Raw genomic sequence first — 72,089 nt, 5'->3', positions numbered from 1 at the left:
TTATGAAATCATGTTTGATCTAGAGTGTGATGGTTTGATCCTACAAATATTCCAATGCTTCTTCAGCATTAGGAAACATCATCCTAACATAGCCATAGCACATATGCAATCCATATTGTCATCATGTATGAGAGGACGTGATGCCATTTGTCGGGAGTTGCAGTCTCTATTGTTGTTTGTTTGGAGGAGAGAGCAGTTGTTATCACCTATTGCCTATGAGCTAGCCAAAAGGTTGGTTGAGCAGAACATTGGACTGTTCACGAGACAATTGACCAGGGAGACGCTACTCAAGTTTGATGGATCATGAAGCAAGAATGAGCTGAGGAGGAAGGGACTTTGCTTCATCTGCAAGGGACCTTGGGGACCTGACCACTCATGCTTGAGTGACACTAAGGAGATGATAGAGGTAGAGCAGGTGGAGATTCCTTCTGACCATCATGGTGAGGATTCTTCTTTGGACGAGTCCATGGGTTCATATGAGGATACCTCTGAGGGGCACGAGTCATGTATAATTGTTGACAGCATGCCAGATTTTTGTGATGAGCAGACAGTGGACCCTATGGGAGACATTCAGGATGATGAGTCATCAGTGATAATTCAACATGAGCAGCATATGGTGGAGCATGAGTCAACTGAGGAGGAGGATGTGCACAGTATGCATGATGAGCCTTCTGGGGAGAGCCACTTGGAGGTTCATATTGAGCCTGTGATGGTGGAGGATGAGCAGCCACCCTTGGGGTCAACCATTGATGAGGAGCAGACAGTTGTACAGACAGCTTGCAGGGTGGCAATATTTGCAGACACTTGTCCTTAGGCAGTGTTGGAGGCTGACAGGGTAGTTTTGCGGGAGGCTAGTAGACAACAAGAGCGCGGAGTTCTCGATCAGAGGAGGGAGGAGTTGTTGGAGATGGTGGTACATCCATCTTTGGGCCTACCCATTGATGCAGTGCAGATAGGTGCAGTGGTAGTTGGTAGAGCTATAGTATTTCCAGGACACAACCCTCTCCAGGAGTACATAGACAGGGCTTGTAGCACATCTTGCCCTCTTTTTCCTATTATAGTGAGAGGGACAAGTTTCCTCAAACAAATCTGGTTGATTGACCAGATAGAGCATCATCACTTGAGCAAGGACCCATATCATCCTAGTAGACTTGCTCCTTACATAAGTGTCCATGCATTGGATTAGCAAGAGATCATGAGCTGGTACCCTATTGGAGTATCATTTTCAGTCAAAAGCATTGTATTGCAGGAGCCCTTAGAAGTGAAGGATATTACATGCTTGAGTTGGCAGCAGGATGTAGGCTGGCCACTCATTAGTATTTCAGCACGGCATCAGCGTGACGAGATTGACCTTGGTCTATGCCATGGGTTGAATTGGAGAGAGGTGATGAGTTGGTGTGCGGTGGATGGAGCAGCATTCATGGTTGGAGTTATAACACAGCAGGAGCCATGGAGCCTTGATACTTGTTCTTGGTGGCACTAGGATCCAGGAGGATTTGTTGATGACAAGTTCAGTGGGAGATTGGTCTGGGATCTGGGCATTGAGGGGTTTGTTCATGGTGGGTTGATACAGAGGCAGAGCATCATCGAGTGGTTCGTATGGGATCCGGGCATTGGGTCTCAACTACGTTGGGCCACCAGATTGGTCCACAGATTTGGATTGGTTGAGGGCAAGCAATCTTGGGGTGGGAGGACTTGTAATGTCCCTTTTTTTGGTGCTCCTCATGGCATGGTTAGGATGGACTTTCAGGGCTGGGGCAGACAGGTCACACGTGTAGATTTACTTCATTAGCGGGCCCAGGGGCTTCTGAAGGTGCTTCATGGGGTTTTGAGGAGTTTTTATGAGGTCTGATGGCATTCACTTGGTATATTCCATCATCTGCATAGTTTTCCTTTCATTCTGTTGCATTCCGACAAATTTCAAAAAATAGCATTATTATGGGGCCTAACTTAATTAATTATGCTCGAGATGGCATTCCAAGAAGATTATTTGATGGAACACCTCAGTGTAATAGCTCGTTGGAACTAGAATAAGAAGACCTTCATGATGGGATGCTGAGAAGTGACTTCTAGTGGCCAGAGAGAGTATGGTGGGGCAATTTACCATTTTCCTTAATTAAAAATGGCTTTAATTAGTTATTTAATTAAGGAAAAAATAATTAATTGGAGGAAAATGCCCAAAAGTGACTTAAGTGAAATAAAATTAAATTAAAAAGTCACTTAAGATAAAGTCAATGGAGGAGCTTGTAGAATAATAATAAAATAATAAAATAAGATGCTTCTATAGGCTTAGAGATCTATCCATCAAATCTATAAAGAGGAAGGGGAGGTCATTTGGAGACATCTTGGATTTGTGTATTGTCTTTGTGGTGAGGTTTTGAGAACCCGGTTCTCTACTTCAGCAGTAGCCCCAAGACAGAATCCCTCGGGGGATTCAATAATAGTGGGCGAGCACCCATCTCTTCCCTTGGTGGATCCATTCAGGGTTCACAAGTTGTAGTTTATTGATTTTCGGTTTGTTTTGGAGGCCAATTGCGACATTATTGTAGACCTATTTGGGGCCATCATCTCAGCCATATTCCTGCTCTTGTACGAGCTTATTTACATATTAATAAAATAAGGTTAAGATCTTTTGCATGTTTATATTGTCTATTATTCATTTGTAGATTCTATTTCCCATTTTTGCAGTAAATTTTGGTTTAATTTGTGAAAATTGTTTATGGTATTGAAGGCTTAAATTTATGAAGTATTTTTGAGTTAGAATTTCAAGAAAACCCCAAATTATTCCATTTGGGGCATTACATTCGTCCTCAAATTGCATGTCCAAAAATATCAAGAGAGGTATCGAAAATCCCAAGTATGATGATAGGATGAGACAAGGTCTTTCCTATTTATACAAATGTTAAGAGTTCAAATTATGAAAGACTAAGCCCCTTTTTGTGCCTAATGTGCTAAGTAACCCACCCATGGTTACAAGCCAACCATGATAGCTCAAAAATTAAATCAAATTGCCCTCTTAAGCCCATGCAAGGCTGATGTCCTGCATGCATGGAGGCCTAGAGGGGCAGCATTGAGGTCTCATGTGCTAAAAATGTGAGAGAGGGCCTCAAAAATCATGAAGGAGAGGGGGATGCCCTCAATATGTTGGAAAACATTTCTAAACCCCTATTTGGGCTTTACATGCTCTAAATCGGTCTCATGGGTCTCTAAGTCACTCAAGATCAAGTCGATGCTCCATCAGTGAGGGCTAGAAGATGACACATGCCCTCCCATGTCTCCCTAGGAAAAACATAACCTCCTCTGAGCCTTAGAACAATTGCCAAGTGTCATGTGCAATGTATAGTCAGCCGGGGCAACGTGGTCCAAGTGCATCATCATCTCTGAATAATTGGGGCACGAGCAAGCAAATAGTGATGCTGAAGAATCCCATGATGTGGCAATCAATGCTCTGCATGAGATGCCACTATGACCCTCTGGAGGGCTCGAATCCCGTATAGGAGGCCAAGTCCAAGATGAAAACCCACCTGCAATCTTGTATAAGATCTAATGCATCTCCTCACCTTCCAATACAATAATTCATTAGTGCAATTAAGTAAATAAGCTTGCTAATCAAGGCCAAAAGTGGACACTTCATAATGGGTTTCCCTTCCAAATTTGGGGCTTTGAACATGTGCTAATGTTACCTCCCTGGGTAGGAGAGGTTAATGAAGGACCCTATTAAGTGGTTTCAACCTCTAAGGGAATGACAGGTCTAAGGTACACCCTTCAAGTGGCAGGTGTCATGTGAAAAAATGATGGAATAGAGTGGGGACAAAGGGAAGGCTCCAAGCTGCATGCCATTATAAAAGGGTAACTATGATGAGGAAAGCCCACACCTCAGGTATATGAATGTAGGAGGGAGAAATCATGGTACATGAGTTACCCCGGCCATTGTTTTTCCACCTTTTTTCATTTGCCTCTTGCCTTTTATTGATTTTCTTTATTTTACTGCATGAGGCTCAAGGGGATGAGAGCATGATGTATAAGATATGGTAGTGATTACCCTCCTTAAGGTGTGGTAGTTCATCGCCCACCAGGGGTTGGGACATTCATGGGTTCCTTAATGATGCAAGGGGCACTCATAGGGGCCTTAGGAACTAGGGTGATGGCCATAATGATAGGGGGTAGAGATCATGCTTGGGTTTTACCCACGTGCTAAATTTTATTATCCTGACCATATTTGCATTTTGTTGTACACTTCTTGTTGTATGTGGCCATATTATGCTTTTATCTTTTTTTTTTCGCAGCATCAACCTCTGGGGCATCATTCCAGTCCCAACCCAAGGTGTGAACAAGGGGAAGGGGAGGCTAACGCCTTGTGGACCCAGATAAGGAAAATGTGAAAGTAATGAGCAAAGGGGAGTGAGATATATGGTATCGGGAAGCGGGACCATGCAACCACAATTAGGGTTTCCCATGTCATTCCACTCCTAAAGCTAATAGCCAATAAAGGATATCTCACAGGACTAGGATTCAAGATTAACCCTCCCAGTTGAAGCAAAGGAACAAGAGTACAGTCAAAGCCCTTCCTTCTTCTAAGTTGTCCAATAATCCATGCCCAAGTGTGCCCAAGAAAAACAAGCATAAATACCCAATTACATAATGAAAAATCATACCTTTGGGATTGGATGGCCCACCTTCAAACATACAATCATGACAGAGGAGCAAGGGTACACAATGGCTGCACTAGGTGGTGTAGAAAAGTAACAAATCAAAGCTATCAAGTGGCTGCAAGGGGCTGCTAGTTGCTGGTTGAAGACAAATCTAGGAGAAAATTTCTCCAATAGGGGTCACCCACTAGTGGTGGGTAACATCTGGCTCCAATTGGGACATGAACTCTCATTAGAGTGCACGAATCATGTACTCAAACGACGAGGCCATGAGAACAACAACAATCTCTTGGGACCATAGACCTGTTATTTGCACATCATAGAAAAGCAAACAAAGGCAGCATGTGTCTGTGGCGTACATTGATCGCCCATGCTTTCATTAGATAATAAAAATCAAATAGGAAACAAAATCTACTCTAAATGCAAGTTTAATCTAAATGCACCTAATCTAGCATGAGAACATAACATGATATTACATTCCAATGCAAAAATCAATATGCAATGCAACCTACTCTAACATGCATATGATACAATGTCAAGTGTCAAGGAAAGCGGTGATGCGACCACCTTTGACCAGGTCTGGCCAAAGTTTGTCATCAATTGTAACAATATAGTAATATCCCTCATCAATCTGACCATGAATCTTGATGGACACAAGGTTCTTATCTACCAACACTACAACCCCAACCTTGAATTCCTTCCTAGGTTTTTTCACCCACTTCTTCTTTTGGTTATGGTCTTTGGTGTCAGATCTTTTAAGGATGTGGATTTCTTGGGAAGGAAGAATGGGAGTAGGGTCCTTAGTTTCAAGCATATTATAATATGGGATAGGACATGGTTTTAGCACATTAGGTGGATACAAGGGCTCTCTATAAAGAATAAATGGGGTTCCATCAGGTTGTGGGATGGTGGCATATGATAGATCCATTTGGAGTTGACCTCCCACAGTAGCACCCCATTTCCTAGACAACGACATCCCCCATACATTAGGTATATTGATGACTAAAACATCCATTAGCAATGATATGTCTATATTCATGGCTAATGATATCTTGAGATCTTTAATAAGGCCTTCAACATCGACAGATCTAGAATCAAAGCCACATACATTTTTGTACCTACAACCTCCAAGTAATGTTTAGATTGAGTTGCTTTATGACATTCAATGGCATAATATTCGCGGAAGCCCAAGAATCTAACATGCAATTATGGAGGAGAAGGCCACTGATGGCTAATGTGAGTAAGAATGGCTGATGACCAGGATTAGTAATAGTGAGGTGTATATTTGCAACATGATAGGTGAGTCATCTTCCTCAAGCCCTAAAGCTCTCTTCACTCGCCCTTTTTGGGAGAGGATTCTCACAATCTCCTTTATAGGAACCTACATAGTCATCTTTCCTACGATAACACCCACATCAATGTCTAGCTCAATTTCCTTATCTTTGGCTTTATGCTTGGGTTCCCCTTTAGGAGGATCCTTTTTGGTGTTATCCTTCTTGGGAGGATCTTTCCTTGGGGGTCCTTCGGAGGAGGTTCCTTTCCCTTTGATGCACTGGAACTTGAGGAGGGGTCTTTGTCATTTTTCCTAGAATATTGGACCCCTTTGAATTTCCCACTATCATCGACATTTAATATATGTTCATATTTTTCATCTTTGAGTTTCACTTCACTAATGAGAGGACACATATATATACCATCTAACATAATGTTGAAGGCTTGGGTTTCACCAACGATGTTCATTTGTTCACCACCCTCCTCATCTTCACTTTCTTCACTAGCACTATCACTTTGCTCATCCTCGAAAGATGATTCTTCTTGTCCCACAACATTGGTTGGAGCTAAGGTATTGGGGACATGGGGTGGACCCTGCTTGCCTTCTTCATTAGTTTTCTTGACAAAAGGCTTCTTCTTTGGGACAAAATTTGATTTTGAGCCTTTTCAAGAGTGGTGAACTTATCCATATACAGCTTGTCCCTAGTATTAAGGTCCTCGAATAATTTGTCAATTTTCTTAAGGGCCATGACTAGGGTTTCCTCAACCTTATCCTTAGGTTTACTCTTTTTGGTTTCAACCTTAGCCCTAGGGGGATCAAACATTTCAATTTTAGCAGCATTTAGATTTTGTTCAACCTCAATGACTATCTCCTTTGCTTCAGAAAGCATCTTAGGTTTCTTATCCCTAAGTTGATATGTCAAGTGCCCTCCAACAATCGTAATGAATTTATCTAGTATGCGCTTAAGGTGATCCGAGATGTCTTTGACAATCTTATCAAATATTTAGATAAACTCCCTAACACTTGCATTGCCTTTCTTTGCCATGTGGTAAAAATTTTCAAGGTTAAAAGCTCCATCAACATCGGATGCCCATCTTTTCTTGAAAACTTCTTCAAATTTGTCAAAGTCATCAACACTGGATAGAGGGAGGTTAAGGTACCATTCCCTAACATTTACTCGAAGATCAAAGAAAATAACATCATTACAATATCCTCATCATCAATCCCTCGAGGGCCCCGTTACTGCTCAAACTAGCAGGGGTCTTACAAGAGGATTGTATAGAGCAACTACTAGGTCAAGGGCAATAATGGAGCGATAGCCTGCTATCACCTCAGCTAAAGCTCCGTGCTCCTTACATAATTTCACCGATGGGAGGAGACCAAGTATAAAGGGGAATCACTAGATGAATGGAACAATGAGAGGGAAAGGAGTGATTCTAAGGCCTATTCACAAGAGAGACTCAATTATATGGATTTCTTGCTCAGGAAGCAAGGTGATATGCTCTTTAGGAAGGGCTAAGAGGACTCTCGAGGCTAGGGTTTGGGAACATATCTTGCAAAGATGATTCCTAGCACTGGAAATCCTTATGGAGAATTGGTCTTTGTGTGATCTTTGCGGAATTGGCGTCAATAGGTTGTGGGACCACACAGGACCATGGGGACCCAAAATTAGGTCAAGGGTATGGAGTTGATCACCTAATGAGGGGCTTGACCTAATTAGGGAGGAGAAAAGGATCAAAGGACAATTTTTCTTAGATATTTGAATTCAATGATCCTAATGAGGGCACTAGCCAAGGGAAAACTAGGGCAAGAAATGGTCCTTGAGCTAGGGCTTGCTATATCTCGAGATCTCGCGGTCGGATTTGCTTCAAAAGTGGAGGGCCTCTAGAGAAAACCTCAACGCAGTTGTGGACCAAAAATCGAAGTGTTTGGATGGCTAGATTGTGAGATAATTGATGCCCTCGGTGAGTTGTGTAGGCTAGGCCTAGAAAAAGAGGGAGGTGAAAAGAGTAAGTGTTGAAAATGATCACCAATGGAGGATTAGTGCCTTGTCCTTTGGTAGAGATGGACTCAAGGAGAATTTATGGTTTGGGAAGAATTCACCCAATCAAGGAGGCCTTCAACAACTTGGCATTTAGAGCATGAAAAAAACTATTGTAAGGACTTTATACTTCGGTTTGCAATAAATGATGACTTATCCAGATGTATTTAACATAAATTATCTCTAGGAACATTCACCCATTCATACATGGCCCATGACATGATGCAACATTATAAAGAACAAAAATTCCCATAATTTCATATAGAGTAGTAAATTTCATACTTGTATAGCAAAAATCTAAGCAACATTCATGTGACAAAAGTAAATGACAAGAATAAGAATTAAAATAGAACCTACACGTATAAAAGAGTATATCCGATCAGTAAATTATGTCAATAATGAAGCTTTGAGACAAGAGAGAGATATCCAAACATCAAAATTCATCCATAACATCCAAACTCGTCCTCCAAAAGGGATAGCGAAAATTTCGCAAGAGCAAATAACCCCATCCAAGTGATGATGAGTGAGAGAGAATGCGTCTCTTCTATTTATACAATCCTCTAAGGGATTCGAATGACCTAATTTGGCCTAATAATGCCCCTAGAATAAAATGATGTGCATAATAACAATACTTTTGGTGACAAGCCCACCAAATAGCTCAATAACATAAGAATAAGCCTCTCAAGAAGGTCGAATGATCAATAAAGTGAGTCGTTGGGCCTTTGGGGAGGCCTAATGAAGTTCAAGGGGTGCCATGACGTAAAAATGGACTCCAAACATAGTGGAGAAGGGGTTGGCCCCTTGTTTTTTGAGCAAGAACCTGTGGTGCTCCCAATTGGGTGTGGGGCCACAAGGACATCTTCATGGGTTTCCAAGTGGATCGAAAATGTTGGTAGACCATCTGTAAGGGCTAGGATGATGATAGAAGCCCTCCCTCTGCAGCAGGAGACATCCTCTAGTCCCTGGAACATCTGCCAAGTGTATGGTGCAAGTGTGGAGCCTGGTTGGGCATGGTGAACCAGGTGCATCATCCTCATCCAAAAGGCGGAACACGAGTAATCATTGAGTGATGTTGGGGATCCATGAAGTATACTCTGCTATGGTGGAGGCCCATGGCTCTCAATGCTCACCCTACAAGTGCCAGTGTGGCCCTCTGGAGAGCTAGGACCTTGTATAGGGAGACCGAGCCCCAAATGGAAACCCATCTGCAATCTTGCATAAGATCCAATGTGTCCCCTTGCCCTCCAATACAACCAATCATTAGAATAATCAAGTAAAAGATCTTACAAGTCATGGAACCAATGGGGCACTTAATTTCCAGTAAAGGAGATCCCATGGGACTAGGATACAAGGGTAATCACGAAATTGGGCAATGGAGACAAGAATACAGACCTAACCCACTCTTTTTGTCGAATCCCCCCACCAATCCATGCCCAAAGTGTCCATGACAAGTAAGGAAAATTACTCAATTATACCAATGAAAAGTCATACCTTCGGGGTCAGGAGGCCCACCTTCAAACATACAATCATAACAAGTGGGCAAGGGACCACATGACTAGCTTAGGAGGCGGAGAAAATGGCGCATAGAGCTATCTGGTGGCTGCAAGGGGCTATTGGCTGCCGGCTGAGGACCATTTAGGAGAAAAAAAATTCTCCTATACACACTACCCACAAGTGGTGGGTAACAGGCCCGTTGCCCAAAAGACGTCTTCTACATGTGTCTCAACACTTTGATCAACAGTCCCTTTGAACTTGGGTAACCATTCATGATATTTCTAAGGAAATGGGTCAAGGTTGTCACTCAACTTCAAAGGTTTGAAAGCAATAGTAAGATATCTTTTGGTCCTAGGGGCATTAGGTTGGTTTTGGTTTTGATTAGTATTTGTAATCATGTTGATATTTGTGTTATCAACTTCTTCAAATTCAGTGGGTAGGTTAGTTTTAATAGGTGATGGAGTTCTCTCCCCTCTTTTTGTAGGGGCCCTAGTTCTAGGAGGAATTGTGTCTTCAAGTTCTTCACCTCCAAGAAAACTGGGGCTTTTAAGCAGTGGAGTCACCAGAAGAGGATCTATATATTGTCACAGTATAAATCACCTCTTCAAATATTAGACCAAGGAGGAAGATCTGCTTCCTCCCCGGCAACGGCACCAAAAATGTTGTTGTACAAACTAGCAGGCCTTGTAAATAGGAAAAAGCTAGAGGACACAACAACACTTGGGACAGAGGCCCACTGTCACCACAGCCTAAGTCCCCTACTATTCTCGGATTTTCACTAGCAGGAGGAGTCCCAGTATGACTCACTTGTGATAGATATGTATCTATGGTAGGTATGAAGTGAGGGAAGGTGGCTCATTCAGTGGAAAGGTTCAACAAAAGTATGAGCTTTGGGAGAAGCTAGTAAGATTTTCCATGAAAAAACTCTTTGAAAGACGGCTACACAAGACCTAGGGTTGATATATGTAGCGAGATATGAATTCATCAAAGGTCAAAGTAGACAATAGAAAAGGTAATTAATGATTTACTCCAATGAGTACTAAAGCAAATGCCTTCAAAAGAAATCCCCAAGTTATAGGATCAACTTCTAGGGTTCCCTCTTGATGTGATGGATAGGGCATCTAATTTCTGGAGATTCCACTGTGGGAAATCCACCAAGACTTGAGGATTACTAGAGGACACAAAGAAAGAGTTCTATCCAAATGAAATTCAAAACGTACTCCTCTAATAGATTTCACACCAAGCCCTAGAGAGGCCTCCTTATCCTTAAAGGGACAAGGAAAAGAAGGGGAAAAGAGATGGAAATTCATGAGTTTTGAGTGATCACTAGGATTTAAGACTAGTGCCTAACAATTGGGAGAATTGGAGTCAAAGATGATCTCAATATGGCAACTCGCTCTTCAAGGAGTCCTAGAAGCAACTTTGCTACCCTTAATGGAAGCAACTACATAGTACTTCTAGATATTTATACTTCGATGACAATTGTTAATGGAATTTCAAGGATGCATATGCCACAAACCATTTAGGAACATTCATTCATTCACTATCTATGAGTAATACATGCAAAATTTCCCAATAGTTACAATTTTTAGACAATATTTCATCAATTAGGGCACATTAATAACTATGAGACAATATTCCATGCATTAGACATTAACAAAATCAGAAATACAACATTAAATAGCACTTACAAGATAATGAAGAATATATCCATCCATAACAATGCCAAAGGAAGCTTTAAGAGAGATGGTGAATTTATCCAAACATCAAAATTCATCCAAAACATCCAAATTCGTCCTCAAATTACAGGTCCGAAAATCTCAAGAGAGGTATCGAAAATCCCAAGAGTGATGATAGGATGAGACAAGGTCTCTCCTATTTATACAAATGTTAAGAGTTCAAAGTATGAAAGACAACCCCTTTTTGTGCCTAATGTACTAAGTAACCCACCCATGGTTACAAGCCATTCATGATATCTCAAAAATTAAATCGAATTTCCCTCTTAAGCCCACGCAAGGTTGATGTCATGCATGTGTGGAGGCCTAGAGGGGCAGCATTGAGGCCTCATGTGCTAAAAATGTGAGAGAGGGCCTCAAAAATCATGAAGGGTAGGGGGATACCCTCAATATGTTCCAAAACATCTATAAACCCCTATTTGGGCTTTGTGGTCTCCAAATCAGTCTCATGGGTCTCCAAGTGGCTCAAGATCAAGTCGATGCTCCAGTAATGAGGGGTAGAAGATGACACATGCCCTCCCATGTCTCCCTAGGAAAGACATAACCTCCTTTGGGCCTTGGAACAACTGCCAAGTGTCGGGTGCAATGTATAGCTAGCTAGGGCAATGTGGCCCAAGTGCATCATCATATTTGAATAACTGGGGCACGAGCAAGCAAATGGTGGTGTTGAAGAAGCCCATGGCGTGGAAATCAATGCTCTGTATGAGTGGAGGCCCATGGCTCCAACACTCACCCTACAAATGCCATTGTGATCCTCTAGAAGGCTTGGATCCCATATAGGAAGGCCAAGTCCAAGATGAAAACCCACCTACAATCTTGTATAAGATCCAATGCATCTCCTCACCTTCCAATACAATAATTCATTAGTGCAATTGAGTAAATAAGCTTGCTAATCAAGGGCAGAAGTGGACACTTCATAATGGGTTTCCCTTCCAAATTTGGGGCTTTGAACATGTGCTAATGTTACCTCCCAAGGTAAGAGAGCTTAATGAAGGACCGTATTAGGTGGTTTCAACCTCTAAAGGAATGACAGGTCCATGGTACAAGGGTAGCTATGATGAGGAAAGCCCACACCTTGGGTATATGAACGTAGGAGGGAGAAATCTGGGTACATGAGTGACCCTGACCTTTGTTTTTCCACCCTTCTTCATTTTCCTCTTGCCTTTGTTGATTTTCTTTATTTTACTACTCAGGGCTCAAGGGGATGAGAGCATGATGTGTAAGATATGGCAGTGATTACCCCCCTTAAGGTGGGGTAGTTCACCGCCCACCAAGGGTTGAGAGTTGGGACATTCATAGGTTCTTTAATGATGCGAGGGGCACTCATAGGGGCCCTAGGAACTAGGGTGGTGGCCATAATGATAGGAGGTAGAGCTCATGCTTGACTTTTTCCTACATGCTAAATTTTATTGTCTCGGCCAACTTTTGCATTTTGTGGTACATTTCCTGTTGTATGTGGCCATATTATGCTTTTATCTTTTTTTCGCTGCATCAACCTCCAGGGCATCGTTCTTGGCCCAACCCAAGGTATGAACAAGGGGAAGGGGAGGCTAACACCTTGTGGACCCAATGAACAAATGTGGACCCAGATAAGGAAAATGTGAAAAGGGTTTGTAATCAGTGGAGGGGAGTGAGATATATGGTATAGGGAAGCAAGACCACACAACCAAAATTAGGGTTTCTCATGTAGTGCCACTCCTAAAGCTAATAGCCAATAAAGGAGATCCCATGGAACTAGGATTCAGGATTAACCCCCCCGGTTGAGGCAAGGGAACAAGAGTATAGTCAAAGCCCTTCCTCCTTCCAAGCTGCCCAATAATCCATGCCCAAGTGTGCCTAAGAAAAAAAGCATAAATACCCAATTACATAATGAAAAATCATACCTTTGGGATTGGATGCCCCACCTTCAAACATACAATCATGACATATGAGTGAGGGTACACAATGGTTGGCTCGGGTGGTGGAGAAAAGTAGCACATCAAATCTATCAGGTGGCTGCAAGGAGTTGTTGGCTACCGGCTGAAGACAAATCTGGGAGAAAATTTCTCCTATAGGGGTCACCCACTAGTGGTGGGTAACAGGTATCTTTGTCAACAACCTAGAGTTGGATCAAAAGCATTACAAAGGGGAACAAGACACCATGAAAGCTAGAGTGACGTTATCTATAGTAGTACTAACACGTTTCCATCTAACATTCATACTAATCAAGATTCCTGTAGCTTGAGGAGTGGAAGGGAAAGTTTGGTGGTGAATTATCCAATTTTCAATGCATTTTGCCTATCTAGTGATAAAATAATGGTTTTCACTGTAATGCTGAATGCATCTCTGTCAAATGCAAAGATTGTTGAATGCATTTCATCAAATATAAAGATTGTTGCAACTTGCAATCATCTATCATGAGGTTGGACATACTGTGGCAAGGCATGCAGTAGAAGGAATAATGAACAATTTGCAGTTTGCAATTTTACAAATAATTCTTGTCCAGTTCATTGGTATGCTGCCTAATGTTGTTTGTGCAATGTCAAATCTACTTTTGAAACTACCCTTTTCCAGAAGGATGGAATTCAAAACACATTACATAGGATTAACTCTGATGGCATCAACTGGATATGATCCACGCATGGCATCCTCTATTTATGAGAAAATTGGAAAACTTTCTGGTGATACTGCAATTAAAAACTATTTGTCTACTCATCCATCTGAAAAGAAAAGAGAGGAGCTTCTTAAACAAGAAAATGTAATGGGGAAAAAACACATCATTTACAGAGAGGGAATATCAGGGTGGGGAATTGAAAAGTTTTTATGAGATCTTAGCATGGTACAGTTCACTTGGAAATAAACTTACATTTAATTCAATGTTATATCCAAGTATCCATGGATATGGAATGTTGACAAGTTCCTGCAAATGTTCTTCAAATCATCTAGATAACTATTTTTCACTAGAGATTTTTTGTTCCTCTTCAGTTCATGATTTTTGGGTTCAAGTTTTCCCATTATCAGACCATAAGAGCTTGTCTCTAGATCTGCTATTGATTAAGGCACTCATAGAAAGTTTTCTTCCACATACCAAGGATCAGTGTCAGGTTACATTGAACATGACCAAGGTTTTGAATAGGGTGATAACCTTTGGTTAGCAACCAAACATCAAGAATACCTCTAGATTTTATACCACATCAGACACATTTGTGATTGTCAGATGCTCATCCCCTGGATTATTTTTGCAGTACAGAGTTTAGCAGTTCAATCCATGACCTGTGCTACAGATGACATCCAGCTTATATGGGTGTTGTCGCATAAGCCTGAAATGAACAATATGACAGCCAAACATAAAGATGAGATGACGTTGAAAGCTATCCATTCACATGCAAGTGAAGGTGATATTACTAACCTCCTTCAAGCCTTAGAACAGAGAATCCTTAATGATTTGGAGGATAGTCAGGCTAGGACACACTGCACTGGAATGTAGATCATGGTCATATGAGAGTTATTGAAGCTCTCATATCCAAAGGATAATATGTCAACACCAAGGAGATGGAAGGCCAAACACCACTTCATTATGATGCTACTTCTGAGTGGTAGGATATTGTCAAATAGATAACTGACTACTGTGCAGATGCTTTTGTCAAGAACAATGATGATTTAGAACCTTCCAGTTTATGCCCCTCTAATTAGAATTGGATGGTTTAGTGGAAAATCAGAACATCAATTTGAGATGGAAAAATCAACATGACCGGTTAAAGAGGATCCTGAAGTCCAACCCTTCATAAGTTCTAGAAAACATAAAGAGATGATGATTCTGTGAGGACAGATGGAATTCCAGCAAGATTTAACTCTTTCAAGAAATGGCATACCCTCATATTTGATTGATAACTGGTGGAATTTTGGTGAAGGTATGGGTATTGATCTGTAAAATTCACAGAGAAAGTGTGGAAAGCAATAAAAAATGCACAAATTTAGAAAAGTGGAATAGTTGGTAGACTGTTGTAACAATAGAGATTGGTGGAGGTTGAATAGCAACAGACTCTCCTATTAAGGAAAAGGTGGGACATCTAAGGCCTAAGGTGTCTAGCCACTGCTGACCAACTTAGCCTTCATTTTAATTTAAGAATTTAATTACTTGAAAGTAGGTAGAAATCAAGCATACCATGCAGTGTTGCACTTATCATGATATTATGGAATTATCATGATAATATCGTCAAAACCAACCTCAGCAATAATATTGGCAGTAAATATCACAGTAATATCGCTAAAACCAACCTCGATGATAATATCAACAGTAAATATCATGATAATTTCCACCTTTTAAATTATCACAGTAGAATAGGTAATTATCGTAATAATTTCGAAATTATCATCCCGTCTTTGTCCCTAAAAAACAAATTTTTGGTCATTTAACTCTCATTTCTTGAAAGTGAGTGAGGGATTTGAGATCTAAGTACTACCATGAGGGGATAAAAACATAGAGCTGGGAACTTTGTGGAGGATGAAAATTTTCCAACTAGAGATTGGTCTTTCTTAGGAGCTCTATGGGCCATTTTGTTTTCTAAAGCACCATGAGGCAAATTAGAGGTTTCAACTCCCTATTTTAGTAACTGTTGCTCTCTGATATTGTATACTTCTTTGTCTTCCACAACTCTTTTCTCCATTTTTGTTTCTAAAGCTTTTTGGGTAGTGTTTATTATATTCACACCAATAGAAGCAAGCTTGTGGTATAAGTTGTCTTTCTAGTTGTTGGCTTTGTATGAGCAATTAAACATTTTTATGCAGTCTGAGATATCTATTATCACTCTGCATTTTTGTGATAAATGCTTGTACATTATTTTGAAGTATGCCGAAGAGATCTAAATTATTAGGTAAACTTGACTCAATCAAAGAGTTAAGGTTGTTAGGTTAAAAGTTGTCGTTTTGGGCACCTAGTATTGGTGACCTATGGTATTGAGCCCGTCATATTACATGTGATGAAGCCTTTAATAGGCTTGGAGGTTCTCCACTTTAATGGGTTAGAGTTGAGCTGTGAAGGGTCACTTGGCTGGCTTGGATGCATTTATGTCAAGGATAATAATAGATCTATTGTTGGTTGGTTTTTCCCCAATTGGGGTTTTCCAGGGTAAAACATTGTTTATATGTGTGATATTGTTATCATTATTTCTATCTTATTGTCTTTGAATACTAATAAGTGGTATCAAAGCCAAGGTTAAAGGGGCTGAGTTTGATTCTATCTCACATGTAGTCAAGGAATCCTATGGAGTTGTGTGTGACCATTGTTAAACAGAAAGGAGAACGACCATCGTGTGGATGAGAATAACTATAGTTGTTAGAGCCATTACAACTATTAAATGAAATTAACCAAATTTGTGGAGGAGCTGCAGACTAATGGAGGAGACCGTGGACATGAGTTTGGGCCACAGTTGTTGGGGAAAGTCGTAACGAGCAGAGTTCGGGCCGCAGCCACTAGGGAAAGCTGACAGAGTTCATGTAGTTGTTGTTGTGTATAAGAGTCTAAATGATGACGATCATCCTTGAGATGATAAGGGAGGGATTGCACATCACCCTGGAGCCCTAACACTAGAGATATTTGATGCCACGTCACCCCTTTTCCTCTTGTGAGTGTTACATGGGGCACTTTTTGGGCACGACATCTTAGCATGGAGATATTTTTGATGACTTGTACACTATCCTTGGGCATGTCTTGGAGTATGGAGTACCTTTTAGCCCTTATATCACATTTTTGACGACTTATTGAGCTCATTTGGAGGGTGATGTCACACTATTGGAGCATTTATTCCCACCGTTTAGGCTTTTATGGCATATTTTTCTTTCTTTTGAGCTATGAGGTTGGCTTGCAACCTCTTTCTTGTGGAACACTCAAAAGTGAACTTGTTTTTAGGGCTTTTAGTTAATTTTATTTGTAAAGTCAATAGAAGAATGCTCATACAAATAGAGACTCCTCCTCACTTCATTATTCGTCATCACACATGTGAATTCAGCCTCTCTATAAAAGAGTGCAACTTGATTCCTTACTCACTACTTGGGCATAATGTGATCTTGTTAATTTTAGGTATGTTCTATGCTTAGACCAATTTATTTCAATTTTCACAGTTAGCTCAATATCTTTTCCAGATTAGCAATCACATCAGCATTAAAGTAAACTGCAAATATAACATAAACATAAATCGCAGAAGACAAGCCAAGACAAGAAGACACAAGATGTGGCGCTAGCCAAGGACAAACCCCAATGTGGGGAAACCCTTGATCAATTCTTCTTATATGTTCTTCAATAGTTCAGCAGAGGGAGAGAGAGATAGTACGTTTACAATGGAAGTCAACACTTTGACTTGTCTAGATAAGAGCATAGATCATCTCTAAGAAGATGATACATGAGATCAGTGGTTGATTCTCCAAGGTGACTCCTTCACCTATCGTTGCGCTACATTTAGTCATCATGCTGCACCTCACTGTGCTGCACCATGCTGCACCCATCATCACCATGTTGCATCTCATCATGCTTCATTAATCATGATTGTACCTATCACTGTACTGCATTATGTGCCATTGCTACACCATGTTGCCATACTGACCTATGTGTTGGCTGTATCTTGCTTGCTTGTTGTCCCTAGATTGCTTGTTGTCCCTAGCATGCTTGTTGTCCTTTGCATGCTTGCTGTTGCATGCTAGTTGTCCCTTGCATGCTAGCTGTAACATTGCATGCTTGGTGTGTTTGCTGCTAAGTACCATACAACTGTCCCAATGTTAGTTAGTTGTCCCTTGCATGTTGCTCTCCTTCGGAGACAGAGGCTCTGGCTGTTTCGGCAATTTCGGTTGTTCCCAGCAGTTCCGGCAATTTTGGCTATTCCCGGCAGTTACGGTAGTTCCAGCAGTTCTAGCTTTTCCCGGCAGTTACGGTAGTTCCAGCAGTTCTAGCTTTTCCCGGCAGTTCCGTTAGTTCCCAGCAGTTCCGGCTTCTGCCCTCTGCGTCAGCTTTCCTAGCTATTTCGACAGTTCCGGCTGTTCCTGGCAGTTTCGGCTATTCTCGGCAGTTCCAACAATTCTGGCTATTCCCGGCAGTTCCCAAAAGTTCCCGACAATCCCGGCTATTCCCAGCAGTTCCGGCAGTTCCGTTAGTTCCGGCTTTTCCTAGCAGTTTCGGCAATTCCGGCTATTCCGGGCAGTTCCGGCAATTCTGGCTATTCACGGCAGTTCCGGCAATTCCGGCTATTCTGGCTATTCCCGGCAGTTCCGGAAGTTCTCGGTAGTTCTGGCAGTTCTCAGCAGTTCCAGCAGTTCCGACAATTCCGGCCATTCCGACTATTCCCAGCAGTTCCGGCAGTTCCCGGTAGTGCCATTAGTTCTCGGCAGTTCCGACAGTTCCAGCTTTTCCTGGCAGTTCCGGCTTTTCCCGACCGTTCCGACAGTTCCGGCTTTTCCCAGTAGTTCCGGCAATTCCAGCTATTCCAAGCAGTTTCGGCAGTTCCAGCTTTTCCTGACAGTTCTGGCTTCTGCCCTCTAGATTAGGGCAGCGTTATCCCTTAGGATCTCTCCTCCTACTAAAACCCAAAGACAAGTAGAGAGGAAGATATCCCAAGTGTGTTGAAATGACTTGAAGGCCACCTCTATTTATACTAGAATGTTGAGCACAAGTGGGGTTTATTTGGTTGCTAGCCAACCTCGACGAATTGTTCCATAACACAAATAAATTCATATCTCCATGAATACTTATCAGAAACGGATGATCTTTAGATCAATCCTACACATCTCGATGAGAGGGGTCCAAGAAAAATATCAGCTTCCATTAATAAGATAACCCACATGGAGTTTGGCCCTAGTTGCCAATTTTAACACTCCCTCTCAACTAGGGAGAACTACATCCACTGATCCATATGTCCGACTGTACTATCTCTGCCATCCGTGCCCTGCATTGCTCTACTCTGCTTTCCTCTGCTCTGTTGAACCATGAAGAAGAAGAATTGATCGAGAATGTTTCATACCATTCTCTACTAACCCGAAGTTAGTTTCATCTAAAGAGAGTGTGTCACATCTCTTACTGGCCCGAAGTCAGTTTTATTGATCCTAGATCAATATCACAAGAGAGTGTCTCAAACCACTCATACTGATCCTAGATCAGTTTCATTGATCCCGGATCAATGGAGGTCATCCTAGCATAGGGAGTACGGTAGATACATCGATGCATCCATCGATAGTACTACTATGGTCCCTAACCCCATTTCCCTGCTCATTGATCAGATGAGAGGTACTTCCCATGAGTCCCAGACTGCATGGGTAGGATGCCTTGACAGGAGAACTAATCATCCTGTCCACAGTCGCCACAGGAGAACTAATCATCCTAGCCCACAAGAGAACTAATCATCCTATTTCACAGTTTCCACGGGAGAACTAATCATCCCAGCCCACAGGAGAACTAATCATTTTGTTCCACAGTTGCCATGAGAGAATTAATCATCCCGGCCCACAGGAGAACTAATCATCCTGTTCCATAGTTTCCACAAGAGAACTAATCATCCTGGCCCACAAGAGAACTAATCATCCTGTTCCACATTTGCCACGGGAGAACTAATCATCCCAGACCACAGGAGAACTAATCATCCTGTTCCACAGTCACCACGAGGTATCACAGGGGAAGGTTGAACCTGTCATCTTGTACATAGCGCACCACCAGGGGAGGGTGAGTCGCCCTATGGTCATATGTTGCTCTAGTAAGTACCCCAAGCACCCCAAAGCTCCCAGAGCTCAATGCATGCAACATGCAGGACCCTTATAAGAAGGTCTCTCAACGACTCCAAGTTGTTCGGGAAAGTCACAGATTTGACCTTTCCCCGGGGCTTTGACAAAATGTCTGCGACCTGTACATCAGTCTCAATGCGATGGAGCCTCCTCGCTCATCGACTTACCATATCCTAGATAAGGCAGTATCTGATGTCTATCTGTTGGAGCAATCATCGAATACGGGATTCCTCAATAATCGAATCCCCCCTCTGGTTGTCACAGAGAATCACAATGGTATTCATCATGTGTACAAACAGCTCACTTAAGAGCTTCTGCAACCATGCAGCTTCACACGAGATCATACTCGTAGCTATGTATTCGGTCTCGGCAGTGCTTATAGCAACCAACTTTTGCTTCCTGCTCATCCATGATATCGAAGCAGAATCCAAAGAGAACCAACACTGAGAAGTGCTCTAGTGATCCTCCACACTGCTTGCCCAGTTAGCATTCGAATAATCATGTAGTTTCATATTTCCGGCAGTATATCTCAATCCATGAGAGATTGTCCCCCGAAGATATCTCAAAAGATTCTTGGCACCAATCCAGTGAGGCTCAACCAAATATGAGCTCACCATGCTAACTGCAAAACATATGTCCGAACGGAAGTTCACCAAGAACATCAACGCGAATGAGTTTATGAAACTCAAAGGCATTTCCCAAATCTGGTCCAACATCACTACCATATAACTTCTAAAAGTTAAGATCCTCGAGGTAGTCACAGGCTTGCAGTTTATCATTCCACATCCGGAATCCAACTCCCTCTTACTTCTACAAATGAGAGGGTCTGCACTTGTTAGAAATAGGTCGTCCTCATAAGGTACCGATATGAGAGGTCTATCATCCACAACCTTCGGGTAATGGTTTGGATCAGTTTCACTCCTAGTGAATCTCAGCTTCATCAGACAGCTATCAATCCTCTCATACTACGCCCGGGGTGTTTTGCTTCAAGCCATAGAGGGCTTTCTTCCACCTGTATACATGAGATTCCCGATCATGAATCTCAAACTCCTCGGGTTGTTCCAAACCTATGGACCTGCTACATGAGGGGAATGGTCCCCTTGTAAGATTTTCCTTCGGTACATCTCAGACATGTACCTTCATGCTCTTCTTGAATTCAAGCATCCCTGTTACCATCTAACTCACATCGGGTATGGCCCCAAAGTTAGACCTTCGGTGTTAAAGGTGCGATATGTCAATTGACATGATCCCCAATGGACCATCCTGCAACTTGATACAAATTGCCAACCCTGAACCCATGAGAAAAAGCATTTTTGAAAATTCTATTTTTTAACACGTACCTTTCCATCGATGAATGCCACCTCGTAATCTTTCACTTCCCTTGCTAAAATGGACACCAGGTTCTTCTTGCGATCAGGTACATAAAAGAGATTCTGTAAATGAATCGAGTTACCCTAATTCAATTGAGGGGTAACATTCCCTACACCCTTTCCGGGATAGGTGGCATCGACTCCAAGTATAATCCCACAGTTGTTTCCATCTCTACCAAATTAGAGAGTGCACCCTTCTATCCGATGAAGTGCCTTGAAGCACTACAATCAATAAGCTAGATTCCTAAAGAATCTAAAGGAGAGGGTCAATACAAGATAACGCTTCTTTATCTTATGAAAAACAACATTTGATTCTTCATATGTGGGATTCCTTGCTTTCTCTGAAGAGTCGGTCGTTTCCTTGATGACCTGCATTACCTGTCATTCCTCTGATCATTGAAGATGTCCCTGGAATGATTGTTATCTTCATCAAGAGATGTGTCTCTGCCATTCGGACACTCCTTCACATAATGGTCGAACTTATTACAACCAAGGCATTTGCCTTTCCTTCCACCCTTAGATCCGGACTTCCCATTGAAGTGATCTTTAGGTAGGCCATCAGAAACTTCTGCTGCGCCATTCTGATAATATTCTCTGCTTCGACTTCACCCTTGGTGAATTTGAAAAGGAATGAGGAATCCATTGATCCTTTTGTCCTTTCCCAACTATCTTCGGCGATTGCTCTTTCACTCTTGCTTGGGCATTGTCTTCACCTCAGCTCTGATACCATGTTAATTTTAGGTATGTTCTATGCTTAGAGCAATTTATTTCAATTTTCACAGTTAGCTCAATATCTTTTCTAGATTAGCAATCACATCAGTATTAAAGTAAACTGCAGATAGAACATAAACATAAATCGCAGAAGACAAGCCAAGACAAGAAGACACAAGATGTGGCGCTAGCTAGGGACAAACCCCAATGTGGGGAAACCCTTGATCAATTCTTCTTATATGTTCTTCAATAGTTCAGCAAAGGGAGAGAGAGATAGTACGTTTACAACGAAAGTCAACACTTTGACTTATCTAGATAAGAGCATAGATCATCTCTAAGAAGATGATACATGAGATCAGTTGCGGATTCTCCAAGGTGACACCTTCACCTATCGTTGTGCCGCATTTCGTCATCATGCTGCACCTCACCATGCTACACCCATCATCACCATGCTGCATCTCATCATGCTTCATTAATCATGACTGTACCCATCACTGTACTGCATTATGTGCCATTGCTGCACCATGTTGCCATACTGACCTATGTGCTGACTGCATCTTGCTTGCTTGTTGTCCCTAGATTGCATATTGTCCCCAGCATGCTTGTTGTCCTTTGCATGCTAGTTGTCCCTTGCATGCTAGCTGTAGCATTGCATGCTTGGTGTATTTGCTGCTAAGTACCATACAACTGTCCTAATGTTAGTTAGTTGTCCCTTGCATGCTCCTCTCCTTCGGAGACAGATGCTCTGGCTGTTCCGGCAGTTTCGGCAATTTCGGCTATTCCTAGCAGTTCCGGCAATTCCGGCTATTCCCGGCAGTTACGGCAGTTTCATCAGTTCCCGGCAGTTCCGGCTTCTGCCTTCTGTGTTAGCTTTCATGGCTGTTCCGGCTATTCCCAGCAGTTCCAGTAATTCCCAACAGTTCCGACAATTCCGGCTATTCCCGACAGTTCCAACAGTTCCCGGCAGTTCCAGCAATTCCGACAATTTCGGCTATTCCCGGCAATTCCGGCTTTTCCCGACAGTTCCGGCTATTCCAGGCAGTTCCGACAATTCCGGCTATTCACGGCAGTTTCGGCAGTTCCAGCAATTCCGGTTATTCCAGCTATTCCAGCTATTCCTGGCAGTTCCGGCAGTTCCAACAGTTCTAGCAGTTTCAGCTTTTCCCAGCAGTTCTGGCAATTCCCAGCAGTTCCGACAATTCCGGCTTTTCCCGGTAGTTCTGGCAATTCTGGCTATTCCTGGCAGTTCTAGCAGTTCCAGCTTTTCCTGGCTGTTCCAGCTTCTGCCTTCTGGATTAGGGAAGCGTTATCCCTTAGGATCCCTCCTCCTACTAAAACCCAAAGACAAGTAGAGAGGAAGAGATCCCAAGTGTGTTGAAATGACTTGAAGGCCACCTTATTTATACTAAAACGTTGAGCACAAGTGGGGTTTATTTGGTTGCTGGCCGACCTTGACGAATTGTCCCATAACAAAAATAAATTCATATCTCCATGAATACTTATCAGAATCAGATGATCTTTAGATCAATCCTACACCTCTCGATGAGAGGGATCCAAGAAAAATATCAGCTTCCATTAATAAGATGACCCACATGGAGTTTGGCCCTAGTTGCCAATTTTAACAGATCTTTTGTGGATGAAATTTGTCTTGGATATGATTTTTGGCTTGGAGACACTATTCTGGGATTGAAAGAAGAGCTATTGTGGAAGATTTTGTAAGTTTATTGCTGATTTTGTAATATTTTGCATGCATTAAATATTTTAAGTAGGGTTTCTATTGCTCCACGACTAAATGCTTATTATTGGTGAAACTTTGCTTCATTATTGCATTTAGAATTATCTTCTTCATAGCCTATAAGGGAAATCCTAGTGTGCAAACCTTATAATTAATTTCTCCCCTCACAAGAATAGTAAGTAGGGTTTTGCAAGTGGACGCCCTAGTGCACCCCCCTTACTTCAACACAGTTCTTCCTTGGAAATTAATTTCATTAGGAATCCATTTTCCCATTGTAGGTTAAGGCACTAGTCTCTAAAACATGTTGATCATCTTAAAATCTAATTAAATCTCTCTAAAACCTCTCTTTCCTAGACAGTTAGGGCAGTCGCTAGGGTTTTAAAGGCTGATTTGTGTGAAAAAGTGTGATTTTATTGCATTGTAGTGGCTCTTAATTGTAGGATAATTTGTATAAACCCTGCTAAAGCAAAATATAGCATCATAAATTGTCTTGCAAGCCTTAATAGGGCTATTGTCATCCCTAGTTATGTTGGAAAATGTAACTAGGTTCGGTCTTCATAATTGTACTTGAAGTCAAAATGTAATATACTTGTCAAAAGAGAGCACAAATAATTTTATTAAGAAAAGTATTTCGGTAGGAATCACATAAGAGAAATTTTTGGCCGACGCGTTTCGAACCAACAAGTGCGGTTCATCATCAGGACCAGATGAAGAGGCAAACCATGGCAAAGGCTTAAATACAGAACAAAGTAGAGACCATAATTTCAAGTAATGGTTCTATTTCAACAAGAACATTTAAATTATGATATTAATTTATTAATATATTAAAAAGAATTTTATTATTAAATTGATTTGACTTGTTAAAGCATGGGTTTCATGCTTGGGTCAAATGTATAGGTCAAGCCTCCATTGTAGGCTTTAGGTTATTTGTCAAAGTCAATATGTGAAGACTCCTCCATCCATCAAAGTCTCCTTACTATTGAAAGAATCCTCTTCAAGTCAGCGTCCACAAAGTGATCACATGTCGGCATATATATATATACACACAATTATTCAAATGCTCATGTCGGCTTAATTATACTGGACAACCACTATATATACAAGCACTGGATCTTCGCATAACAACACAATACAAGCTCGCATTTTTTCAGAGAACAAGTTTCGGTGATATGACACAGATTACTAGCTCGGATCTCAAAGAAGGTTGTGATGAAGTTTGGGTGATCTCACTGGAAAACTCTTCGTGATCTTAGAGATAATTTTGTGACATTCTCAACATATAGAATACGGATTACAGTGGAGACAGTTCAGTGATGTATCATAGTGAATTGATGTTATTTCTATATCATAGTTTCGGTGCTACCTTGGTTTCGGTGCTATTACAGTGATCACATTTCGGTGATATTACAGTGATGTATTTCGGTGCTATCTCATTGCTACCACAGTGAATATCTCAGTGATGTAGACTCGATTCTTCAGTATCTCAATGTTATCTTATTGTTATCACAGTGATAAGTTCAGTGTCATTGCAAGGATTAAAGTATGAAGAAGAATGACAAAGTTGACTTGATGGACGGAGGTAGTCTCGAGTCTAAGCTGTAAGGGTCTTGGTCGTCTCATCTTGAATCTAGTGAAGGAAGAATTTTGACAAGGTTTTCCCCTAGAGTGGGTTTTTGCCCTAGCAGCATGCCTACATCTTGTGTACTCTTTTATTTGTTGCATGGCATTAATCTTGATGATAAGAAAAGAAAAATCGAAAGAACTAATAATAGTAACGAAAACATCACAAGATAATGTCATTAATAAGGGAAATAAATCGAAAGAACTAATAATAATAATGAAAACATCACAAAATAATGTCATTAATAAGGGAAATCATTTCACTGCCACCTCTATGGATTTTCCAACATGGAATCGAAGCTATGGTCAAGGTCAAAGGCAGTTTGAAGAAGGGCAGTTCTAGGCTAATAAAACTAATGAGACTAAGATTACAGTAAGCATATTAAAGACACCAAGTATGAAGTCGGATCATTTTAGAGAATGAGCTTGTAAAATTTCAGTGAATACACAGTACATCAAAGGAGTGACTTCACTATAAATTGTAGAAAGATTCTCGACATATAAGTAACAGTGAAAAAAAGAGATATTTTCAGTACCTACACAGTGAGATAGTTTGGATCTTTCCAGAGATTGGGCTCTTAATATTTCGGTGAAGATACAGTCTCATTATTTCAATGGAGGCAGAGTCTAAACATTTTAGTGAAGGCACAGTATTTTGGTAATGCCACGGTTTAACAAAGATATAACTTCGCTATATATAATAGAGATGACTTTGGATATGCTGTGAAAATCTGGTGATCCTGAATCCTACTGCAGCAATTGATAATGTTTCTTCTATTTGTTAAATTAATCAACCAAATTATTTGTAGTTTCCTATGGAAAATATAGAAACATATACACTGCAACCTTCACAAAACAAAATACTGTGGAAGAAATAAAAACACTGGAAGAATAGATGCACACACAATAATACACCATTATTTTTAGACAAAAGTCCCCGGAAAACCCCAACTTGGGAAAATCGGTGCAGCAGTTGAGGGATTTATTATTATGCAGTAGTAAATCTGAGTACAAATTTATGGGAGCTCAAATCTAGCTTTCCATACAGAGAAAATGACTGACAAACGTCTAGTGAGAAAAATCTCACTTCCACTGGTGATCCGACACTGACCTTAGCTCAAGATGAGTTGTCCCTTGTTGCCTCTGCGTCAGCTTATGCAAATCATCGTCATCCTACTGGGACCAACGTCTCTCTCACTCTACTAATCAATTTTTGCTCTGGAAACTCGATCTTCTGGCTCTCCTGGCTCCCACTTCGGCTCCTGCCTCTAAAACTCGACTTCTCCTCAAAAAATATGGATCTCCCTCTAAAGCTCTGTGCTGCCTCTCGGCACTGCGCCAGCCTCTCTATGGAGTACGCTGTCTCTCTGCTATGCACTCAACGGACTGGAAAAACTTCCTTCCGGCCTTACTATCCCTGCTCCTCTCTCACTGCTTCAACTTTACTGAATCACCTCCGGCAACTCACAGTTGCTACTCTGGAGTTCGATTTCCCAGCAATATCGAATTCATGGTGGCTCCAAGTGTGTTCTCCAACCCCCATCGAATTTCTTCTTATAACCTCTCGCTGAGGCTTCAATAGCCAAGATTAAAACATAATTGATGGCTAATATTAACTAGAAATCGATCCATGTCTTCTTTTAGAAGATTCTCCCCATGACTTAATTAATACCCTTTAATTAACCAGATTTCCTAAGTTTAGACTTAGGAACCATTAAAAAAAAGTTAATTCTTTTAATTAAGTTGTCTCTAGGTGGAATTTCTAGAAACGATTTATGGGTTTTGGAGAATACATGTATTCTAGCCTCTCCACCAAATTTCGTGGCTAGAACACAACTGATGCAATAAAAATCAACACTCCCTCTTAGCAAGGAATGTGTTATAGCACTGCAACCCACTAAAGCAAAACCCTGTCTTTGAAACACCTCCTGTTACGCTACTGATGTTTGGCTCTACTGCCCACCAACTACTGCGCAAATCTGATAAACATTGCATCTGTGCTACTGTTGGACCTGCTGAACTGCTGCCAACATTGCATCTTCACTACAACTCCATCTCCATCTCCATATGTTTTGCTGCTACTGCAACAACTGCAATAGAAAAGCATCCAAAATACTGAACCAACTGTGGTCAGTATGATGCATCTGTCACCTGAGTCTTGATTGTTGCTAGACTTTGCGTTGTCAGTGAAGCCTCTGCATTGCTACTGACTCTGCTATGTGCCATCTGCACTGTTGCTAACTCTGCATTGCTACTGACTCTACTATGTGCCATCTGCACTGTTGCTAACTCTGCACTGCGCTGCCCAGTATCTGACCTGCTACTAGCTACTACATCTGTCACTCTGGCACCTGCCTGCACCAACTGCCGCTGATCCATGATGCTACTAAATGTCTTGGGTTCCCGTAGCAAGGTATTAATTCATGAGGTGGACCTCCTCAAGAATCCAGCCCATCCTGTAGCTCTCTAGCGCTACAACTCCAAATCACCCCACCTCTCTCCTGGAGGTATCTCGGTGATCATGGTAAACTCTTCCTCCAATCTAGAAGAAAACCTGTCGATCTCAGCAAGTGCAACCTGCTAATCCTGCTTCTCCTCCTTGTCCTTCTTTCTGAGAGGACATTGAGTGTTGTAGTGGCCAAAGTCACCACATCTGAAGCACTTGACCTTGGAAACGTCCTTCTTCCTCCTGCACTACTCTTGCTGCCCCTTTGATGTGAGGGCCACTCTTCCTCTTCCTTTTCTTGCTTCGTTCCACAGTTGCTGCAGCCACTATTGATGGTGCTCTTTACCAAATCTCACCTCATCTCCTCCTGCTACAGATCAACCCACATACGATCCCAATCTGGCAGTTTTTCTCTACCCAGGATACTCTGGACGAAAACTTGCCATTCTTCGGAAATGTTGTTCAGAGCTAACCGCACCAATTCTGTAGGTTGGGGCATTGATCCTACTGAAGGCAGCTGGTCCCAGACATCCTGAAGCCTAGTAAGGAAGGGGTCTATACGCTCCCCTTTCTGCATCCTCGTGCATCTCAACTTCTCCTCAAGATATATCTTCTGTTACTCGGAAGATCCTTCGTACAGCGTAGCAAGTGCCTCCCACAACTGTTGGGTAGTATCTTTGCCAGCTATGTGAGATACCATGTGATTTCGAACCCCATCGAGAATCAACCTCTTTTCCTTCGCCATCTCCTTCTTGTAGGCCTTAAACAGATCTGTATATGTGGGTACAACTACCACACTATCGATGTAAGTCTTGAGATCATGTTCATCTAGAAGGCAGGAAATTCTAGCCTTCCAAATCACATAGTTGGAGGCTCCCTCCAATCGATCTTGATCTCTCAACCTTGTTAATGCCATCTCTCTGAAAATGTTGAACTCCTCCTCTTCTCCTTTGCGCAGCTACTGCTCAGCTATTCGCACTCCCTTCTGGAGTGAGAAATTCTGCACACAGCTACTGCTGCTCTGCCAGGAAATTTCTAACTTCTGTGCTAGAAGTTCCCTGAGGAAAGAATTCCCTTAGTGTGCGCTCTTCCTTCCTCCTAACGTTATTTTCACTAGCAAACTGCTGCAAAATATGCGTCCCAGCTAAAGATCTGCTCTGCAAGGAAAAAAATACAACGTCTCCCTCTGCCTCTGGTAAGCTCTGATCTGGAAAATTTAATTTCTCTGTTGACTCTCTTAGAGAAATAAATTTGCCTTAGCATTGACCCTCCTTGCCCAAAGGACTGCGCTGTCTCTGAGGGTTTCGAATTGCTGTCTACGCAAAAATTCGAACCTCCTTCTCCTCTTCTGCTACTGAGCTCTCCGGCTTCTATCTGTCCTTTGATACCATGTGAAAATTCGATGATCTCGAATCCTACTGCAACAACTGATAATGTTTCTTCTATTTGTTAAATTAATCAACCAAATTATTTGCAGTTTCCTACGGCAAATATCAAAACATATATACTGCAGCCTTCACAAAATAAAATATTACAGAAGAAATAAAAATGTTGGAAGAATAGATGCGCACACATAATAATACATTGTTATTTTTTGCCAAAAGTCCCCGGAAAACCCCAACTTGGGAAAACCGATGCAGCAGCTGAGGGTTTTATTATTATGTAGTAGTAAATCTGAGTACAAATCTATGGAAGCTCAAATCTAGCTTTCCATACAAAGAAAATGACTGACAAATGTCTAGTGAGAAAAATCTCACTTCCACTAGTGATCTGACACTGACCTTAGCTCAAGATGAGTTGTTCCTTGCTGCCTTTGCGTTAGCCTACTGGGACCAGCATCTCTCTCACTCTACTGATCAGTTAGTGCTCTTGAAACTCGATCTTTTGGCTCTCCAAGCTCCCACTCCAACTCCTGCCTCTGAAACTCGACTTCTCCTCAGCAAATACGGATCTCCCTCTGAAGCTTTGCGCTGCCTCTCTGCATTGCGTCAGCCTCTCTGTGGAGTACGTTGTCTCTTTGCTATGCACTCACCAGACTGGAAAAACTTCCTTCCGGCCTTACTATCCCTGCCCTTCTCTCACTACTTCAACTTTACTGAATCACCTCCGGAAACTCACAGCTGCTACTCTAGAGTTCGATTTCCCAGCAATATCGAATTCTTGGTGGCTCCAAGTGTGTTCTCCAACCCCCATCAAATTTCTTCTTATAATCTCTCATTGAGGCTTCAACAACCAAGATTAAAACATAATCGATGGCTAAGATTAACTAGAAATCGATCCATGTCTTCTTCTAGAAGATTATCACCATGACTTAATTAATACCATAGATTTCCTAAGTTTAGACTTAGAACCCATTAAAAAAAAAGTTAATTATTTTAATTAAGTCGTCTCTAGGTGGAAGTTCCAGAAACGGTTTCTGGGTTTTAGAGAATACATGTATTCTAGCCTCTCCACCAAAATTCGTGGCTAGAACAAAACTGATGCTACAAAAATCAACATATGCCACCACTATACCACAGTCTCAGTGGATTATCTGTTTCGGTGCCACAACAAAAAGAAGATCTCGGTGATACATCACAGTGAAGGATTCAGTGCTTCCAATAGTGAGTAGGTTTCAATGAGAAGGTTTCGGTGTCACTACAATGTGAGGGGTTCACTACATTGAGAAGGGATGGAACTTGGTACAACTCCTATGAAGGTCTATCAAGTACAAGCACAAGAAACCAGCTTAAGAAAATCAAGTACGTACTCCATACCCAACAAGATACACTTACAACAAGTCTAATAAAAACATAGGTATGTAATTCACAAGGTACGTATGCTCATAAGCGTTTGAATTTCTATTATCACTAATGGTTCATATAAGCCTTGTTTCTAACTAGTCAGGGATTAAAAAGTGTACTTTCTAGTTAACATATTAGAACCTTAATCCTCTCCCTCTAGGATTTATAAGTAGTCTAGGATTTCAAGCAAAAGTACCAATGTTGATTGAAAGAGTGAATATCTTGATCTTCGATATCATAGGATTCCATCCTCCATGATTATCTAACTTAAGAAATTAAATCATGTTCTTGGTATCACATGTTTTGCTTGAGAGTATGTATCACAGATCATGGTTGAATACAAGAAGAACACTTCAAGGAATACATACAAGGCTTGGCCATCTCTAGGTATGTCGTAGTCTATACACCTTATAAATTCCCTTAAAAGGTACATTTATCTTATTTTGAAATTTGCATCGTTATGTCTAGTTGTCTTGAATCATAATGATTCTTGTTTTGGGTGATTCATCACTTGATAAATCTACCCCCCTCATATTCTTAATTAACTTTAAAGAACCCTAGATAGGTTCTTTGGAAAACCCTAACCTAAGGGTATGCTAATGTTAATGTCTGAGACCCTAAAACTGCTTAGGGTTATTGGAAAAAGTTATTTGAAGTTTTTGTTGATGATGTCGTGTTTGGGATTTCGGTATGATCATGAAAACCTAACTTGTTAGGGTTGAATGATGTTTGTCTAAGATCCCGAACCTTTGAAATTTTGGAATAGTAGGGTTTGATTCGTTGTGTTATGAAACCCTAGATCTTTAGGGTTTGGTTGATAAGAAAAACCTTTGTTATGTATTTAGAGTCTTAGGAATGAAACCCTAGGTATGTGTTCATTTGGTTGAAACCCTAACCTGTTTTAGGTTGGTATATGTCTAACAAACTAATATTGCCTGACGTATGATGTGTTTATGATATGTTGATGAATTCCTAGATATATGTGTTGACCTAAGTGTTAATGGTCATGAGTCCTAGGGTTTGGAAACAAGCCCTAGTCAAATTTTGATGGTCTAGGATGACGTTATTTGGAAAATCTAGGGTCTTGCAACTAAACCCTAGTAGTAGTTAAATTCTCTAAGTATGTGTGATAAGACAATCTAGAATCTATGAATCTACATAGTGATTGTTGAGATTGTGTAAATGAGAAAATCTAGGGTGAATATCAAACCCTAGTAGATGCTAGTCATGATGTTGATTAAGTTGTGATTAGTCTTGATTGTTGAAACTCATGTATGAAATCTAGGATATGTATGAAATCTTAGTGAGGAGTCTAACATATGAATTCTGAAAGTTGTTAGATTCATTGATTTGATTTGTTTCTAGGGTTTTCTATATGAAGGAACTTGTCGTTGAAAGAATATTGGAACCCTAGAATAATGAGTTTGAAATCTTGATGAGCTATGAATGTGATTTAGGGTTTGTAACTAAACCTGGGCAAGAAGTTGAAGTATAGTCTCTTGTTGATTATGTTTGTAAAGTCTAAATGCTTTTGTTGTTATAAGATTTTGATATGGCTAACTTCATGCTTCAATAATTTTGGTTGTACTTGCTATCTAAGTTGTGCAGGTACATTGTCTTCAAGTTGGTGAAGATGATTGTAAGCTCTGAAACCGGATTCGTCCAAAACAGGCCACGTGTCTGAATCCCACGAATCCGACACGATTCGATGGGAATTCAAATCCAAAAATGGGACACGACGTGTCCTAACAGGACACGATCGAATCCCGGTCGTGTCCCATTAGGACACATCGTGTCCCGATTTTGGGATTTGAATCCCAAAAAAGTGAAACCCGGGGCATAAAAACAACATTGTTCTTTTCATTATTTACCATTTCTCTCATTCGTTTTTGCAAATAGTGAGCTATGGGCAAGGAGCTAAGGGTTTGGAGCGTTCGACAAGGAGATTCAAGCACCAAGTAAGTGCATTTCATCTCTATTTTTTTGCATTTCTATTACAGCAGTTTGTATATGATTTTTTTTTACAAATTTGTGCATGTTTTGTTTATTTTTTTACAGTGTTCATGACTCAATCAAGGGCAGCATGTAGGGGGCAAAGGAAGGGAAAGAATGTCTCCATTGGAGATGCCCCTCCTCCCCCAATATCATCAGAGTCTACTGCAAGTAATGTTGAGGGAAGACTTCCTCTTAAAGACAACATTGAGAAATATCCCTTGTGGAAATATGTCACAAGAGAGGATGGGACAAGCACCAAGGGGAAGGGAGGAGGAAATGTGCAATGGAGATGCAACTTTTGCCACAGTTCTTTCAAAAGCACATATTACCGTGTGAAAAGCCATTTGTTGGCTTTACCAGGTTGTGGAGTTGGAGCTTGTAAAGTTGTTCCTTTACAAAAGAGGAAAGAAATGGAAAAAGAGTTCACTGTTGGTATGGCAAATGTGGCTGCAAAATCAAGAAAAACCAAGAACGAAGACCCTCTTCCATTTTTGAAGAAAGGCACCACCAAATTTCCATTTGAGAGTTCTATTGGGGGACAAGCAACAAAAAGAAAAGCAATTTCACTTGGTCCAATGGAAAAAGTAAAACGGGAAGAGCTTGATCTCACCATTGCCTTCTTTTTCTATCAAAACTTCATATCATTTAATGTTGCACACTCACCTCTATTTATTGAGATGTGTCGAGCTCTAACTCATGGGTCTCCATCATGGTATGTGCCTCCTGGTTTAGAGAAGCTTAGAACCACATTGTTGATGAAGGCAAAAAAAGAGGTGCAAAAAATGCTTGATCCTATTAAAGCATCATGGCCAACATCTGGGGTTAGCATTGTTTCTGATGGATTTACAGATACAGCGCAACACCCACTCATCAACTTTATGGTGTCTTCCTTGAATGGTCCAATTTTCTTGAAAGCAATGGATACACTTGTAGAATACAAGGATGCACAATTTATGGGTGAGTTATTTATTAAAGTTATTGAAGATGTAGGTGTTGATTCTTGTGTGCAAATCATTACAGATAATGCACCTGTTTGCAAGGTTGTTAGCATGATTGTGGAAGCTAAATATCCACAAGTGTTTTTAGACACCTTGCATTGTCCATTCATTGAACTTAGCACTGAAATCCATTGTTTCTTATGTGCTTTGGATTGGTAACATTATTGAGGATGCATGACATATCCATAACTTTGTGCAAAATCATACAAATGCCCTCACTATCTACAAGGAGTACATCAATCTATCATTGTTGAAGATTGCTGATATACGGTTTGCCTCTTCATTCATCATGTTGAAGAGTTTGAGGGAGGTCAAGACCGCTCTTGGGGCCGTGGTTATTTCTGAGTTTCGGTCTTTTTGGAGAAAGATAGATCAAGTAGCCTCTAAAAGAGTGAAGGACACAATGCTAGATGATGCTTGGTGGGAGAGGGTAGATCTAATTATTCAGATCATGGACCTTATCATTTCTTTGCTTCGATTTGCAGATAGAGACAAACCCATCCTAGGAGAGGTTTATGAGGGATGGGATTCAATGATTGAGTCTGTGAGGAGTATTATTCTATAGAGTGAGTGCCCTGAGTATGTGATCCAGGTCCGGGTGTGACAAAGGACCCTCCCAAGACCTTTCAGTTTCGTGATGTGTTAAATTGCATTTTTAAAAGAACATGAATGAATACATCTACATGTTGTAAAGAAGAGGAACATGACAATCATCAACACATTAAAACATAAGTCATTGATAACAGAGTTTGTCCAGGAGGGACTACATCTCCGGGCCCTGGTGTCAAGATGGTGTAGGCCACTGCATTAAGTGTTGTCAATTGTGATGATGTACATAAGAGGTGATGTCACTGTCATACAAGGAAAATGCCCTCACGCAGGAGTGGCTCCAAGAGATGTTCCGCTACAGTAACTCTTAATCAAAAACTCCTATCAGTATGACACAAAACTCATGCATGATGGTCATCCTGCCAACATGGCATAAAAGGGATCTCAATGCTAACATACATGGCGACAACATGAGTATCCCATCAACATGACGACAAAGGGATCTCGAACAAAACATGACGAATCATGACAATAAGTACATCACACAGATGACTCTGCATCACATCAAGCAGGAGTCATGAAGCAAGTATGAAAACAAGATTCCACATCAAACATCAAACATGGATCTGTGCAACATAACGCATAGCAAAAGAAGTACATGAACACACTGCATATACCTCACATCCAGGGGCCATCTGAAGAAAGATGTCAAGCTGCTGAAGCTAGTCGCACGTCGAATCTTGCAGTGTCGAATCTCGCGGCGTCGAATCTCATGGAAATGGTTGCTCGCATATGAATGTTGACACCTGCACTCCACTTAGAAAAGTGGCCAAAAAATAGAATGAGCAAATGGAAAATCTGAATGCACCATCAGATTTGTGGCGTCGAATAGTGCAAAATCGATTGTCAAATTTCTGAATTCTAAGTGAAAATATGGGGCTCAAGGAATCTTTTAGATTCCCCCTAGATTCCTCAAAGATTGCCTCCTCCGGGTCCTCTGTAATTCTGTTGCTCAGATCAAGAAACTGACTGTGCCATCGGGTTCGTGTCACTGAGAGGTGTAAGATCAACATAAAGTTTGTCCAATTTGGACACCGCAAAAAATTCACCCTCTTGGAAATTTTGCTCCTTCATGGTTCCACTTGCATTAAAAATTAATTAAAAAATGTCATCTCAATTTCCGTGTCCACTTTTGGTCCCTCCATGTTGCCTAGACGCATTGTGCAAATAACGGGTTCATATGAGTTTTTGTGGCAGAGAGTTCAAAATGAGGTTGTTGGCATTGTATTAAGGCGGAAAAATGGAGGCGGGGTGGTCGGGGTTCGAATCCTGCCGACCCCCCAACCTTGGTCATGTTTTGTTATAACGCCCGTTATAATTAGGCGCGGTTACACTAACCGTTACCACCGCACGGAGTTGTCACATTATAAAACTGTGACGGTTTAAGTTTAAACGTAGCGTTTTTTGGTTTTGGGCCGTTGGTGGTGTGGTGTCATATTAAATGTTGGTCCGTTGTATTAATTGGTTGGGCCGCCCGTGGTGCGGGTCGGCCGCGTGGCTGGGCGGGTTTGATTCCCGCCGGCCCATTAACATTATGGCATACGTTAATGTGGTTTGGGGGTGTGGGGTGGTGGGGGTGGTGGCCCACCACCTCCTTTATTTATTTTTTTGTTTTTATATATAATAATGTAATTTTGACAATTCTCGAACACTGGCCGAAGGAGAATTTTTAACACGGTGACAATTTCGCCCGGAATCCGACCGGAGTTGGCCAGATTCCGTCCATTGGAAAAGTCGAAATTGCGGCCTCCTTAAGCTTGCCCAGTCAGCAAAAGTCAACCCAACTTTGACTACCTCTATCTTCCTCATCCCGACTCGGATTGACGAACCGTTCGCACCATCATGATCACGATGACGAGATCTTTAACATGAACCTAGTTTGAGCATAATCCAAACACTTTGATTTTTGAGCTTCATAAGCCTTCTTTGTCCTGTGTGTCTCTGGAGCCACCTGGATCAATCCTTCCCACTGAGGAGCTTTTGGTCCTCCAAAAGCATGAAAAACAATCTGTAACTTTTTTGTACCTTGTCTGTATCACAAGCGTCCTGAAAGGCCTTGCTTCCATCTCCTTCACCTTTGTTCTTCGGAGCCTTAAGCGATGAGCCGACACCTCCAACCCCTGCAACCTGTAGTACATTGTTTTGCAAATTACATGCTTGACTTTCATGACCAACTAATAACCCAACCATCCCACACTTGCCACGAGTTTATAACACATACACGGTGGTCAAGTTTACATCAAGATGGACACAATACCCCAGCTATGAAAACAAGGCTAACATATCATTGTTGCTTCAACAAGTGATGGAAAGCACATCATCACTGCAACACATGATTTACAACAATAAGACCAAAACTATCGTTTCTTTGACAAGTGATGGAAACACGACATCACTTTCAAAGTTTAACATGCAACTCAAAATAATACCAGACATCGTTGTTGCTGAACAAGCGATGGAAAACACATCATCATCTTTACATTGTAAAATGCAACAAATGATTTATGAAAGCATGACCATGACAAGACAACATATTTAGAAACCATTTTTCACTTATCAATGTGAAGGGGTCGCCTCCTTATGGCGATTTTGCTTGTCGAACAATTGTTTCACCTGGTTCATGCATCGACGCTTTGTCTTTAAGGCGCTGCTCTAGATGGAGCCTCCAACAAGTGGCTCTTTGATGGCCACTTCTATTGCAATGACTGCAATAGGTCTTCTTCCTCCAGATCTGTTTAACATGTTTCTTTTCTTGCTGTTGAGAGGGTCTTTCACGCCTCATCCTTTTGTGTGCTGCCATTCTTTTCCAACACTTAGAAAATGTATGGTTATGTAATCCACAAAAGGTACATATTTTTCGATTCCATGTTTTACGTCCATCATTAACAACATGATTATAATCGAAATGAACATTCGAATGTCGAGAGTGGTTGTACCTTTCCTTGCCATCTCTAGTGTAAGTATGGCGATGAGAGCTTGCCTCAACTCTTTCCTTGCAATGGAAACTACCATGGGATGATGGGGATGGGTTCCCATCATTCTCTTTCCTCGACGATTTCAACGATGTCTTGGAAGCATACGACACCTTTGAGCATTCCCCTTTGGTGTATCCCATACCTGCAAATTGAGGTCTCTGCACAACCTCCAATGGTTGAGTTATGCATTGGTTATTAATACCAAGTTTTTCTTCCTTCTCATGCCTCGTCCTGGTAAGGAGCCTCATGCTTGTCCCTGTAATTGGGATCTCCAAATCTCCAATAGAAATCATACCATGTGACGACGAAACTGAAAGGAAATCAACATCTTTTACCTCCTCTATCGATTTGGAAAGAACTGATGAGGACTGCTCATCATCTATTGTTGGTGGTTCGCTAGCTGTCTCGGCGCATTCCCCAACTTCCTTTCGTACATACCCAAGTCCTATCTGACTGGGTAATTCCTCCACTTTGATGGGGTTGACAATGCCTTGGCCATTAATGCCCAAGCCTTTTCCTTCATACCCCATTTTCCTCAACAATTTGGAGCAAATTCCTGTGGTATGATTTTCAAAAACAGCGAAATCATCATCAGGACACATACATGAATTCAGAGAATTACATTTTACCTCACATGGGTCACGCTGTAGCTTTTCCAAGGCCTCGTCCTTAACTTGCAGCTGTCGTAGCAAACTATGTTTTCCTCCTTCTCTTCATGTAGAAGTATCTTCAATTCAACATTATCTGTTTGAAGACTTTCGTTGTTGTGCTTCAGTTCTTCTAGGGCCTTTTCCGTGGCTCGCAACTGAAGCTACAATCGCTCCTTTTCCTCGGTCTCTTTCTATAGAGTGTCATACATTATTTCCACCCTTTTGGAAATTTTGAGCATGGTCTCGTACATCGTTTTTTCATCCTCTGTTGCTGCACATTCCATTGTTCATGCATGCAATTCACATCCACACAAAGACCGCTCGGATACCACTTGATCTAGGTTCGTGTGTGAAAAAGGACCCTCCCAAGACCTTTTACTTTCGTGATGTGTTAAATTGCATTTTTAAAAGAACATGAATGAATACATTTGCATGCTATAAAGAAAAGGAACATGACAATCATCAACACATGAAAACATAAGCTATTGATAACGGAGTTCGTCCAAGAGGGACTACATCTCCGGGCCCCAGTGTCAAGATGGTGTAGGCCGTTGCATTAAGTGCTGCCAATTGTGATGATGTACATAAGAGGTGATGTCACTATCATGCAAGGAAAATTCCCTCATGCAAGAGTGGCTCCAAGAGATGTTCCACTATAGGAACTCTCAGTCAAAAACTCCTATCAATATGACACAAAACTCATGCATGATGGTCATCCCACCAACATGGCATAAAAGGGATCTCAATGCAAACATACATGGCGAAAACATGAGAACATGACGACAAAGGGATCTCGAACAAAATATGAAGAATCATGACAACAAGTACATCACACAGATGATTCCGCATCACATCAAGAATGATTCATGAAGCAAGTATGAAAACAAGATTCCACATCAAACATCAAACAGGGATCTATGCAGCATAATGCATAGCAAAAGAAGTACATGAACACATTACATATACCTCACATCCAGGGGCCATCTGAAGAAGGATGTCAAGCTGCTGAAGTTAGTCGGATGTTGAATCTCATGGAAATGACTGCTCGGACATGAATGTTGACACCTGCACTTCACTTAGAAAAGTGGTCGAAAAATAGAATGAGCAAATGGAAAATCTGAATGCACCATCAGATTTGTGGCATCGAATAGTGCAAAATCGACTGTCAAATTTTTGAATTCTGAGAAAGTGAAAATCTGGGGCTCAAGGAATCTTTTAGATTCCTCAAAGATTCCCTCCTCCAGGTCCTCTGCAATTCTGCTACTCAGATCAGGAAACTGATTGCGCCATCGTGTTCGTGTTGCCAAGAGGTGTAAGATCGACATAAAGTTTGTCCAATTTGGACACTGCAAAAATTTCACCCTCCTGGAAATTTTGCTCCTTCATGGTTCCACTTGCATTAAAAAATTAACTAAAAAATGTCGTCTCGATTTTTGTGTCCGCTCCTAGTTCCTCCATGTCGCCTGTGTGCACTTTGCAAATAACGGGTTTATATGAGTTTTTGTGGCGGAGAGTTCAAAATGAGGTCGTTGGCATTGTGTTAAGGCGGAAAAATGGAGGCGAGGTGGTCGGGGTTTGAATCCTGCCGACCCCCCAACCTCAGTCATGTTCTGTTATAACCAATGTTACTTGGGAGTGGGAGTGAAAGCGAGGAGCGGGAGCGACATTTTCAGAAGCTCCCGGTTTGGGAGCAAATCCCGGAGTGATTTTTTAAAAATATATATATTTTATATATTTTTTAATTTTTGATACATATATGTCAACAAAACATGTAGAATGATGAATTAGATATAAAAAACATAAAAAAAACATAGATTGGTCATTGAACCATATCACATCAATCATCTAGAAGTTATAATCTTCATCAACCATGTCCACAAGTTAGTAAAATACATATTACAACTGCAACATATTGAGTCTCGTGAATCTTGATTCATCAAATTCAATCTTAAAGTTTCAACTTCAAGCTTTCAAAATTGAAAATTCAATATATAACATTTATCATCATTGATCACCAAAGTTGTACTTGTAAGCTAAGTTTAACCATTACAAGAAATAATATCTTAGATATTTCTAAGTCCTAACTTCTAACTGTTAACATGAAATGAAATGTTATAAAATTAAACATGAATAATGAAATGAAATGAAACAACTTTAGTCTTTCACGAAGCATCATACTCATAATTCACAATAATTACCAATGAGTTCTAATTGCCAACTTCAAACTTCAAATTTTCATTGTCACAGTCATATATTGTTTACAGAAAATATCATTATGATATGAAAGAGTCAAGAGTCAAGAGTCAAGGACTCAAGACTCAACAGTTATGAAAACTAATAGAAACTAGAAAAGACAAGTAAACTGTAAATCTACATGTGGCCCTTGCCACGAGAGTCTCCAAGAGTATAAGCAGGTCGTGGTGGTCTTCTAGGAGTCTCCTGCACAGACCGACGACCAGAACTAGAAGGCACATGCCCTCCACGTGAGGGTGTAGATGGAGGTGGCGACAGCAAAGGAACAAGACTCGGAACTCGAGCACTACTACTGGATGGTGGAAGTGGCATGGCTGCTACAGCTGCTTCATCTTCATCCCTTATAAGTTCCTCTTCCAGTTCTTCAAGATGTATAGTGCCATCCTCCAAATTGTCATCCTCTGGGTGATTGTCCCAAATTTTATATGTGGGATCTTCATAAGCCCGATCACAGTAATGACTCAACAACCTCAAGTTGTAGTGCACATAAACCAAGCTTTCTGCTCGGTTTTCATTGAGTTTGTTTCTTTTCACATTGTGTATGAAGCTATAGGTGCTCCAACACCTCTCTGCAGAAGAAGTATTTACAACCTGTGATAGAACTTTTTTTGCCAATTTTGGCAAAAGTCCCTGGCCACCATATGTTTCCCACCATGTGAGAGAATCAAATCTGTCTCTGTCTTCCATTGCATGGAAGTTACCAAACAAACCAGTGCCATTGAAGTATTTGCCTATTTCAAGGCGCACAGCTGCACATTCCTCCCTATCAGGTATCAACTTTTCTAATGCTTGCAAATATCCACTAGTTACCTCTGCATCTAAATGGGGTTTGGTCCTAATCCCACCCCCTGGTGCAGGTTGGCCCAACCAAGATGTAGAGTAGTATTTTGGCGTAAGGATATACGCCAAGCAATGTAGTGGAAGATTAAGTCTATTCCACTGTTCACACACACAATCATGAATCAGTTTGTACAAGTTGGGATCTCTGTTATGAACAATATCTTTTATTTTCCCCAACATGGTATCCATCTGCTCATACACCTCGCCAATCACTGGTTTATCTATATCTGCAAACCGAATCATGTGATAAATGGGCTTGGTGAAATCCAATACTTGCCTCACACTTGTCCAACACTGACCATCAAGAGCGGCCTCCTCCACCAGTTCAAAACCTCGCCTGTCAGCTGCATTTGTAGCCCTTTCCTTTAATACCTGCCAATGTGGACTTGATACCATGCTAGCCAATGACTCTCTTACCTTCAAAATGCGCCTGAAGGTGAGGTAATAGCTACCAAATCTGGTCTTCGCAATCTTCAACAACTCCAATCTCGAGTGACTGCGGAAAAGGCCATGGGTATTGCTATGATTTGTAATAAATTTTATCATTTGTTTTCCTTTCTTGTACAAATCACCAATCCATTTCTATTGTGCATTTTTGTTCTTGACAACAGCATGCATCAGAAGGTTCAATGTGTGAACCAAACATCTAGACCAAAATATGTTGGGGTATTTATCCTCAATAATTGCTCCCATTGCCTTACAATTATGAGCATTATTAGTGATGACTTGGATGACATTGTATGGCCCAATACGATCAATTGTTTCAAGTAATGCTTCTACAATGTTGATGGCGGTCCTGAACTTGTCTGAGTAATCATGTGCAGTTAGAAAGATGGCACCACTAACAGACACAACAAGAACATTTATCAATGGCTTTCCTTTTACATTTGTCCATCCATCAGATACAATGGACACCCCATGGTCAGTCCAAGAACTTGTCATTCTATTCAAAGAATGTGATATTTTTGCTTTTTCATGATCAAGTCCAATGGTTCTTGCCTTTTCATACCCAGGGCTCTTGTATCCTTTAGGGGCATCATTTATGGCAGAAACCATTTCGTGCAAATAAGGTGAGCGAAGAACATTGAATGGTATCCCACATGCATAGAGAAACCTGTAAACCTTTGAATCCACATCATTCCTACACCCCTCATCAAGGAAATCTGATATGGTTCTACGCCTTAAAGCTGATGACCCTGTGCCTCCATATCCACTGCCTTGGGAGGATGCTGAAGGAGTTCTTTGTGCTTGTGATTGTGAGCTTGGTTCAAAGAAACCCCTTGATTTTTTAGATTTGTATTGCGCTTCCTCCTCTTCCCTTATGTATTTGGCTCTATCCGCTGCTGACACCGCTGGACAAGTTTTGATTCCTATTTGTTTATCTCCATCCCATGGCCTTTTCCCACAGAGGTGTTTTCTGGCACGGGTGTATGAACCTGTGTAATTATTGTTGCAATGGGGGCAATGAAATTTAGTGGTTCCACCCCCTCTCCCTGCTTTAGGCCTGTTAACATATTTCCACAATGGGGTTTGGTCTTGTTTAGTTTTTTGAGAGTCATGTTCACCCTCCTCCAGCTCCTCCTCACCGGGGTTTTCATCAAATCCACTTTCTCCAGCTTCTTCATCCCCCTCTTCATTTTGGCCCCTCCGTTTCCTACTCTCCAGCACCATAATAACCATAAAAGGGACCAAGAAGAGGAAAATGCCAAGAAATATAGCCAGGTCCATGATGTTTGATATTTGTAGGCTTTTGAATCTACAAAATTTAATGGGAATGGGAATGGGAATATGAATGAGAAAATTAATTTAATTAATTTAGATTAATTAATTTAATTTAGATTCATGATTTTTTTTACTAAATAAAGTTAATAAACTAAACTAAACTAAATTAAACTAACTAAACTAAACTAAATTACTACCTAACTAAGGTTTAAAATACTAAATTACTAAGTTACTAACCTCTTTGCAGGCTTGCTCCTTGCTCCTCGACGCTTTCTCCTCGCTCCTTTGCTCTTGCTCTCCAGCTTCTACTCAACTCATTCAAGTGATAATGAAATTTTTTTAACCCCCAAGTGATTTTAAAACATAATTTTTTTTTAAATTAATTTTTTTTCGCGTCCGCGATTTTTTTTCCTCGTGGAACGCTCCCGACGTCAGTCGAATCACTCCCGGAGCGAAAATTTAACGCTCGGGAGCAATCGAGAGCGATCGCTCCCTAATCGCTCTCGAGCTGTAATTTTCGCCCCAGGAGCGACGCTCCCGATTTTGGCAGGGAGCGCAAATTTTTTTATCGGGAGCGTGCTCCTGACCCGCTCCCGCCTGGAGCACGGATTGGGAACGGGTTTGAAGGGGGGGGAGCGCTCCCCCGCAACTCTGGTTATAACGCCTGTTATAATTAGGTGCAGTTACACTAACCGTTACCACCGCGCAGAGTTGTCACATTATAAAACTCTGATGGTTTAAGTTTAAACGTGGCGTTGTTTGGTTTTGGGCCGTTGGTGGTGTGGTGTCATATTAAATGTTGGTCCGTTGTATTAATTGGTTAGGCTGCCCGTGGTGCGGGCCGGCCATGTGGCCGGGCGGGTTCGATTCGCGTCGGCCCATTAACATTATGGCATACATTAATGTGGTTTGGGGGTGTGGGGTGGTGGGGGTGGTGGCCCACCACCTCCTTTATTTATTTTTTTGTTTTTATATATAATAATGTAATTTTGACAATTCTCGAACATTGGCCGAAGGAGTCTTTTTAACAAGGCGACAATTTCACACGGAATCCGGTCGGAGTTGGCCGGATTCCGTCTGCTGTAAAAGTCGAAATTGCAGCCTCCTTAACCCTGCCCAGTCAGCAAAAGTCAACCCAACTTTGACTGCCTCTATCTTCCTCATCCAGACTCGGATTGACGAACCGTTCGCACCACCACTATCATGACGACAAGATCTTTAACATGAACCTGGTTCGAGCATAATCCAAACACTTTTATTTTTGAGCTTTCATAAGCCCTATTTGTCCTGTGTGTGTCTCTGGAGCCACCTGGATCAATATGAGACATCACCAGAGGCCTTCTGTGGTACTATACAGGATATTCTTCTCAGCAGATGGGACAAGAATTGCACACCTTTACATTGTTTGGCTCACTCATTGAACCCAAAATACTACAGCCATGAGTGGCTGAATGGTGGACCTTCCCGCAGATTCCCTCCTCACATGGATGGTGAAATCTCATAAGGGAGGAAAGATGCATTCAGGCGGGTTTTCCAGGATAGATCATTGCTTGATGAGGTGGAGGATGCCTTTGCAGAGTTTTCCACTGGCACTGGTCGATTTGCAGGATATGATGTGATTAGAGACAGGGGGGCTAAGAAGCCCTATTCTTGGTGGGCAAATCATGGGGCAACAAGCCCTCCTCTTCAGAAGTTAGCCATGAGGCTCATCTCTCAGGTTACTTCATCCTCCTGTTGCGAGAGGAATTGGAGCACATATGGTAATTTGTATAGTGTGAAGAAGAGCAGGCTTGAGTAGTCTAGGGCAGAGACAATGGTGTATGTGCACACCAACCTTCATCTTATTTACTGGCAGAGAGAAGAGTGGTTGAGGGGAAAGACAAAGATGTGGGATGTCTTTCCTGATGATATGGGTATGGACAATAGTGTTGAGTTGGCATTGGCCAACATGGATCTCAATGATCCAGTGCTAGAGCCTGTTAGATTTGATGACGATGATATTTTAGAGGGGTCATCTTCCACACTAGCAGATGCAGAGGCGACTATGGATACAGGGGAGGAGGAGGATGTAGAGGAGAGCAGTGGTGACCATGATGATGAGGACATTGACGCTGATTCTCATGATGACTATGAGGATTGATGACTCATGAGTCATGGGCTACCTATTGCCTTGAGGCTTGTATACATGTAGTTGTTTTATATTTTCTATTTCTATTTGCCATTGGCATTGCACTACCGATGTAACAAATTTTGATTTGATAACTTAATGAGAAAACTACAGCTGTCAGTGTCTTTATCTTACTATCTTGCAAGTTGTCTTTCATTTATGAATCATGATTTATGTGATATGTATTTGAATTTTGTATGTACTCTGCATGCTATAATGTTACTAACTTACTTTGTAAACAGTAAAACTAACATCTAGATGAAGATCTATGTTTGAAATCAATGAATTTGTATCATTAATGAGAATTTGTGTAAGAAATATCTAATTTTTAATATATATATATATATATATATATAGATATAGATATAGATATATAACAAATCCTACGTGTCTTGTTCCGGGAGGTCAACGTGTCTAAATCCGACACTCGAATCCCTGTATCCTACGAATCTCGAATCCCCGTGTTTGGTTACTTAGATCGTAAGTGAAATTGATGGGATAAGCATGATATATGATAAGAAGGATGGAAGTAATGAAAGATTCTCCGATGTTGAAGTAGATCTCCATAAGTTAAGAGGGAGTTTGGATGAAATATCCCTAGGTTAAGAGGAAGATTGAATGAAAGAAATCTCCCTAGGATAAGAGGATGGTTGAGAATATTCCTTGTACATGAATAATTAGATCCTCTCTGTTTAAGAGGGAGTGACAGATATAATTCTCTACTCCATGTGTCATGCACTAGACTAGGACTAACAACCGTAAGTTTTAGTGAAGGCCATGAGTGAGAGAAGGAAATTAGATATTGCATTTTGAGGTGTTGCTAAAAGAAGGAAAATAGGGTCTAATTGAAGAATATGTCGCTACATATGAAGTAGGAAAGGAAAGTGTATGATTGAGGAATCTTTTGTCAAAGATTCGGTTGATAGTCATACTGTGTTGAGAAGCAACATCTGTTGTCTGAAAGACCCTGAAGGTTTGTGTTTGTTTATAAATATGTGAAAGTATATTATTGATTGGGGTTTTTTTGTACAGGTAAATCTCTCAAAAATTTTGATTGCATGTTGGTTACAGATCAATTTGATCGGGAGAGATTTGTCCTTGATTTGTCGGATCAAGGGGTGTTGAGGATTTGTGAGTGAAGCATTTCCTGGGAGGACATCTGGCTGGCACTTTATGTTGATGTCTAGGTCCCGAAGTTGGAAAGGTAGTGTTGGTCATTGAGCTCTGACACACACCTGGATCTCTGGGTTGATGGTTAGCAAGTAAGCCTGATGGTACTTAGAGAGGCTGAAAGCTTGAGTCCATCTTAGTCCCACCCGGATAGATTTCCCTGGTCAGGAATCTAGTTCGTGGCATTGCGGTGCCTAAATTGTTGAGAGACCAATGGATAGATTGCCCTGGTCAGGAATCTAGTCCATGGCATTGCGGTGCCTAAAATTCTTCATAGATGATGTGTTTTGAGATCTTCCATGTACCTCTTTGGTTATATGTAAATATGAATACCTCCCTAGTTAAGAGGGAGTGTTGGAAAATGTAACTAAGTTCAGTCTTCTTAATTGTACTTGAAGTCAAAATGTAATATATTTTTCAAAAGAAAGAAAAAAGAATTTTATTATTAAATTGATTTGACTTGTTAAAGCATGGGTTTCATGCTTGGGTCAATTGTATAGGTCAAGCCTCCATTGTAGGCTTTAGGTTATTTGTCAAAGTCAATTTGTGAAGACTCCTCCATTCATCAAAGTCTCCTTAGTGTTGAAAGAATCCTCTTCAAGTCCACAAAGTGATCACATGTCAGCCTATATATATATACATAACTATTCAAATGCTCATGTCGACTTAATTATATTGGACAACAACTATATATACAAGCACTGGAACTTCGCTTAACAACACAACACAAACTCACATTTTTTCAGAGAACAAGTTTCGGTGATATGACACATATTACTAACTCGGATCTCAAAGAAGGTTGCGGTGAAGTTTGGGTGATCTTAGTGGAAAACTCTCGGTGATCTCAAAGATAATTTCGTGCCATTCTCAGCATATAAAATAAGGATTACAGTGGAGACAGTTCAATGATGTATCAAAGTGACTCGATGCTATTTCTATATAACAGTTTCGGTGCTACTACAGTGATCACATTTTGGTGATATTACAGTGATGTATTTCGGTGCTATCTCATTGCTACCACAATAAATATCTCGGTGATGTAGACTCGATTCTTCAGTATCTCGATGCTACCTTATTGTTATCACAGTGATAAGTTCAGTATCATTGCAAGACCAAAGTATGAAGAAGAATGACAAAGTTGACTTGATGGATGGAGGTAGTCTCGAGTCTAAGTTGTAAGGGTCTTGGTCGTCTCATCTTGAATCTAGTGAAGGAAGAATTTTGACAAGGTTTTCCCCTAGAGTGGAGTTTTGCCCTGGCAGCATGCCTACATATTGTGTACTCTTTTATTTGTTGCTTGGCATTTGTCTTGATGATAAGAAAAGAAAAATCGAAAGAACTAATAATAATAACGAAAACATCACAAGATAATGTCATTAATAAGGGAAATCATTTAACTGCCACCTCTATGGATTTTCCAACAAGTTATTGTTGTTACACATATCTAACAACCCTAAAAGCCTCTTGTTTGCATTAAGCCCCAGTCTCTATTGGAAATCCTTGTTTCCTTCTTGTTAAAGATCATTTTAAAGATCTTTCTAAGGTTGCTATATGCCATTGTATGCCCTAATAAAGAACATCAATCAAACCCTAACTTATAGTAGCCTTGTCATAGGCCTAACCTTAGAGAGCTTGAACCTTAGTCTAGAATATTTTGGTCATCGTAGACCTTGCCAAGCCCCCTACCTGTCTTTAGACCTCCGAAATAAGTCACAATAAGCCATAGTATTAGAATACCTTGTAGGTGGCATAGGGAAGCCTCCCTTGTGGCTGAAATCCCACTAAACAACAAGAGGAAGGTTGCTAAGGTGACAATGACAACCCTTCCTCATTGTTGCCATAGATTTTGGTCCTCACCTGGTGAATCTCCTTTCCTGACCTGCTAGATTTTGTGGCAACATGGGCTTGGTAGAACTTCCTAAAGTTAGAAAGATTGTTGTATGTAAATGGGTCTACAAATTGAATAAAGGAGTTGATGTTAATGTTTAAAGGTATAAATCCAAATTGGTTGCAAAAGGTTACTCTTAGATGGAAGGTATATATTTCCATGAAATCTTTCGCTAGTTGTTAAGCTTGTACATGTTTGTATTGTGTTGGAACTAGTTGTTTTTCTTGATTTGGAGTTAGAGAAATTAGATGTTAAGACAACTTTCCTACATGTAGATTTGGACGAGGAGATATACATGGAACAACTGGAAGGTCTTGTGCAACATCACAAAAGAAGATTAGTTTGCAAGCTCAAGAATTCATTGTATGGCTTGAAGCAATCACCCAAGCAGTGGTGCAAGAAAATTGATTCCTTCGTGACGAGCCAGAATTATACTAGAAGTGAGTATGACCATTGCATGCACTTCAAAAGTTTGAATGGTATATTCATTATCTTAGTGTTATATGTTGATGATATGCTTGTTGCAAGCAAAAGCATGGACGATATCAAAAAGTTGAAGGCTTAGATGGTTAGGACCTTTGATAGGAAGGATCTAGGAGCAACAAAGAAAATCTTGGGCATTGAAATACACAAAGACAAAGAAAATGGTAAGCTTGGGTTTTAGCATTTAGCATTTATGACATTTCTGTTTTCTTTGAGTGCCAAGAACTGCCACCCTTTCTGGTCCTTGAATGTATTTGTTTATCTCCTAAATCTTCTGTTTCTTTCATCCAAATTAGCCTTAAGATTCTGCAATGTACGATAAATGTGCCCAATGGAAAAGCCATGGTCTAGAAATCTGATTGTAATTGCTTGTATTCAGTTTGTAGTTTTCTTTCTTTTCAATCTTTTTAATCACCACCGAAATTTGGCATTTAAAGCATAAAAGATAGAGCTGCTATTGAAGTGACATTGGGCAGCCAGCTCAAAAAGATATTTGAGGGCTACATCCTCTGATCCAAGAGCCAGCTTGTGGCCTTAAGTAGGGAGGTTTTAAAGCCTTCAGCAGATGCCTTGGCAATGTTCTCTGGCCAAAAACATCTCGAGGAACAACACTTAGAAACCAAGAAAATAAATAGCCTAACATTGAATACAAAACTGCCTTAAAAGAGTGAATACTTATATACACCCAAAAATAATGGAAATATTGAGTGCTACTTTCTAGCACACAAAGATGTCCATTGCAAAGATGTAAATAACCGAATTGATAAATTATAGTAATAATCCAATTTAAGGTTGCAGCCTAGTTGAAAATCAAATTGACATACGAGAAACCTTGGTTTGCAGGACAAGGGGTCTCTTCCATGCAACAATTTGACTAGTTAATCTATAGAGGTGTACAGACTCTACCCCTCCAATTCAACCTGATGACCTGTGAGGATGAAACACATGTTCTTAACTGTTAGGCTCACTCAAGCTATAAAATTCCATGCACACTGAAAGATGGACTCTTCCTTTGTATGCTATGGGTTAAATGAGTCTCTCTCACCAACAAAAGGCATTCACCTGACCTAAAAAGTAACAGATAAGATACCTCTCAAGTGCCACTGAAAGATACTATTCTCAAGAACATTAAGACCTCTAGGTCATGACCATGATGGTGGAAACAGAGTCAGTGCTCAAAGGGCCGCGCCTGCACAAACCACGTCAACAGAACAGGGCAGTGAAGGGCGGTGATTCAGAGGGCAACACAAAACCCCTAACCTATGCAATTCAGGGGCAGCATATGGTAATTGCATCCCTCAAGCACTGACCAGCTAATCTATGAAAAATACAAAACCAAAAGGAAACCATACCTGGCAAAGAAGAAGTGCAGCAGCCTCCTTGTGTTGTTACAAGAAAACCACTTCTCTACTACTAATCTACAGACAATGGCCATACAAATTCTCTGTGAAAATGAATGAGGGTTTCACAGTCTGTGCAGAACCATGGATTCTGTGGTAAATCCCCATTCCATGAAAAAATGGCTTCAACAAGAAGCTATATAGAACGAGGGCAGAGAGGAAGGTGTTCCACCCACCCCCTACCAACATACCCTCTATTAAAACTTGCACAGCTTCGGGCTCTGGTCCTCTCTGCAACATATTTTGTTCCTGACAGATACCTCCAAAAACTCCAAGGAATCAGTCATATCATCTGCCCTGCCAACCCCACCAATCACAAAACAATAGAACAACAATAATAATTCCAAGAAAATATTGTATAATACCTGTTTTTCAAAAGCTTCACAAACCTATAGCCCAAATCCTCGAAGTTTTGTAAGATGGGGTAAAACTCTGAAAAACCACCATGGTCGAAGATATAGTCTCCGCTGTAAGGACTAATAACTCTTCACACAGGAAAAATGAAAATTGTACTTTTGCTAATCTGTGAATGTCATCTCCAATGGAGCTCTGCTTCCAAATTGAGGCTGTAAACCTGACACACAAAAAAATCATCTTGGTTTCACCTTGTTGATAACTGAAGAGAGCATTCTCCAGTGTGAAGTCTTAATCATTACATTGTGCATACTTGTGGTTCCTAAATGAAGCCAGGAATAAGGAGCAGCTGCAAAACAAAATTCCAAACTTTTCATACTCTTCCAGTAGTTCTCTTGAGTTCTTTAAGAATTCAAATAGAGAAATGGCTCAACAAAATTCCAAACTGTCCATACTCTTCCAGTAGTTCTCTTGAGTTCTTTAACAATTCACATAGAGGAATGGCTCAAATGAAACTTTATGCTTATTAGGCGCTCATGTTCTCACAGTCACTTAAAAGGTAGGTATGGTCTTTTATTGATATCTCCTTAGATGTTTTCCTTTGCCTAAGATCCAACAAAAGCATGTGCAATGGTCCATTTAACTGGGTGAACCTCAACTATCCAATTGTATGCCCTGCAACTGTTAGATGCTCACCCTGTAGCTTGGCTTGGAGGAAGGAAGATCCTATATATATATATATATAAGTGATAGAGACCATACTGAATTGCTAAATAAAACTAAAAATTGCTTCAACAATTCTGGACCACCGCAATCAGTCGATCACAGTACAAGCAAATAGCATGCAAATTGGTGGTAAAACAATTATATTTTATACTCCGATCACTCAAACAAAATAATATTTCATGATACCCTAGTAGAGAATCCCACAACCCGTTGTCCACCTATGTTCTCTTAAAGTCTTGTAGAATTAAATTAAAAAACACATTGGATTTAAAAGGAAAAAAAGAACTACTGAGTTCTAGGCCGGGAACACTTTTCTACCCTGTCCTTCTAAACCAACTTAGAAGCAGGGCAGAGCTTTTAGCTTCATGGTTTAATGTTGTCCACCTATTGAACAATAAAAACAGATTGACTTACATGACCGTATAGATGATAGATCCGAAAGATGATAAATAAAAAACACATTGGATTAAAAGAAAAAAACAATAAACTGAGTTTCAGGCCAGGAACACTACTCTGCCGCGTCCTTCCAAGCCAACTTAGAGGCAGGGCAGAGTATTTGGCTTCGTGGTTTATTGTTGTCAGCCTATTGAACAATAAAAACAGATTGATTTACGTGACCGTATAGATGATAGATCAGAAGGATGATAAATAAAAAAACACATTGGATTAGAAAGAAACAATAAACTGAGTTTCAGGCCAGGAACACTGCTCTGCCCTGTCCTTCCAAACCAACTTAGAGACAGGGCAGAGCTTTCAGTTTCATGGTTTATTGTTGTCAAATTATTGAACAATAAAAACAGATTGACTTACGAGATGAGATAGGTGACAGAACAGATAATGGAGAAACAAGTCTCAAAGATCAAGGTCTGCTACGATGCGTTGTCATGACACTTTCGCTTGAGTTTTACCGCAGTTTTTGTAAATTGGCAAAGGCTAGGGCTCAAGCATAACTCTATGCTTATTACACACCGGTGTTTTCACTGCGACTTGGGAGGCCTATACTAACAGTTTAAGAGTTAACCATGATAGTAAAAATAATGCTAATTATTTATCAAAATCCTTTTTAAAACGGCATCCTTGAGCTGACCTGTAGCTGAAGTTGCATATCTTGTGGGCTTCCATGCTATGAAAACGTCCCAAGATTTCCAGTTCTTATTGGAAAACATCCAAACCTGGCTGAATTAACATGCCCCTAAACGAGAATCTTGGAAACTGTGATCCAACAAAAGAGAAGCAAGATATCCATCTCCAATTCGCCCTCTGATTCTCAAAGAGTTCACACACCAAGATCTCTGAATGATAATCCCTGAAAAAATACAAGCAATCCCCACTGCCAGCACACTTATAATCAAAATCAGCTTTCTCTCCAAAAAATCTATTGAAGACTTCACCAGGCATCGTTTCAATCTCCGGCCACCCATCCCCCTGCAGCTCCCAGATATTCAAGCATTTACACTTCTTGGGAGAACCCAATCCTCCCACAAGAGTAAGCCGGCCTCTTCTCTTTATAAGGAAGGAGCACATGAGCTGCTGAGGCCTTGGCACCATGACCTCACTCCAAGTACCCTTCACTAAATCAAATGCAATGATATTATAAGGTCTAGCAGATGTGAGGAAATAGATAACTCCATTACAGTAGACTGTGTCATTGGGTGTCCACACAGCCAACCTCACAGCATATTCACAGGGGACTTCTCCAATCACATGCCATGAATCAGCACATGAATCATAAATTTCTATTGTGGGTTCATAGCTGTTACCATTTTGCGAAGACCCGCCTGCTACAATGACCTGAAAGCTGCCGTCACAGCCATATTTGTCAGTAGGGCCAAATTTGCTCTCAATTCCACAAATGCACGGATTCAAACGAGGACGGTGCAACGCAGGCAGCAGCCTCCATTTCTTTGCTATTGGATTACATACTGCAAGATGGTGTGATCCAGTCGAGCTCCCCTTGATAAGGAGCTGCTGACCAATTGCTGCCACAGGAAAACGAATGGACGGGGGAAGAAAACAAAGAGGAATTGAATACCATCTATTCGCAATTGGATTATAAGCACAGCAGCAGTCCCTGCAGTTGTATTTAGAGACTGCAAATAACCAGGGCGGTCCCTGATATGGCCATGCTGATCTCCATAGCTTAATAAAAGCTCCCGATCTTATGTATGATTCCCATTCCTTGCACACTGAGCTACTCCGTATCACATTATCAATGGAGGTCCTTGATAGAATCTGGCCCAGTAAATCCTGGGGCATATGTATCCAGAGGCCCTCATTCTCATCTTCACCTTCCTCATTACTCATGGCTTACATGAGGGCCTGTATCTTGTTATTCTCAGCCTGTAAAAGGATGAATTTGCAGCCAAGCAGTTTGGTATGCAGTGATTCTGCTGTGCAAGTAATAGCCATGGAGGAATCTTTATCTTTGGCGTTTGGGATTTGTTTGAGGGTGGTCATTGGCTACTGCAAACTGACAGTTCTCAATATAATTTCAGTGCAGATAATCATAGGCACGTTGGCTTCGATGTCAGATGTCCGTAGACGACTCTAATCTCCTTATCTGGGACATAAGGACGGTTGCATTGAAAATCTTCCACAAAATTATTTATTTCTTCAAGTTGTAAGTTGCAAGTTGCATTGAAAATCTTTTAGTAAAAAAAATTATTTCCTTAAACGGAAAGCTGCATTGAAAATGGCATGACATATATACTTTTTAATCCACGTAAAAAGATATGGAGTTATTAGTACTAGTAGTTGGAAAGAGAGTTGAAAACTTTTAATTTGAAAGCACATGATTCAGTGGTCGAAGTAGTTGGAAATGATTACTGTCTGTGTTTGAATGATTAAAAATGATTGGTAGAATTAGAAGGTGAAAAACTATTTTACATGGATTGGTAATTGGGTAGAATTAGAAGGCGAAAACTATTTTATATGGTCGGTTGTGTTTTATTTTTTTTAAATAAATTTGTTAATATAAATTGTGGTTAGATTATAATGTTTAATTCTTTAAAATGTGTTTTTAAATATTTTGGTTAAATTAGAATGTTTAATTATTTAAAATATGTTTTTACATATATAGATATATTTAATTTAACGAAATTATTTTTAGAGTAGATTATATATATTTTAGAAACTCAAATTTGTTATTTAACAAATTTCAGATAAATTGAAAAAAAAAAATTGAAAATGTAGAAAATTTAATATTTAAATTATAGTAAATTTTAAAATTTTAATAATTAAAATGTTTATTTTTGTTTGAAAGTGAAAAAATTATTATCATACAGTGGTTAATTAGTATTAAGAATAGCGATTTTTTGGTTAATATTAATAAATGTAAAACCATCTTAAATAATTAAATTATTCATTCATTAAAGATCTTAATTCTTCTAATACATTTATATATTTTTAATAAAATATATAAATTAAAAATATATATATAATTTAAATTAAAATATTTATTATTTTAATATTATTAATTTTTATAATTTCAAAATATTTATTGGTACTAGGTGGATGGAAATATGATTTTATTTTATTATATGATTTTATTTTATTTTATTATAAATATATTATTTAAATATTTATTATTGTAATTTATAAATTATGTTACTTATATTTTTAAGTGTAATTAGAAATAATAAATAGTTTCATATTGTGAATGATATTAAAAACTACATAATATAATAAAGAATGATAAATTTTGGTATAATCACAATGAAAATGAGTTAGTAAATAAGTCAATGATACATGATTTATAAGTATCTAGTAGGAATGGAAGTCTAACTCTTTACAAACTTCTAATGAGTCATTTCAAGTAGTGTGGTTTTCCTTTAATAACTTCTAATGAGTCGTTTCAAGTAGTGTGGTTTTCCTTTAATAGTAGTGATGAGTCAACACACATGCTTAAGATATCTCAAATATACTCTAAATAATGAAGCTCATCAATACATGAGCTTCATTCTTTAAAAATATTTGGCCATGATAACAAAAGATTAAAAAGAGGATATAGTCACAAGAGAAAAAATGTTACCTCCTCAAAAAATTAATTTTGAAAATAATGAGCAATAAAACATCCTTAGATATATAATATCAATGTTGTATAGTATCAACATTGTAAATAAAGAAACTTATATTAAGTGTAAATTAGGTGAGAAATATAAAGTTGAAGATCCATGGGCTATATTGGCATTTGGTGTGATCCACTTCAATATGATGTCATGACAACTCATTCAATTTTTTTAATTTATCTGCAAGCATCATTATAGAGCCAATAGTGAATGTAAATGAAGCAAACTAGGAAATGATGATAATCACTGTGGTTAACATATTTCATTGGACAAAGGGATATTGCAATTACTATTTATGAAGATATTTGTCATCTTTGTATGTCTATACAAACTTGCAACATACCTACTTAAATGGAGCATCCAACATACACAATCATAAACATCTCTATTAAATTTGTTCATTACATCTTTAATTACATTATAAAGACACAAGTTTAACAAATATTAGATATCTATAGTGTAAATTATGGTTTAGAATGATGTGTATTTTACATATCTAGAACTAAAAGGCTTAGGCCCTCCCACCTCACAATTTATCAAACGTATGAGTGTCTCTCATGAAAAGGAAAGATTATATGTGATAGAATATTAGTCGTAAAGAATAAAGTAGTGGAACATAATAAATAAATAAATAAAAACAAATAACAATTTTTCTAAAGGTGTTATACCTATGTGTTACGAATAAATATATATAAATAACATAAATATAAATAATGAGGATAATTGTAATAATGATTAGTTAATTAGTAATTAATACTGAAGAGGCATGTCTAAATGGGACATGACCTTCTATGAAGAGGCACAACCTAGTATAAAAGCAGGTCCCTCACTCTCATTTGTATCATCATTCTTATTCATACTTTTAATATATATTCTTGTATCTCAATGGAGTTATTTATATTCCAAGCCTTCTGGAGTATTTAACGTGAGGTATGAACTTTGTTCGTTCCATTTGGTATCAGAACAATTTGATCCTTTGGCCGTTTTACCACTGCATAGAGCTCGTTCTTCGATCTAGGTCTTTGACCATCAAATTCATCAACATCGTTGTTGTTGAAGCGTTCTGCTACTAGAATTTGGAGTTTCTCCATATCGCCATTTAGGTTTTTGGCCACTTACAAAAATTATTAAAAAATAAAAAATAGAGAAAAGAAAAAAGGTTATAAAGAAAAGTAATATAAGAAAAATATATATATATGTGAATGAAATATATATATATATATATATATAGACATTGAAGGGTTGAAGCTGCTACACAACTACACTATTGTGCAGTCGGTATCAAAGCTCACGGTTGGAGCTGGTACGTGACGAAGTGACAGTGGAATCCAGGGTACTTGCAGGCGAAGGAAGCTGATTTCACATATAAGTGGAATCAAGAGCTGGTTCAGTTTTGCGGGGAACTTGGTGAAGCTGGTGAAGAAGGCTGAATGGCAAAGATGGTAGAAGAACCTATGGCAGGTGAATCTAGCCATAATGCAGGTGAAGTCTTCTAGTACAAAGTGTTGGAACAAGTGAGTAGATGGAGTTCTGACTGGGTTTCGATGAAGGCTGAGAATATGAAGATTCGGGAAAGTTGTTCGGAACTAAGGAAAGAACTTGAAGAACTCAAGGGCCAATGCAGAAGTACGATGGATGGTGAACTTAGGAAACTTGATGAGGAAATCCGACAGAATGGTCTTGGTCTTCAAGAGCTCTTGGATGAGAGAGCTCGACTAAGGAAGAAAAGTGCCATGGTGGAAGCCGAAGTCAAGCAGATTGAGGAAGAGATAAAGAAGAAGCTTCTTGGAAAGAAGGTTGTTGTAATTGAGCAGGATGAGCTTGACTACATTGACAGGCTGGGGACTTACTACTGTGACAATCCAGAGGATGTTCGGAAGCTTAGTTCTATGGAGGTAGTCAATGGGCACTTGGTTGGTGCACTTGAGTAGAATGCGATGGAGGACAAGCTTAGAGGAAGACAAGCTGAGCCAGGATCGAAATGCTTAGAGGAGCCAAGCAAGGAAGTGAAGTACCTTAGGAGGAATGTCAAGTTGGAGCACAAGCCAATTGACACTTCTAAGGCCGAATTCTTGAAGAAGGTTGCTGATGTGAGACACAAGATAAAGCCGACAAAAGGAGGTGATGCCTTGAAGCTGAATTTTATGCAGGTGACCGTGAAAGGCAAGAGATTTGCAGCTTTGGTGGATACAGGGGCTACTCATAGCTTCTTGAGCAGGAAGGCAGCAAAGTCTTTTGGGAAGAAAGCTGAGATGGAGAAAGAGTGGAGTGCTTTCAAAGCAGTCAACTCTACCATGAAGGCTGTTACTGGTGTGATGGAGAACACTCAGGTGAGAGTGGGCTCGTGGTTTGGAAAGTTGGATTTGAGGATCGTAGACATGGATGATCATTCTATGGTGTTGGGGCAAGACTTCATGAGGCTTGCACAAGCCATACTAATGGTGGACTGGGACATTCTCTTGATCACAGCTAAAGGAAGAACTATGTTAGTTCCGATGAATAGAAGGAGTTGCTTGGGGTATAGACCGAGGATGAATTCTATGACTTTGTATCCCAAAGATCCGAATGTGAAGCATGAGGATGTGGAGCAAAGAGGACTTGGGAGTATGACTCAAACAACGAAGGAAGGGAAGTTGATTGACTTCATTGCAAGAGTGAGGAAGAAGGAAGCAAGTGAGAGGTCAGTCTCACAAATCTTGAAGCACTTGGCAGAGACATCTTCTACTGATGATCTTCACAATGGAGTTGCAAATGAAGGGAGTCTGAGTACTACTTCAAAAGCAGTGGTTGGAGAGGATTATGCAGGTAGAGATCTGGTTGGCATAGTGGAGTTTTGTAGGTATGCTATGGGCATATATGACTTTCAGTTGACAAAAGACAAGCTTAGAGAGCTTGGATGTACATGTGAGGAGGTTGAGGTTGTGCACAGATACTTGAGGACACAACACCAATCTGATACATGGGTGGATGAGAGTCAGGGAGGAAACTTCCTGGCCCTCCTTTCTCGGTAGACAACCTTGGAGATGGGTTGGTGCAGGGACCTTGATGGGAAGGGGCTGCACCACCTTAGCAAGGGGCCTTGGAGAAAGGCTTCTTTATGACGGATTGCAGACTTGGATGCAGATGGCCAGATGTTGGGATGAGGTCTACTTGGTTGGACAACATGGACAACTAGAGTCATGGACATCGGGTTGGAGACATGGAGCATGGCAGTCAATGCAGGGACATTATGCAGGAGCATGTGTAGAGGTGTCATTCATGGGCATCCTATGGAAAGTGCCGAGGCATGGATGTTGTGCAGATGTTGTTGTAACATGGAGATATGTGTATGAGTCGATGGAAAGGTTGTACACTCTTGTACAACAAGACCATGGACTGTTTGGACATGTTGCAAATGGGATGGAGATTCCATGGACCTGAGCATGGGATAGAGCAGATTCTTGATGAGTCCGAGATGTAGTAGAAGTCAGGGAAAGACTGATTTCGACATAAGGATGTGCATTCTTGTGGTTTGGGTGTATGGTTGGATTAGCTACGCAACTAGTTCGAGTCATGAGGGGTACTAGTGTGCAGAGGTATGTTGGCATTAGACAGGGCGACACATGACAGACAGATGTTGGCATTGTGTTGGAGTATCTTGATGACATACTACAGGATGAGGACGAAACATGGTGGAAATGGTTGTTTTACATATGTTGCAGGGATGTTGTAGTATATGGACCAGAGGATATCATGGATCAAGATAAGACTGTTCGGATATGAATATCTTGGTGATGGTTACCAAGGTGGTATATTGTCGAGGACAACAATGACTTCAGGTGGAGGAGGATGTAAGGACCTGCGGTCCGTGCGACGGGCAAGACGAACTCTCCTGTGCGAAGATAGACGAGCTGCGGCCAAACAAAGGATATGCGACGGAGAAATGCACGTGGAGAAAGGTTTGGTTGCAAGTTTATATGCGTGGGCAAGCTAGGCAAGCTACCCACAGGCAGACCAAGGTGAAGTTGTAAGATAGGCGAGCTAGGTGGGGCGATCCCATGTGATGGGCGGGCCGACCCGCATGTTGAACGAGTTTTTACAACCAAACAACAAGTCAGCCGAGCATGGTGAACGAGTCGGTTGGGTGGCACGACTTGCCCACCCACCATATACATAGATGGTGCGAATTGGGGAGAAGGAAAAGGAAGTTCAAGCAATTCAGACGAGCTGGTCAAGTCATTTAATCATCGCTCATCGAAATAGCTCGTGAAGAAGTGCAAAGTAGCCGCAGCTAAGCGTAGGAATCGTAGGTTGGATGCACCCGCTCGTCAGGCAGACGGACATGGCATGCACAAGATTTTGGTGAACGGGTGAGTTGGGGAGAGGGCTACACGAAGGTGCCCGCCCGACAGTGAAGTGACTCGGGTGGAGGGCCACACAAAGGCACGCCTGCCCGGTTGAACGGACACGGGTGGAGGGCCGCACGAAGGCGCTCCCGTCCGCAGTTGAACGGACAAGGGTGGAGGGCCGCATGAAGGCGCGCTCGCCAGCGGTTGAACAGACATGGGTGCAGGGCCGCACGAAGGCGCGCCCGCCCGCGGTTGAACGGACACAGGTGGAGGGCCACATGAAGGCGCACCCGCCCACAGTTGAACGGACACGGGTGGAGGGTTGCACAAAGGCGCGCCCGCCCGGTTGAACGAACTCAGGTGGAGGGTTGCACGAAGGTGCCCGCCCGCGGTTGAACGAGTTCGGGTGAGGCTGCACGAAGGCGCCCGCCCGCAGTGAACGAGTTCGGGTGAGGCTGCACGAAGGTGCTTGCCCGACGGTTGGACGAGTTGGAAATTGGCTAAGTGTGGATTGTGGAGGTGACCACCGTGCAAGGTGTGCACGAGGTGGGTAGCTCATGGGCAAGACACAAAGTCTGAAATTTGTCTAAGTATGAAACTTGGGGTTTCCAAGGTAATACTTGTAATTTTATGAAAGTTGGAAATATATTGAAATCGGGCAGACTCATATTCAGGGAGTTGCCCCTCCCTTTATACTGTTGCAATTGTGTTGTATATGTATAATTGTTGTGGATAATGAATGTGTATGGGTGTTCATTAGTATAAAGGCTAATCTAAATACTTGGTAAAGAAAAATAAAACTAAGTATCGAATGTTAAGGCGTAGTCCATGAACATAAGTATTGGTGAAAAGAAAGTGTTTGGTGGTGCCGCACCTCGCTATAAGCGGTTGAAAGACTACCGCAGGTGTAGGGGCGTGACAGGGGGAAAAACATTTAAAATATATATATAATTCCAATATATATATATATATATATAGATATAGATATATATATATATATATATATATATATATATATATATATATATATATATATATATATATATATATATATATATATATATATATATATTTGCACTTCTGGCAGCCATCGTCGCCTTCGAATCCGCCTCGGAAGACATCTGCACAACGATCGGTTGTCATCCCCACCACCGTTGACTAAGCAAACCCAACCAATGCTCCATGTCCACACTCTAATGTTTCCCCTTCCGTTGTCCCGTGGCTGGTTGAACTCATCGTCAAACCCCCTCTTCCAGCTACGTACCATCGCCCTCCTAACAACACAATATTTCTTGCACGCAGCCGTAGCCACCAGGCCATCCGCCCACGCTGCAACTGTTTTAACGCCACATCGAATCACCTGCACTGCATCTTCTTCTATAATACTGTTGTTCAAAAAGTTGTCATTCAGAAGCTCCACCGTCACAGCCACAAACAGAACCTATAATGGAGCTTCATATTCTTTCGCTAGGATTTCCACGACTCTTGGAACTACGCCAAGCAGAAGCATCGAATTTGTATGTTGCCATCGTACTATACACAACCACAAAACCTAACCAGTCTCTCTAGTCGTATCAGCAATCAATTCATATTCGTGCTGGGTTTGGAAGTGTGTTACTTAAATCATCGATACGTACATTGTTAGGGTCCCACCCTAACCCCCTTATTTATGTAATAGGATCGAGTCATAGTTATAGCTAAGTAAAGAGTCAATAAAGCCCATATTAATAATTTTAAGTGGTTAACTCGCATTTAATGAAGGGACTACAGTTAGTTGCAAATGGGCCATGGTATTAGATAGATGGTATTACTAAGAACCATGGTATTTCCCCATGGTATTGCATGTATGAATCTATATAAAGGATAGAGACTCCCCTCGAGGAGCATCGTGTCTTATTTTGTAATCGAGCTCTGCTCTATTGGAGGTTGCCCCCTTGAAGAGGCAAGTGAACATTGCTTTCTAAATAATAAAATACTTTTTGTTATTTATCACTGTTCTATGTTATAGGGATATTTCTTCGCATATTTGGTATTCTGGTATCATCTTGCAGGTTAAGAGCATAACAAGTGGTATCAGACCACTTTCCAGGGCTGGTGGGATCTCCATTTTTTAGCAAATTTTTTTTTGGCTAGAGACGTGTTCCGGCGTTTTTAAACCACAAGATCTATCGTTGAGCGCATAAACCTACGGATTTGGGGAGGCACGCACACAGGAAATACAAGAGGTTGTCATGCTTGTTGGACTCCCTTGTAACTCCTCTGGGTAACCCTTCGAGTAGTAGCGCATTAGACAGAACCGCACACGGGCTGTCTTCCAAGTACCCTCTGGGTATATCGGAAGCCCCCTAGCTCCATTGAAACCTCGCCATAGATAAACCGTCGGCCATCTCGCTGCTACAATACACCGAGAATAACACTCGGAGAGATTACTCGCCCGTACGATAGGGTAGTCGGGTTGTACGGCTAAGGGTACAATTGATCCTCCTTGGTTAGTGCCCTAAAAAATTGGGTTGAGTACTACTGTCAGACCCTTATGTATATTTTGATCTGTAGCACCTGAAACTCCTGGAGACCATAGTTCCCTACTTTATCTCTGGATCACACATAATCTCTACCAGATCAGATCTCGCAAGTGGGGTTTTGCAGCAGCAACAACAATTAGTTCCGTCGTTCAGATCTATCCGATCAGCCATTCAGATCTCTCAGATACATCAGATCCGCCATCCAGATCTGAGTAGTTGTGTGGGTTATTGTACTTGGGCGTGATTTTCGCAGGACTTTTGGCAGCATTGACATTTCCAAGATTCGGCTACTGTAGTATTCCTAATCAAGGAGTAAAAATTTGAAATAAAAATGTCTGAGACCCCCCCATGGCGCTTATTGGTGACTTAGCCCATAAGAATCAGGACGACGAGTTGAGAAAGGTGGTACCGTTCAATTGTTAGTGCGAAAAAATTTGGGCGGTCCCAAATTTCAAGTAAATCGGCTCGGTGCATGGTACAAACTAGAGCTCAAGCTATGGCGAATGAGAGGATGGACAACCTTGACTCATCCTTGAAAGACATCCAATCGCAGCTAAAGGAATTAACTGCAGCACTCTCTAAGGGCAAGGTGGAGGCATGCGAGGAGGCATATATTGGCAATGAAAAAAGTGAGGGTGAGTCTAGCCAGTCTCTTCACCTCTTTGGCGCCCCCCAATCCCATCCGCGACCACCCAAGTTGGACATGTATAAATTTGATGGCTTTCACCAGGCCACATGGATAGCACAAATGGAGCAATATTTCACATTGAATTACATCTTGGATAATGCAACTCAGCTTAGTGTGGGTACCATGTACTTGGACAATGAAAGATGGTAATGGTGGCAATGGCATCAACGTTGCTATGGAAGGCCCTTGACGTGGGATACATTATGGATCGCTTTGACCATGAATCTAACTTTTTGGGACGTCTCACTAAGCTCAGACAGATAGGAATAGTGAATGAATATATTGCAGCCTTTGAAGCCTTAGCTTTCTGCACTGGAGGTCTACAAGATGAGTTATACATGGAATGTTTTTTCAATGGTCTCAAAGAAGCCATACAAGCCCACGTCCGACTGCACTACCCTAGCTCATGGCTGCATGCTTACAGGATAGCTCGTGAAGTTGAACGTGCATTGGTGGCCCAGTCCAATCGCCCAAATTTCATCGCCAAGGGTCGTCCCCCATAGGCTCAAAGCACTACCCAGACACTCAAGGTTCAAAAGGTGTCACCATCAAAAATGGTGGAAAGAAGAAAGCAAGGATTATGTTACTACTATGATGAGAAATACTCCCCTGGGCATAAATGCAAGGAGCCCAATTTTTTTCAAATTGATGCTACTAATCACAGTGCATCAAAGGAAGCCCCACCACTTGAGCAACTAGAGGAGGAAGAAGAGGACAACCAACAGGACAATGTACCTGAAGAACCAGTTATCTCGTTGCATGCTTTGGCAGGGATTTCTTCGCCTCAAACTCTCAAAATCAGAGGTTTTATTAAGCATCGACCAGTAGTAGTCTTGATTGATAGTGGAAGTACACATAATTTTATCCATCAAAGAGTCGTGGAAGCAGTGCATTGTTTTGTCTGAGCAGTTTCTAACTTCCAGGTCCAAATTGCTGATGGGGGAACAATGAAATGTGAAGGCCGTTGTGAAAATGTCAAACTTCAAATGGGGGATTATCAATTAAAGACCCACATGTTTGCCATACACATGGGAGGGTGCGACATTGTCCTTGGTGTTGAATGGCTTTGCACACTTGGCCCAATCACAATGGATTTCCAGGAGTTATATATGAGCTTTAAGCAGAACAACCACACACATACCCTCCGCAGACTCCAGGCAAGAGCTCCCTCTATCATCAGCTCACTTCAGATGGAAAAATTGTTAAAAAAAGGCCACCATGGAGTCATAGCTCAATTTAATGCCATCCAGGCCTGTGAACCCAATCCTGTTCATATTCATCCTGAGATACAATAGATCTTAAAAACCATCTGCCAGTACAAGCCTCATGAGCTTCCACCCTTGAGAGGGGAACATGATCATAGCATTACTTTGGTCCCAGGGGCCCAACCACCAAATGTGCGCCCATATAGATATCTGTTTGCCCAAAAGAATGAAATAGAAAAAATAATCAAGGAACTCTTGGAAGCAGGCATCATTCATCCCAGCATTAGTCCTTATTCATCGTCGGTGGTCATGGTGCTCAAGAAAGATGGGGAATGGCGTATGTGTCCAGACTTTAGGGCCCTTAATAAGTTGACAGTCAAAGATAAATTTCCCATCCCGGTTGTTGATGATTTGTTGGATGAACTAAATGGGGCTCAATTCTTTACTAAGCTTGACCTTTGCTCAGGCTACCACCAAATCCGCATGAAAGAAGTAGACATCCCAAAGACTGCTTTCCGAACTCATGAAGGCCATTATGAGTTCCTGGTCATGCCATTCAATCTTTGTAATGCCCCATCCACTTTTCAGAGCCTTATGAACCACCTGCTCAAACCATATCTCAGAAAATTTGTCCTTGTTTTCTTTGATGACATCCTCATCTACAGTTGCACCTGGGCCGCACATCTTCAGCGTGTAGATCTGCTCTTGCAACGGCTTCGCAAGCATAAATTATCTGTCAAGATGTCCAAGTGTTCTTTTACCATGGAATAAGTTGAGTATTTGGGCCACATTGTGGGGTGTGAAGGTGTCAGGGTGGACCCCAAAAAGATCTAGGCCATGTAGGATTGGCCTCAACCTAAGACATTGAAGAGCCTGAGAGGATTTTTGGGTCTCACAGGCTACTATCGAAAATTTGTCCACAATTATGGTCGCATTGCTGGGCCCCTCACTCAACTCCTCAAGAAAAATTCATTCCTCTGGAATGATGAAGCACAACAAGCCTTTACAGCTCTCAAACATGCCATGTGTTCCACTCCAGTCTTAGCACTACCCGACTTCACCAAATCTTTTGTGATTGAATGTGATGCTTCAGGTACAGGTATTGGGGCAATCTTAATGCAGGAAGGTCGACCCTTGGCCTTCATGAGCCAACAACTAAGTGGGAAGAATATGGGACAATCTACTTATGAGAAGGAGATGATGGCCATCTTACATGCAATAGATACCTAGCGACCATACTTATTGGGGCTATGTTTCCAAATCCACACTGACCATCAAAGCCTTAAGTATTTTTTGGAGCAATGCCTATCCTCACCACAACAAAATAAATGGCTCGCCAAAATGCTGGGATATGATTATGAGATAATTTACAAGAAAGGGCGCGAAAATATTGTAGCAGATGCGTTATCTCGCCAATTTGAGGAGGAAAGTACCCTGCTTGCAATTTCCCTTCCCATTCCAGAATGGATTGAAGAGGCCCGCAAAGAATGGTTTTCACATCCCTGGCTCTCCCAACTCATTAATCAATTGCAGGCGGATCTAAATTCCACAGTGGGCCACTTGTGGCAGGATGAGATTCTTCGCTACAAGGACAGAGTCGTAATATCACCAACATCCACCCTCAAAAGCCGCATTTTGGCGGAGTTGCACTCATCTCCCACTACAGGACATTCAGGCTTTCAGAAGACGTATGCTCACACTCGAAGATCTTTTTTTTGGACAAGCATGAAAAAGGACATTCTTACTTTTGTAGCTGAATGCGACATCTATCAGTGCCACAAAGGAGAAACAGTCAAATCCCCAGGCACATTATAGCCATTGCCCATCCTGGCCTCAATCTAGATGGAGGTTTCTATGGATTTCATTACGAGTCTTCCAAAGTCAAGAAACAAGTCAGTCATCATGGTGGTTGTGGACAGACATTCTAAGTATGCTCATTTTTTCACCCTACCCCACCCTTTTACACCCACTTTGGTTGCTCAATCTTTCATGGATCAGATCTTCAAATTGCATGGCATGCCTACTTCCATTGTGTCTGATCGTGACCCAGTCTTCAGTAGTAACTTTTGGCAGGAACTCTTCCGACTACAAGGTACCCAACTACAACTCAGTACTTCCTATCATCCACAAACTGATGGTCAAACTGAAGCAGTCAACAAATGTCTGGAAGCATACCTTAGGTGTTTCACTTCAGAAAAGCAACATCTCCGGGTATAGTGTTTACCTCTAGCTGAATGGTGGTATAACACCAACTATCATGCCACCACCAAAATGACTCCATATGAAGTAATTTATGGTCAACTCCCTCCTTCCCCTACTTCTTATATCAAGGATGCTCGAAGGTACAAGCAATGGATCAACTCCTATAGAACCGCACCACCATGCTAGCTCACCTTAGAGAGAATCTTCATCAAGCTCAAAACCGCATGAAGCAACATGTAGATCAACATCACTCAGAACGCCAATTTCAAGAAGGGGATCAGGTATTTTTGAGGTTGCAACCATATAAGCAAACATCACTCAAAGACAAGGGTTAGATTTTAAGCCTTTGTGGAAGTTTTTTGTAGTGTCATGATCCGGATTATCCACAGTTTCTAGTTCATTCTGCCAACGTTTCAAACCCCAAAGGGGGTCCATCATCAGGACAAATCAGATAGAATATGAGTGAAAGATTAATGAGAGAAGAGAACCTTGCGACCTGGATAAAAATAAACAAGAGCCCTAATTTATAAAGGCCGACACATGATTCTTTATTTTTATTAATTATTATTTTATTTTATTTATTATTTTTCTTTTTATATAATAATTTTACTTATTTATAAAAGTTTTATAAAAACTTTAATTAATCATTTAATTATTCATTATTAGTTTGGGTTTAATTATTTAATCATGAACAAATAAGTTAATTAATTTTATTTTATTAATTTTGAACTTTATTTATTAACTAATTAATTCTTTTTATTTTTACTTAATTAATTACTTAATTTAAATTAATTTATAAATTATTATTGCCTTCCTTTAATTAATCAATTATCAATTAATTAATTAATTAATTAATTGATTGATTAATTAATTAAGTAATTAATTAATTAATTTATCTAATTAATCTAATTAATCGATTTATTAATTTCTAATTATTTATATTTTTTATTAATTTATAAATTAAATGTTAATTCAATTTAATTTGATTTAAAAATTGACTAATAAATTACTTAATTTAAATTAATTAGTCAAAAATTAACTAGTCAAAAATTAATTAGTCAAAAATTTTAAAATCAAATTAAATTGAATTAACATTTAATTTATAAATAAAAAATATAAATAATTAGAAATTAATAAATCAATTAATTAGATAAATTAATTAATTAATCAATTAACTAATTAATTGATAATTGATTAATTAAAGGAAGGCAAAAATAATTTATAAATTAATTTAAATTAAGTAATGATGATGATGATGATGGTGGTTAACGTCTGCTGAGACCAAATAATGATCTATCGGACCTAAAAAGACAAATTATTTATTTTGATTTAAGATTTTATTCCTATGCTCAAAAAGCTTGGAGAGAAGCCTCCCGAGCTCACTATAATTTTGGCATTGCAAAAGGCTAGGAAGGTCAGTATTGTAACAAAGGTTGTGAAATTGAGATCTAATGTGGTTGTATGCAGGGCACTCTAAGAGGAAGTGGTTTTCATCCTCGATGCTCCCATTCTTACGAATATGGCAGATCCTTTCCATCCATGGCGTTTTAGGAACTACCCAGCGGCCAGTTTCGCTATGGAGCTCGTGAGAATTCGTTCTAATCTTTGCTATATTAATTTTCTTTTTTGAGCTAGTTAGAATAGAGAGATACTTTTGATCTTCAAGGGTGGGGTTGATGACCTTCTTATAATAACTTAATTTTCTTTTAGACGCTAAATCTTTCTAACACCACAATTTTTCTTTGAACTTAGAAGTTAATTCAAATTAAATTGAATTAACATTTAATTTATAAATAAATAAAAAATATAAATAATTAGAAATTAATAAATTGATTAATTAGATTAATTAGATAAATTAATTAATTAATCAATTAATTAATTAATTAATTAATCAATTAATCAATTAATCAATTAATTAATTAATCAATTAATCAATTAATTAATTAATTAATTAATCAATTAATTAATTAATTAATTAATTAATCAATTAATTAATTAATTAATTAATCAATCAATTAATCAATCAATCAATCAATTAATTAATTGATAATTGATTAATTAAAGGAAGGCAATAATAATTTATAAATTAATTTAAATTAAATAATTAATTAAGTAAAAATAAAAAGAATTAATTAGTTAATAAATGAAGTTCAAAATCAATAAAATAAAATAAATTAACTTATTTGTTCATGATTAAATAATTAAACCTAAACTAATAATGAATAATTAAATGATTAATTAAAGTTTTTATAAAACTTTTATAAATAAGTAAAATTATTATATAAAAAGGAAAATAATAAATAAAATAAAATAATAATTAATAAAAATAAAGAATCATGTGTCGGCCTTTATAAAATTAGGGTTCTTGTTTATTTATATCCAAGTCGCAAGGTTCTCTTCTCTCAATAATCTTTCACTCATATTCTATCTGATTTGTCCTGATGATGGACCCCCTTTGGGGTTTGAAACGTTGGTAGAATGAACTAGAAACTGTGGATAATCCGGATCATGACACTACAAGACAAGGGTTGTCAGAAACTATCTCCAAAATTCTACGGATCGTATCAAGTACTTCAGCGCATTGGAGAAGTTGCCTACAAGCTAGCTTTGCCACCCACTGCAAAAATCCATCCAGTTTTCCATGTCTCATGCCTCAAGAAAGTGATTGGGAACAATTGCAGAATTCAAACCAATCTACCTGAACTGGATGAAGAAGGGTCAATCTGGCTCCAACCTGAACAAGTTCTTGATACACGAGAAAGGCACCTGCGTGGCCGCATGATCAAGGAAGTCCTCGTCAAGTGGAAAGACACCTCTCCGGAAGATGCAACCTGGGAACCAGCCACTATTCTTCAGCAGTTTCCGTAGCTTCAGCCTTGAGGACAAGGCTATTCTTATGGGGGAGGGCATGTTAGGGTCCCACCCTAACCCCCTTATTTATGTAATAGGATCGAGTCATAGTTATAGTTAAGTAAAGAGTCAATAAAGCCCATATTAATAATTGTAAGTGGTTAACCCACATTTAATGAAGGGACCACAGTTAGTTGCAAATGGGCCATGGTATTAGATAGATGGTATTAATAAGAACCATGGTATTGCCCCATGGTATTGCATGTATGAATCCTATATAAAGGATAAAGACTCCCCTCGAGGAGCATCATGTCTTATTTTGTAATCAAGCTCTGCTCTATTGGAGGTTTCCCCCTCGAAGAGGCAAGTGAATATTGCTTTCTGAATAATAAAATAATTGCTGTTATTTCTCATTGTTCTATGTTCTAGGTATATTTCTTCACATATTTGGTATTCTGGTATCGTCTTGCAGGTTAAGAGCATAACATACATTAGTCGGAAAACCTTGAAAAATTCAATCTATGAATCGGGGCATTGAAACTTATGAAAAACCAGAGTTATAACAATTGCCATATTTCTATTTAAAGAACCACTAGTCAATAGTTATCTGGTTGTGGCCATTATATTTTATGAAGTCAAAAGTCGTGACTCATATACGTACAAGTGTGATTTTTTTTATCAAATACGTACAGGTGATTTTTTATCAAGCAAAACATAATTTCATATAATTAAAGGGTTAAGAGATAAACATAAGGAGTTATATATAATCTAAAAATAAATACAAAGACAATATAAGATATTCAAGTAGATAAAGGGTGATATGAAAAAGGTCAAGACACAAAGATGCCAAGGTTTAAAGAATTTTTGAATATTTTTTAATGAAAAAAAAGGTTAAAGTGAAAAAGTGATATATTATAAAACTAAAAAAGGGTTACCCTTGAAACCCTAAGCTCATTTAAAAAAAATAAAAATGGAGACCAACAGTGATGAAAAATTTCCTAAAATATTTAGTAATTGTGTTAGAACACTATTTAAAATCAAAGGATCACTCATAGGAAGAGATATTATAATCTCTATCAGTCTTACTGAAGATAGTAATTATGTTAGTACTAAATGTGCTAACCAATTAGTAATTCCTGAATCAAATATATTCGAAACAATTTTTGTTGACACAAATAACAAACAATACCACATAAACAATCTACAACCAAGTATTGGGGACTATACTTTTACATCACAATTCAACGTGAAAACCTTATTTTTTAACGATAGTTACATTGTTTTGGGCTCACCCTGGATGGGAACTCTATGGTCCTTTATTCTAAATGCAAAAAAAAAAATTACCTTTTCTTACAAGAAGAAGAAAATAACACTTTAATATGTTACATTAAAGCCAAATTCAGTAACACCCAAAGACATACAAGATATTTCAAAAATATTTTTTCAAGAAGGTAAAAAAGTTCTACAAAATATGCAAAGTGAAGTCGACAAGATTACTGCTAACAAAAATGAAGAAGTTTCTCGGCTTAAAGACCATAGTGAAAAATTATTGACACAAATTAATAAGCTTAAGAAGGACAAGAAGTCATTGGAAAATAAGGTGCAACAGTTTATCAAGAAGGAAGCATCGAATGTAGAAGTCCAAGTGGAAGAGAAAGTAACAGATATCGATCCAGTGAATGTCACAACTCAAGAAGAAGACAAGCAAGTTGAAGAAAATACAAACTTAGATGTTGCAGTTTAGACGATGAACATCTCAAGTGAAGGTTCTATAACCAGCTCGACGACATCGAAACCTGAAGTAAATCATAATCTCGCAACACACATGATAAGGGAAACTAAAAGAAGTCTTTATCTACATCCAAATCACAAGAACAAACATCTCAATCAATCTACAAATCCGTGTCACTTGGAACATAAACAACAAACTTATGTTCCCAAGAACATTGAAGTGTGCACAACTCAGTGAAGTGATAACAATTCATCACAAGTTTTCGATCACTGTAAGGTTCCACCGAAGGTTGATCTAGGATGGTTTGATCCCTTCTCTGTGCAAAAAATTTATGTCACTCCAAGGAACATATCAACTTGTATCAACAAATATGACTGTCCCAAGATGAGAAGACGTTCATAGCAGCAAAAAAAAAAAAAATCAAGTCCTTTCATCAACAAGCTTTGAGGACAAATGTTTTTTGAGGAGGAAGGCAATGTTACGAATAAAAATATAAAAATAATATAAATATAAATAATGAGGATAATTGTAATAAAGATTAGTTAATTAGTAATTAGTACTGAAGAGGCATGTCTAAATGGGACATGACCTTCCATGAAGAGGTGTTGCCTAGTATATAAGTAGGCCCCTCACTCTCATTTGTATCATCATTATTACATACTTTTGTTAAATGTGTTACACCTATGCTTGGACATGAAAATATTATCAAACTTATGACATGGCTCATTGTGAGGCACTTGCAATGTTATATGTTGGAAAGAAGATATTAAAAAATTTGTATGTTTAAAAATTAACAAATAAAGTGTATTCAAGCGTTTGAAATTCTTCAAATAGAAATAATGAACTCATTGATTTATTAGACAGAATGGAATTAGGATTCTTACAACTTCTAGAAAGCCACGGGATTTAATCATTATTATAGGCCTAGTTGAAATAATTGGCCTTTTAATATTGATTGAATCTCACGAATTTCAAGAAGTTGTAAAAAGACCAAGTAGTTGAAATAATTGTTGCATTGGTACCTACTAGAATTTATAGAAAAAATAAATAAATAACTCATGGTTTCATAAAGGATGATTTACTTGTTTCGATTAAGTTGGATAATCTAACAAGATTCAAAGCATATTACTATATAATTTGTCATATGTTTTGGTACTTTCAAAGTGAAAAAATTAATATTATTGGCTTGCAAAGCCCATTTTAGGGGTGCATTCCATTTTGGTGATTTGGGGTCCATGAATAACTGGAGCTCATTTCAAACATTAAACGACATTTTTTGGCATCAAAAATTTATGAACAAAATTTCTAGCCCCTTGAATTTGTTCTACAAATTAAGGGTCTTTTGATAAAGTAAAGATCACCTCAATTAGACTTCATATGAGGAAGTTGTTGAAAATAGCAACAAGAAATGCTAAATATAGAAGTGCTAAAAATAACATTGCTATAAATAGCATTTCGGGATACATTCCAATTTTAGTTAGTCCCTGAACTAAAATTGAGAATTAAAATTCGAATTTGATCTTAGCAATTGTTTGAAAAATAATTAATTAATTCATCTTGAGTTAATTAGTTGGAGAAAATCAAACATGAAGTCTTTGTGAAGACATGCAACAATTATCCCTTTGATTGAGGAAGTTATCACTTAATTAAGGAGATCAGGATGAGTTG

The 72,089-nt window shown here is 39.9% G+C and overlaps 1 protein-coding gene across 2 annotated transcripts; it reads right to left on the bottom strand.

Moving 5' to 3' along the window:
- Positions 1 to 14,086: 14,086 nt before the first annotated feature.
- LOC149143835 (F-box/kelch-repeat protein At5g15710-like) lies at positions 14,087 to 53,443 on the bottom strand. Of its 2 annotated transcripts, none has more exons than XM_089447917.1 (2): positions 51,915 to 53,443; positions 14,087 to 14,492 (listed from the first exon to the last, which is right to left on the bottom strand). In XM_089447917.1, the coding sequence occupies exon 1, from the start codon at positions 53,129 to 53,131 to the stop codon at positions 51,980 to 51,982; it is 1,152 nt and encodes a 383-aa protein (XP_089304043.1). In that variant the 5' UTR covers positions 53,132 to 53,443; the 3' UTR covers positions 14,087 to 14,492; positions 51,915 to 51,979. The 2 variants fall into 2 exon arrangements, with proteins under 2 accessions (XP_089304043.1, XP_089304044.1); XM_089447918.1 differs by lacking the exon at positions 14,087 to 14,492 and adding an exon at positions 50,112 to 50,321.
- Positions 53,444 to 72,089: the final 18,646 nt, after the last annotated feature.

This window comes from Pinus tabuliformis, chromosome X (genome assembly GCF_031772625.1).
Source record: "Pinus tabuliformis cultivar Carrire ecotype Pingquan chromosome X, CPIR1, whole genome shotgun sequence".
In the NCBI taxonomy this organism is placed as follows: Eukaryota; Viridiplantae; Streptophyta; class Pinopsida; order Pinales; family Pinaceae; genus Pinus; species Pinus tabuliformis.
This window is presented reverse-complemented; position numbering and strand designations above follow the sequence as displayed.

Bases quoted from the DNA above. Each gene is read 5' to 3' on its own strand.
- LOC149143835 (XM_089447917.1), bottom strand. From the start codon at position 53,131: ATGAGTAATGAGGAAGGTGAAGATGAGAATGAGGGCCTCTGGATACAT.